This window comes from Centropristis striata, chromosome 6, assembly GCF_030273125.1.
Source record: "Centropristis striata isolate RG_2023a ecotype Rhode Island chromosome 6, C.striata_1.0, whole genome shotgun sequence".
Taxonomy (NCBI): domain Eukaryota; kingdom Metazoa; phylum Chordata; class Actinopteri; order Perciformes; family Serranidae; genus Centropristis; species Centropristis striata.
In genome coordinates this window covers 39563275-39635363 of record NC_081522.1, presented here as the reverse complement: position 1 = coordinate 39635363, position 72089 = coordinate 39563275, and the positions used below count along the sequence as shown (strand labels likewise).

The 72089-nt window shown below is 38.1% G+C and overlaps 4 protein-coding genes across 4 annotated transcripts in view; 3 read left to right on the top strand and 1 right to left on the bottom strand.

Annotated features, from left to right (window-relative positions):
- Window positions 1–1328, top strand: part of cspg4 (chondroitin sulfate proteoglycan 4) — a 107162-nt gene extending 105834 nt beyond the window's left edge. Inside the window, exon 11 of the mRNA XM_059335798.1 lies at window positions 1–1328. This exon is cut by the window's left edge and continues 1923 nt beyond it. The gene's annotated coding sequence lies outside the window, so the exon portion shown is untranslated.
- A 34392-nt stretch (window positions 1329–35720) lies between these two features.
- On the bottom strand, window positions 35721–55875 carry snx33 (sorting nexin 33). Its single transcript, XM_059335595.1, has 2 exons — window positions 53798–55875; window positions 35721–37056 (listed from the first exon to the last, which is right to left on the bottom strand). Exons 1-2 carry the CDS (start codon window positions 55230–55232, stop codon window positions 36803–36805), a joined length of 1689 nt encoding a protein of 562 aa, XP_059191578.1. The 5' UTR covers window positions 55233–55875; the 3' UTR covers window positions 35721–36802.
- Window positions 55876–56148: 273 nt separating this feature from the next.
- Window positions 56149–66232, top strand: snupn (snurportin 1). The gene is made up of 10 exons (XM_059335596.1): window positions 56149–56232; window positions 56935–57023; window positions 58218–58382; window positions 59228–59420; window positions 60463–60567; window positions 62005–62101; window positions 63094–63191; window positions 63346–63423; window positions 64048–64128; window positions 65561–66232. Exons 3-10 carry the CDS (start codon window positions 58225–58227, stop codon window positions 65879–65881), a joined length of 1131 nt encoding a protein of 376 aa, XP_059191579.1. The 5' UTR covers window positions 56149–56232; window positions 56935–57023; window positions 58218–58224; the 3' UTR covers window positions 65882–66232.
- Window positions 66233–71993: 5761 nt separating this feature from the next.
- Window positions 71994–72089, top strand: part of ptpn9a (protein tyrosine phosphatase non-receptor type 9a) — a 22970-nt gene continuing 22874 nt past the window's right edge. Inside the window, exon 1 of the mRNA XM_059335593.1 lies at window positions 71994–72089. This exon is cut by the window's right edge and continues 432 nt beyond it. The gene's annotated coding sequence lies outside the window, so the exon portion shown is untranslated.

Genomic DNA, 72089 nt, shown 5'->3' with positions numbered 1-72089 from the left:
CCTCTTGCCACACCAGTTCAAACGAAAATTATCTCTTTGACACCATTGGTTATTTACTTCTCTCTCAACATAACTGTGGACAAATTCTCAGGCAACGAAACACTGAAATACTTATTGGCAAAGAAAGAGGTAGTTTCTGATGTCAGGAGGCTCCGGCCGTCTATTTATTGTAGTTTGATCATTCCTCGCTGTCAAAGGGGCACAAACGAAGACATAAACATGCTAAACACATGTTTGCAAAAAAGAAGTATCCTGTCCGTGCTCTGCCATTTATTCCACATGATATCGTAGGCCAATATTATTATTATTCAGCTGAGTGGGTTAACAAAGTGACGGTTTGATTACAGTTTGTACGCCTTGTACATAGACGATGAGGTAAATATATGCTGTATTATCTAGAAGATGGAAAAAAATCGCCTCTTTGTGTTTTTTTCTCTGTTATTTTTTAATGTTTTTAAGGTACTTTTTGTGTTTCTCAGGGCTAAATTCAGTTTAAATGAGTGGTACGAGATTTTGGGAAATATACTGATTCACTTTTTATTGGTTAGAAGATTGATATCGCGTTGTTAAAGATAAACTATGCAGGAATTAAATACTCCTCAAAGTGAAGATTGATGATCGTTTTGTCTCCGTTTAAAACCTGAAGTTTGTTTTAAAGCTAACTGGCTAAAAGAAACTGTTTGAAATGGATTCAGAGATTTTGTGGAGCTTTGTTTTGGTCCTATTGACTGTTATAAACCAACCATCGTTGGTCTCAGGTCTGTTTTTATTTCCAGCTTTTATTTTGGAAATACTTGTTTTTTGCAGCGTTTCTGGGAAAGTTTCTTAGAAAAAGAGCGGACAACAAGACAAATATACCGAGGTAGGCAAAATTTTGAGTGAAAACAAACTTTTACTTTTGTTGAGTTTGTTTACGAACAAAGAAAAGCAACAATTCCTGCATAGTGTGTCTTTAAATCCAACATTCAGTGTCAGATTGGATCTTTTTATCTAACTCGGTGAGAGAGTGAAGACGCTTCGTTTCCCAAACTATCAAACTACGACTTTTAATGCCATCACACGGTTTCACTTTGTGTGTGAAGAAAAAGGTTCAATGCTAAAAAAAAAAAAAAAAACCCTTTTCGTTTGATTGAATTTAGCTCCGAGTTGTTATGTTATTCTTTCTGCATGTTTCCAAAGTGCTTGTAAATATTCACTGGACTGGCTCGGCACTGAGCAGAGCCATGCGGGCGGTTCGTTTCCGGTTTGGAGCCCTCCGCGCTGGCTGACAGGCAGCATTGGATCAGCTGTAACTGGGCCCTGACGCCCTCCGTGCTGACTGACAGGCAGCATTGGATCAGCTGTAACTGGGCCCTACTCCCTTTGTGCAGGCTGACAGGCAGCAGTGAGGTCATATCTAACTGTGTCCTAAAGCCCACCGTGCTGGCTCACAGGCAGTCGTGCGGTCAGCTCTAACTGGGTCCTGAAGCCCTCCGTGCTTGCTGACAGGCAGCCTGCTCCAACTGGGTCCTGAAGCCCTCTGTACTGCCTGACAGGCAGTAGTGAGGTCAGTTCTACCTGGGTCCTGAAGCCCTCTGTGCTGGCTGACAGGCAGAATTGTCCTGAAGCCCTCCGTGCTAGCTGACAGGCAGTTTGCTCTAATTGGGTCCTGAGGCCCTCTGTGCTGGCTGACAGGCAGTAGTGGGGTCAGCTCTAACTGGGACCTGAAGCCCTCTGTGCTGGCTGACAGGCAACCTGCTCTAACTGGGCCCCAAAGCCCTCTGTGCTGGCTGACAGGCTGCCTGCCCTAACTGGGTCCTGAAGCCCTCCGTCCTGGCTGACAGGCAGCCATGAGGTCATATCTAACTGGGTCCTGATGCCCTCCGTGCTGGCTGACAGGCAGCATGAGATCATCTCTAACTGGGTCCAAGTCTGCAATAAAAGAATTCATAAAGTCGAACTGGTTGGTGCTGGGAATGATGACCAAAATGCTCCACTGGTTCGGTTACATTGATTTAAAATGACTTCACAGCTTTTTTATTATTATTTTAAGCATTCCATAGCTAAGCTCCATATATCCTGAAACCCTGAGACTGTTTGTGTTACTGTAGATCAGACTCCTTCTTCCTTTTTATTTCTTTGTTTTCTCTCTGACAGTTTTCTGCTTGTTGAATCAAGAAGAAAGTTTAAATCAGATTACCTATTTTATCTACTAGAAAAAGAACGATTCAGCTATTTTTCTTTTCCTAAATGAAGTGACTTTATATTTGCTGTACATTTCTTTCTCAGACTCCTTGTTCTCCGTTAGTCATATACTGAATATACGATCGTTTCTTTGCAGTATTTGTTATATTTTTGTCGTGTTTTGAGAGCAGCAGGTGCACCGAGCTCAGGAAGTGACATCACAGACACATCTTACCACTGTTACGTGTAAATATTTGGTTTTCAGCCGTGATTCGAGAATAGAAATACATTTATATATAAATATATATATATGTGTATGTATAATGTTTTACATCAAAGGAAAATGTAACAACATTAATTACATTGACCAACTGTGTGTCTGTGTGTGTGTGTCTGTCTGTCTGTCTGTGTCTTAGTGTGTGTGTGTGTGTGTCTGTGTGTGTGTGTCTTTCTATGTGTGTGTGTGTGTGTGTGTGTGTGTGTGTCTGTCTGTCTGTCTGTTTGTGTCTTAGTGTGTGTGTGTGTGTGTCTGTGTGTGTGTGTCTTTCTATGTGTGTGTGTGTGTGTGTGTGTGTGTGCTGTGCGTACGTGTGTGTGTGTTTGTTTACGTGTATGTGTGTCTATCTGTGTCTATCTGTCTTAGTGTGTGTCTGTGTTTGTGTGTGTGTGTGTGTGTGTGTGTGTGTCTGTGTGTGTGTGTGTGTGTGTGTGTATCTGTGTGTCTGTGTGTGTGCTGTGCGTGCGTGTGTGTCTGTGTCTTTCTGTATGTGTATGTGTGTGTGTGTGTGTGTGTGTCTGTCTGTCTGTCTGTCTGTCTGTCTGTCGGTCTGTGTCTTAATGTGTGTGTGTGTGTGTGTGTATGTGTGTGTGTGTGTGTTCCCGTCTCTCCTCTCTTTCTGAAGGTTCAGAGTTCATCCTCCTCTCATCTCATCATGTCTCATTATTTATTATTTCTGTCTCTCATCATCATCTTTGTTCCTGTCAGAGAATCTGTAATTAATCAGTAACCGCCAGGTGTCTTTAGAGAGAAACACCTGAGATACTGTTGAAGATGTGTCAGGTTGTGTTGCTGCAGATCCTCTGAGCTTGTTCTCGGCACTAATGGAAATAAAAATGTTCCTGCAACAAACTCTGTCTTTACTTCATTTTAAAGCTCGTTTTTATTCTTTAAACGTATAAAAGCTAACAGGAGTTTTAATGCATGTTGTTGTGTCTTCATGTCTGTTAAACTCTAAAGGACTTTGAAAAGATTTGGAAAAGACTCCTGGAAAACTATCAGCTCACATCTAAAAAAGTGTTTAGAGTTTTTAGTCTCACTCTGAGATTTTACACAGCTGCTCTAGTGTGTGACTCAGTGGTTTGTGTTGAAATAAACAACAATAAACAACAACAAAAAGAAGAGAAGACGCCACAAAATGCTCCTCACAAAGCTGAAAAAGGGTTTTTTCTGTTTTTATCACATGAAAAGTTGACCATTTTACAGTAAAATAGATTTAAGGAAGAATAAAGGAAAGGAACATTTAGAACATTTATGTCTATTTAATTATAATTTATTTAATTGAATAATTATATGTATCAGCTATATCCACTTTAATTAAGTTAATCATACATTAATCATAGATTATTATTTATTTATGTAAACATTTATTGATACATTTTAACTGGGTCTCCTTACTGTTCTCTTTACTAAGAAACATCTAAATATATGACATCACTATATTTTTATTGAGGCATTATTGTGATGTTCCTTTTTCCTGTGGAAGTGGTTTTACTGGTTTTACTGGCCAGAGTTTAATTTAAGAGCTGATATCTAGATATTTAACATGGTTTTCTTGATAATAACCAACATTTTTATCAATAAAATCATGCTATAAATCAGCTCTGAAATTAAACTCTCATCAGATATTTTTGTTGTTATCATTATATTTGTTCCTTTAGTTGAACCAGACATTAAAATGAACAAGAAATTAGAGAAAACAAGGGTCTAATAGTTATTTTTTCCATGACTGTAGATTATATAAAGCTCTCAGTAGGTGTGACATCATCACTAAAAGTCATATTTGCAGCAGCAGTTCATAAATGTCAAACATTTATTGACTGTATTAGATTATCAATAAAAACATTAACTGGAACAGATGTTTTAGCTCTTTAGTTTGATACATTTTCTGTTTAACTTTATTTTGAAGGAACATGATAATCTCTGTCTAGAAAAGTTCTGGATCAAGAAATCTTTATTTTAGGTGGAAAACTGTATCAATATAAAGTGTTTTTCCTTGTTTTGTGTCTTTAACACTCCAACAGGTTCATGTTTTAATATCTGCAGGTTGTTTAACTTGTTATTTATCTTTCAGTTCAACTCAAAGACTTTAATCCTGCAGAATGAATTCATACAGTCAGTTATTAACTGTTATTAATAAATCTGCTCCTGCAGTGACTCCTTCTGACCACCAGGAGGCGTTCAGGAGCACAAACAGCCGTCAGCATTTAACAAGCTGCTCCTCCGTCATTCTTTCCAGTCAGCGGCCTTTACAGCGTCTCCTCTTTATGTCACCTCCTCTCCTCCTCCTCCTTTACAGCTTCTCCTCTTTATGTCACCTCCTCCTCTCCTCCTCCTCCTCCTCCTCTCCTCCTTTAGAGCTTCTCCTCTTTATGTCACCTCCTCTCCTCCTCCTCCTCTCCTCCTTTAGAGCGTCTCCTCTTTATGTCACCTCCTCCTCCTCCTCCTCCTCCTCCTCCTCTCCTCCTTGAGAGCTTCTCCTCTTTATGTCACCTGCTCTCCTCCTCCTTTACAGCTTCTCCTCTTTATGTCACCTCCTCCTCCTTTAGAGCTGTTCCTCTTTCTTCTCCTGGTGTCACCTCCTCCTCCTCCTCCTTTAGAGCTTCTCCTCTTTATGTCACCTCCTCCTCCTCTCCTCCTTTAGAGCTTCTCTTTATGTCACCTCCTCTCCTCCTGCTCCTCCTTTAGAGCTGTTCCTCTTTATGTCATCTCCTCCTCTCCTCCTCCTGCTGCTCCTTTAAAGCACTGTGTTCCTCTTTATGTCACCTCCTCTCCTCCTGCTCCTCCTTTAGAGCTTTTCCTCTTTATGTCACCTCCTCCTCCTCCTCCTTTAGAGCACTGTTTTCCTCTTTATTCTCCCAGTGTCACCTCGTCGTCCTCCTCCTCCTCCTCCTCCTCCTCTCCTCCTCCTCCTCCTCATCCTCCTTGCCACTCCACCTCCTCCTCCTCTATCAATAATAATAATAATATATTTAGAATATAAAACATTCTGCCCTACGAGTACTTTTACTTCTGATACTTTAAGTACATGTTGATGCTTTTGTACTTTTACTTCAGTAAGTTTGAGTGCAGGACTTTTACTGTAGTGGAGTAATCTGATTACTGCCTCCTCCTCCTCAGTAAAGTAATCTGATTACTGCCTCCTCCTCCTCCTCAGTAAAGTAATCAGATTACTGCCTCCTCCTCCTCATTAAAGTAATCAGATTACTGCCTCCTCCTCAGTAAAGTAATCAGATTACTGCCTCCTCCTCCTCAGTAAAGTAATCTGATTACTCCTCCTCCTCATTAAAGTAATCAGATTACTGTGTGTTGTTTGTGGTTCCTCCTTCTGCTTCACATTTCTCTGTTTGTTCTCTTCCAGCTGCTGATTGGACGATGTTGTGCAGCGTCCAGACTCCTCCTTGCTCCTCCTCCTCCTCCTCGCTCCTCCTCCTCCTCCTCCTCCTCCTCGCTCCTCCTCGCTCCTCCTCCTCGCTCCTCCTCACTCCTCCTCGCTCCTCCTCACGCCTCCTCGCTCCCTGAGGAGCAGCAGGAATGAAAACACACAACCATTCTTCACATGCCGGTCAGATAAATGCTTCAGCTCTGAGCTGCTTCTCTTCATGTTCGCTGCAGTGAAAACTTCTTTTATTTTCAGCTTTTACAGCAAAACTTTAGTTGTTTTATCTATAATGCATACAATTAAACCTTTTTTTATATTAGTGTTTTTCTCTTGCACACTGTAGATTATTTGTTTCTTACCAAGATAAAAAAAACAACAACTATAGATTTAGGAGTGTTAGATAATTTATCTTGTTTTAAGAGTTAATTTCTTATTTAAAGTGTTCAACATAGCTTATTTATAGATTTAATAATCTTAACCCTTTGATGCACAACATGGTCTAAAATGACCCTCATTCATTCCCTTCATGTTATTTAATGCTGCTGTGTGTTTCTGTGCTCTATCTTTTGATATCAACTTATTTTATGGTTGAATATTCCAAGTATTCTTTAAATATCTTGTTTTTGACAACAACAGATTTTTGTACACGTTTTTGTATTATTACATAGCTAACTACTTGGCTAATTAGCTTGCTAAGCTAACTATTTAGCCAAGAAGTTAGCTAAGTATTTAGCTTAGCAAGCTACTTAGCTAAATACTTAGCCAAGAAGTTAGCTATGTTGTGCATTAGAAGAGCAGTGACACAAAACGGATTTTATTAAAAAATGAATAAAGGAAAACATAAAATTAGGATGTATGATGATCAAAAACAAACTAATTGAGGAAAACCTGGAATACTGAATGATGAAAATAATGTATTGCAAAGATATAGAACATAAAAACTCTGTCGGGTCACTTCAGACCATGTTGTGCATCAAAGGGTTAATTCAATAAATCTTGTCTAGGTAAATGATCTGTCCATGCAGCAGATCATTTCCCTCAGACTTTTCTGCAGTGCATCTATTTTCTGATTGCACAATAAAGACGTTCTGCCAGATGTTTGACCTCACGCTGCACAAAGAGCTTCAGATAACTTCAGTGACTTTATGAGCAAAGCTTCAGGCAATCAAGAGAGCATTATCTCATCCTGGGAGACTTTCAGGACATCACCGAGCTCGTTAATCCTCAGAAATCTAACCATTCACATTACTTAACCCTTTGGAGTTTGGGGCATTTTGTTGGTTTTTGACTCCTTTTCATTCTGCCTGTATATAAACCACTTAAAAATATTTACCATGACGTGTTGGTGTCATTGTTTTCAGCACAACCTCACCTATATGACCTGATTATTGTTTTTTCATTTTGGCTTACTGGATCAACATTTTGAACACAATAAAACACAAACAAACACAAAAAATGACAAAAAACACATAAAACATGAAAAACAAACCAAACACACAAAATTACAAAAAAAACACATACAAACACACTCAAAACACACCAAAAACACAATAAAAATACAAAAAACACACATAAAAAACACAAAGAAATTACAAAAAACACAGATAAAAACACAAAGAAATTACAAAAGCACAGATAAAAACACAAAAAAATTACAAAAAACACCTGTTTTTGGTGTGTTTTGAGTGTGTTTACACTCAAAACACACCAAAAACATAATAAAAATATAAAAAAAACACAAAATTGACAAAAAAGACACAAACAGATTACAAAAAACAGACATAAACACAAAGAAATTACAAAAACACAGATAAAAACACAAAGAAATTACAAAAAAAAAAAACAGTGAAACTTGTGTAAAAGCCAAAACTGTAGAGTTCAGCTGCCAGCAGGGAAACATGCTGCTGAATGGAGGTTTTTTTCTGTCTTTTGTTATGTCTTTTTTTGGTCATTTTGTGTCTTTTGTTGTGTCTTTTTTAGTTATTTTGTGTCTTTTTTTGGTCATTTTCTGTCTTTTTTGGTCATTTTCTGTCTTTTGTTGTATCTTTTTGGTCATTTTCTGTCTTTTTTTGGTCATTTTCTGTCTTTTTGTGTCCGTTTTTGGTCATTTTGCGTCGTGACATCATGAAGAAGTCGTGTTCTGGTGCTGTCATGGACTCCAGAGAGTTAAATATCTCCAGTTTGAGTCTTAATCCGAGCCGTGTTGACGTTGGCTCTGCTCTGAGTCACCTCGGGGGTAGAGTTTGCTTTGGACCGTTGTGCTGTTATCTGCAGGCTCCATCAGCTCCTGACAAGCAGAAAGAACACAAAATCTCCCAAAGCGAGTCCAACATGTCTCCCGTCAGAGCAGAAGCAGAGAGACAGTCAGTTAATCCTCCACCAGTCCACTTCCTCTCTAATTGATGCGGCTCTCCACAACTTCCAGTTTGTTCTCTTTTGGCAGCACAGTGGCTGTTAAACTGTCGCTGCAGCGGATCACTTCTCCGTCGACCCGTGTGGGCGGCGATGCGTCGCCTTATTATCTCCGTTCTCACTCCGTGAAGTTCTGTGGGAGGTTTTTATCTATTTATCCCAGTGAAACAGCTGTTTCTGCTGTAAACAGAGTCACGTTGGTGTTTGCCAGAAGATTTTATTCTGAAAGGAAAAATGTAAAAGTGTTCAGACTCGCTGGTGAAGTCAACTCAACCTGAAATTCATTCTTTTATTCATTCTCCTTCACTGATTATCTGAAGAACTCGAGTCCACCTGGACACGTCTCCAGACTCTCACAGGGCTGACACATAGAAACAGATGCTCTCATTCACTCCTACGGGACATTTAGAGTCACCAGTTAAACCTGAGCTGCAAGTGTTTGGACTGTTTAATTTGCAGACTGGTGCAGACTGGATGCTGAGGGGTTAGCATCTCCTGCTATGACTGAAGCTGGGAGAGACTGCTGCGGGAGGACTGGGCCGCTTGTGAGTGCTTTGGGACGGCGCCTGCTACTCGTTAAAAAGAGGAACGAGTCTCCAAAAGTCTCCAATAACACCAGAAAAAGTTGATAGATTTGTCGCTAGTTACTTTTTTGAGGAAAAAATAGTCTACATATAGAGACAAATAGTCTCTATATTTAGACTATTCAGACCCTCTAGAGACTCTTTGTCTCTATATTGTGGTATATTATGGTCATTTTGTGTCTTTTTTTGGTCATTTTGTGTCTTTTTATGGTAATTTTCTGTCTCTTTAGGTCATTTTCTGTCTTTTGTTGTGTCTTTTTAGGTCATTTTGTGTCTTTTTTTGGTCATTTTGTCTCTTTTGTTGTGTCTTTTTAGGTCATTTTGTGTCTTTTTTTGGTCATTTTCTGTCTTTTTAGGTCATTTTGTGTCTTTTTGGTCATTTTCTGTCTTTTTGGTCATTTTCTGTCTTTTTAGGTCATTTTCTGTCTTTTGTTGTGTCTTTTTGGTCATTTTCTGTCTTTTTTTGGTCATTTTCTGTCTTTTTCTGTCCGTTTTTGGTCATTTTCTGTCTTTTTTTGGTCATTTTCTATCTTTTTCTGTCCGTTTTTGGTCATTTTGTGTCTTTTGTTATGTCTTTTTTGGTCATTTTGTGTCTTTTGTTGTGTCTTTTTGGTCATTTTGTGTCTTTTGTTATGTCTCTTTGGTCATTTTGTGTCTTTTGTTATGTCTCTTTGTAGCCATGTTGTGTCTTTTTGTGTCCTAGCCACAGGTAGGTGAAGCAGCTCACTGGAGGGAAAAGTACCTGATGGAAACAAGCCTATTGAGTCTGCAGCTGTCAGAGGAGGCTGGAGGCTGGATGGAGGCGGGGCCCCGGGGCCATATGTCGGGGTCAGGAGAGCAGAGTTCCCTGTTCCTCTCAGTCAGACAGACAGACAGCTGCAGCAGGGAGAGAACAGCCCTCAGCACGCTAACACAGAACACAGAGAACATATAGAACATAGAGAACACATGCTGCAGACGACAGGATCACATTTGTTCCTGTTTATCTCCTGATGGACTAACACCAACCAGGGCGGGAAACACCAGCCGGCTCTCAAATAACACGATTTCACACTTATTATGTTCTCATATGATCCACAGGCTGCAGGACGCTGGCCGGTTCACACTTTACACTTTAAACAGGAAATAAATGGAAGTCATGGGGAAGTGGGGAAGTGGGGAAGTCGTTTTAGTTTTAATTTCGTTGTGAATTTTTGTTTTCAAAGGGACTTTTTAGTCTAAATTACAGTTTTTGCTGATATTTACATTTAAATTTACAGTAGAAAACCCACTCACTGTCATTTTTACAGTGAAGTTCTGGCAACTACAGCTGCTGGTATTTTACCATACATTTCTTTTTTTTGCACTGTACAGTAAAAGTCCTGCAAAACTTACTGAAGTAAAAGTCCAAAAGTATCAAAATGTAATTAAAGTATCAAAAGTAAAAGTACTCGTTATGCAGAATGTTATATATATTCCAGATATATTATTGAATTATTATTTTATGTAAGCAGCTTTTTGCTGATTTCGAGGTTCATTACTTCATTAAATGTATTCATTTTTACATTTTCGACACTTTGATTTGTTTTAAGAAAATATGTTAGTTTATTAACTGAGACCTAATGAACACGTCGTCAGTCTGGATCAGACCTGATGGTTCTGATCCAGCTCCTCTCTGAACCCTGTGGTTTTTATGGGCCTCCTCCTCCTCCTCCTCTTCCTCCTCCTCCTTCTCCTTCTTCTTCTCCTCCTCCTTCTCCTCCTCCTCCTCTTCCTCCTCCTCCTTCTCCTTCTTCTTCGCCTCCTCCTTCTCCTCCTCCTCCTCTTCCTCTTCCTCTTCCTCCTTCTCCTTCTTCTTCTCTTTCTCCTTCTCCTCCTCCTCCTCTTCCTCCTCCTCCTCCTCATCTCCTTCTCCTTCTCCTCCTCCTCTTTCTCTTCCTCCTCCTCCTCCTCCTCCTCCTTCTCCTTCTCCTTCTCCTCCTCCTTCTCCTCTTCCTTCTCCTCCTCCTCCTCCTCCTCTTCCTCGTCCTCCTCCTCCTCCTCCTCCTCCTCCTCCTTTGTTGGAGCACTATTGTCATGGAAATCTCTGTTGTGTTTTTCCTCTGTGTGTGTGTGTGTGTGAGTGAGTGTGTGTGTGTGTGTGTGTGTGTGTGTGTGTGTGTGTGTGTGTGTGTGTGTGTGTGTGTGTGTGTGTGTGTGTTTGTGTGTGTGTGTGTGTGTGTACCCAGCAGTGGGGTGGGACAGACTAAAAGGAGAGCCAAGAACAACACAGAGCTGCTCTAACATCACCTCCTCCCTCCTTTCATCCCTCTCTCCTCCTCCTCCCTCCTCTAACAGGAAGTGATGCGTCTCCTGGAGCCTGTGGGGGAGTTCTGCCCTCAGTCCGTCCTGCAGGTCATTGTGTCACTATGTGAAGCAGCTGGACTCACTGAACACACACACACACACATGAAAACAGCTTTTGGTTTCTCTTCCAAAGAAAAAAATAAAAAAAAGAAGGAAAAATGTTCTGAGAGGGGTGTGAGCAGGACGAGGTGGTGGTCTCACACACACACACACACACACCACACAGGTTCGTGGTATGCAGACCTGACTGCCTGGGAAGTTATTTTAGTTATTTTAGGAGAGAGATCTGGAAATTCACTCAGTGCTGTCGACCCCTATGTCTCTCTGTCTCTCTGCATTTCTGCATCTTTGCCTCTCTGTCTCTTCACCTTTCCATATTTTTGTTTCTCTGCCTCCCTGCATCTCTGCCTCTCTGTCTCTCCATCTCTCTGCTCTTTCTAAAATTACTGTTCCATCACAGGAATATTTATTAAGAGTCTCTCGGTGTCTTCTCATTCTCTCGGTTTACTGTTTACTGGAAGTTTTCTCTGCTGGTGTGACAGATTCACTAGGATCCGTCTAACTGCTGGTGTGACATATTCACTGGGATCTGTCTAACTGCTGGTGTGACATATTCACTGGGATCTGTCTAACTGCTGGTGTGACAGATTCACTGGGATCTGTCTAACTGCTGGTGTGACAGATTCACTGGGATCTGTCTAACTGCTGGTGTGACAGATTCACTGGGATCTGTCTAATTGCTGGTGTGACAGATTCGGTGGGATCTGTCTAACTGCTGGTGTGACAGATTCGGTGGGATCTGTCTAACTGCTGGTGTGACAGATTCACTGGGATCTGTCTAACTGCTGGTGTGACAGATTCCCTTGGATCTGTCTAACTGCTGGTGTGACAGATTCACTTGGATCTGTCTAACTGCTGGTGTGACAGATTCACTGGGATCTGTCTAACTGATGGTGTGACAGATTCACTTGGATCTGTCTAACTGCTGCTGTGACAGATTCACTTGGATCTGTCTAACTGCTGGTGTGACATATTCACTTGGATCTGTCTAACTGCTGGTGTGACAGATTCGGTGGGACCTGTCTAACTGCTGGTATGACAGATTCACTGGGATCTGTCTAACTGCTGGTGGAATCTGTCCAGCGTTTAGCCTGCAGCGTGAGGACTGTTTGAAGCCCAGTGAGAGATGTTGGCGTGCCTCCACATCGGGCCTGTTTGTTTCTTATCTGCGTGTCCTTTCTGTGTTCCAGCGTGACATTTACTCAGGGCGAGGCGAGACGCGAGAATATTCACCACGTCAGACTTTATTTGTTCATTGTTTGATCAGATCTGAGGCTCATTTTCCTGTTTGAAGTTTCACCTTTAAAGCGATAACGAGGTAACTTTATGAGCTGTTCTTGTTTTTTTTTCTCGGAGTTTAAATTCTATCCAGTAAATTTATTACATTAAATAGATCAAGTAATCAGATTACTGCAGTTAAAGTCCTGCACTCAAAACGTACTGAAGTCAAAGTACAAAAGTATCAAAATGTACTTAGAGTATCAAAAGTAAAAGCACTCGTTTTGCAGAATGTTATAGATATATTCCAGTTATATTATTGAATTATTTTATGTAAGCAGCTTTTTGCTGATCTCATTACTTTAACTCTATGGAGTTTTGGGCTATTTTTTAATGCTTTTCATCCTTTCATGTGTCTTTTTGTGTGTTTTTTGTCTTTTATTTGGTTATTTTGTGTCCCTTTTGTGTCTTTTTGTGTCTTTTTTGTTAATTTTGTGTCTTTTGTTGTGTCTTTTTTAGTTATTTTGTGTCTTTTTTTTCTTTTTATTCATTTTGTGTCTTTTGTTGTGTCTTTTTTAGTCATTTTTGTATCTTTTTTTAGTCATTTGTGTCTTTTGTTGTGTCTTTTTTAGTCATTTTGTGTCTTTTTTAGTCATTATGCATCTTCTTTTGGTCATTTAGTGTCTTTTTGTGTCTTTTTGGTCATTTTGTGTCTTTTGCTGTGTATTTTTTCATTATTTTGTGTCTTTTTTGGTCATTTTGTGTCTTTTTTTCGTCATTTTGTGTCTTTTTTTAGTCATTTTGTGTCTTTTTTGGTCATTTTATCTCCTTTTTAGTCCTTTACTTCAACATAAAATGTGATTTTGATACTTTCAAGTCATGATTTGGAACTTTTGGAGACTCCAGAGGGTTAAAACAGTGATGTTTTGATGACATTTTTACATTTTTCTTGTGAAATCTTGACCTGAAAAGTAACTAAATGGAGTAAAAAGTACAAAATTTCCCTGCAAATAGAAACATAAAGCTACATAAATAAAAAGTAGCGCCACTCTTTCTTGAGTCGATCCTCAGTTACCTTCCAGCTGCTGAAGATGATCAGAGTGAATTATTATCTGTCACATGTTAACAATCAGAGCTCTGCATCATCAGGAATAAAAACAAGCTTTATGAGCATCAGACTGACTCACAGCCAGGAAACCTACTCCTCTTCTTCTTCTGTGGAAACGAGGCAGCTCCTGTCTGACTGCTGGAATTAAACCTGTTAGTCACGCTCGGCCGTCCGTCCTGCAGCCTGGTGTTAGTTTATCAGGTTCAGTCTGTTCACAACGGATTAAAGGTGATGAGAGAGAAGAGACGCTTCACAGAGTCTCATTCAGGAAGTTATTGATGCTTGTTATTACACTGTAATAAAGGTGTTTAAACCAGATCAAACAGTAAATCTGAGGGAAATGATCTTGCTGCATGGACAGATAATTTACCTTGACAAGATTTATTAAATTAAGATTATTAAATCTAGAAATAAGCATGTTGAACACTTAAGATAAGGAATTAACTCTTAAAACCAGATAAATTAAAGCTGCCAGCAGTGATGAACTGGCCCGAGCAGAGTGACCTGATGATTATTTGGTTCTTACCAAGATTAAAAAAAAAAGGTGTTTGGTGTTTTTTTTCTTCTTTTTATGTCATTTTTGGTCAAAATACATCTTTTTGTATCTTTTTTGTGTCTTTTTTTGGTCTTTTTGTGTCTCTTTGCATCTTTTTTGGTCATTTTGTGTCTTTCTTGTGTCTTTTTTGTCTTTTCTGTCTTTTGTTGGTCTTTTTGTGTCTTTTTTTGTCTTTTTGTGTCTTTTTTTGGTCTTTTTGTGTCTTTTTTTGTCTTTTTGTGTCTTTTTGGGTAATTTTGCGTCTTTTTGTGTCTTTTTTTGTCTTTTTGTGTCTTTTTGGGTAATTTTGTGTCATTTTTTGCATCTTTTTACATCTTATTTTGGTCACAAAATAACCAAAAAAGACAAAAAAATGTACAAACCAGATAAATTAAAGCTGCCAGCAGTGATGAACTGGCCCGAGCAGAGTGACCTGATGATTATTTGGTTCTTACCGAGATAAAAAAAAACAACTTTAGATCACTTTAATTTATCTGGTTTTAAGAGTCAATTTCTTATTTTAAGTGTTCAACATGCTTATTTCTAGATTTAATAATCTTAATTTAATAAATCTTGTCAAGGTAAATTATCTGTCCATGCAGCAAGATCATTTCCCTCAGATTTACTGTTTTATCTGGTTTTAGACTAAACACCTTATTAGCAGAGCAGTCAGAACTTCTCTGTAGTAACATCAGATCTCAGAGCTGCTGATTTCTTTGGCTTGTTGTTCAGATTTTCAGATTTCAAAACTTGTTTTTTTTGGCTTTTACTTTGTTATAAAACAAAACGTTCTTCCAACTTAAAGCACTTGAAGCACAGAACACAACAAAACACAGCAAATCATCCGAAGCAACACACTCACACACACACACACACACACACACACACACACACACACACACACTCTGCATGACATAAGAACAGCTTCAGGACTAAACTGCTGCATGTCAGTTTCCTGACGCCGGTCCAGCTGGTCCTGGACCGGTTCCAACATGTAGACCTACAGGGCCGGGCCTGGACCCCCTGACCTGGACCTGGACCCCCTGAGCTGGATCTGGACCCCCTGAGCTGGATCTGGACCCCCTGACCTGGATCTGGACCCCCTGAGCTGGATCTGGACCCCCTGACCTGGACCTGGACCCCCTGAGCTGGACCTGGACCCCCTGACCTGGACCTGGACCCCCTGACCTGGATCTGGACACCCTGAGCTGGTGTCCTCATCAGTGTGAAGTCTAACAGAGACGTATGGGACAGACTCAGCAGACGTTTTGTTGTTGTTGTTGTTTTGTTGTTATTGTGGTTAATGTTTAGTGTTTGTGGCAGCGCTAGTGATGTCTCGTTCTTGAACGATTCATTCTAAATAAATGAATTTCTTGGCAGAACGAAACATACTGAATCTCTCCCTGAAAAGTTTCGTTCTTTCCTCAGCTCCCGTCCCGTCTCCTGTGTCTCTCTCTCCAGACTTCTTCTTTATTTTATTTTTCTTATTTTGTGTTTTACCTGTGGTTTGCAACCAGCGCCACCTTCTGCCCCGGAGCTCCCTCTCAAAGGAACCGTCACTCCCTGTCAGTGTTTCAGTTCATGTACTGAAGTTCTGGTTCAGGGCACTGGAGCCCTGTGAGAGTCGCCTGTTTTGGTAATGGACGCTTTTATTTTGAAAGGACAAAAAGAGACTTCCTGTCCATCCGAAAACTAACTCAAGTGAGATTAAACTGTTACGTTAACGTCGAGGAGCTCAATGTTTTATGTTTTAGCCCCCGAAGAGGAATGAGGCTAATTCTTAAAGTAATCTTGCATATATGAGTATTTTTTATGTTAAATAAGTTTTGGTAGAAATTAAAGTTAGTAATTCATGCTAGCAAGGTTTGATACAGTAAGCTAGTTTTGCTCCAATTAATACTCTTGTATTTCTGTGTTTTATAATTATTATTGCAACCCTGAGTTTGCAAGCTGAAGCTTTATACAACTTTATTCTCAGCAAATTGTCTTTTTCATGTACGGCCGTTAGCGAGCAGAACGGAGCGCCCAACCATGTTTCAGTTCAGTGATACTGATACACAATCAGAGCTCCGGATCCCTGGAGGCCACGAACGCACCGCAGCAGACGCCTCATGACCTTCAGCAGCATGTTTCTGCTGTCAGCTCAACTCTAAAGTTTTGGCTTTTACACAAGTTTCCATGTCACATTTAACGCGTCAAGTCTTTCTCAGCAAAGGTAAAAACCACCTCGACCAAGTGTCACATGATATTACTGAAGTTTTTGCAGACATTTTATTGAATTTTGCGGTGTGGATTCAGCATTTTAATGCAATCTATTGTGTTAGGTTTTCGTGTGTGTTTTTATGTGTTTTGTATGTGATTTTTATGTGTTTTTTTATGTGATTTTTGTAAAAAATAAAAAAGATGTTTGTTTTTGTGTGTTTTTTGTGTGTTTTTGTAAAAAAAAATGTTTTTTTTGCTTTTACATTTGTTTTTTGTGTGTGATTTTGTGTTTGTTTGTTTTTTCAGTTTTCTGGCATTTTTTCTGTTTTTTGTGTTTATATGTGTTTTTGTGTATGTTTTTTGTAATTTTTTTGTGTTTTATGTTTTTTTTGTGGTTGTTGGTTGTTTTTTTGGGGGGTTTTTTTGGGGGGGGGGCATTTTTTCTGTTTTTTGTGTTTATATGTGTTTTTGTGTATGCTTTTTGTAATTTTTTTGTGTTTTATGTTTTTTTTGTGGTTGTTGGTTGTTTGTTTTTTGTGTGTGTGTGTGTGGGGGGGTGTGTTCAAAATGTTGATCCAGTAAGTCAAAATGACAAAATAATAATCAGGTGAGGTTGTGCTGAAAAAAATGATCCCATCATGGAATGACAAACATTTTTTAAGTCATTTATACAGTCAGGATGAAAAATAGTCAAAAGCATCAAAATAACCCCAAACTCCAAAGGGATAAGGACTGAATGATTCGTGGTACGAATCTTTTGTACTTATCTTTTTAAAGAAGGGATTCTAAAGATTCAGTACTCTGACAAGAACTGCTGTTTCCATCAGGCTGAACTCTTCACACAGGGACATCTAGTCCCAGCCCATCCATTCTGCCCACTAGACACACAAACTTTACACCAGAATAATGAAAGTCTCACTCTGTAAGCACATTCTCTATTAAATGTGCCAAATAAAAAGATAACTAGCCAACCCATAATACACTCCTGCACACACAACCATTCCAAAAACATTTCAACAGAATAAAAAACAAACTCCACTTGGTTTGGCCAAGTTAGTTGGTGATGTCACTGGTGACATCACCAACACCATAAACAGGAAATGCCCAAACACCAGTCCAACATGGTGACATGAACAAAGGAACAAACAGCTGTAAACACAAAGAAACTACACACAGACACACTACACATACATTAAAATTAAACTTAACCTATAACACAGTAGATATACATTCAGTTTAACCTCAGATACATGAAACAATGTTGAAATGGTTCATGACAGATTTCAGTCTAACTTTCTCTTTCCTCTGTGTGAGAATCAGCTCAGAGTCCTCAGGGACAGAAAGACTGATCTCTGGTCTCATTTTTCTCGTCTGAGCTTCAGGATTTACAGAACTGCACTTTTAACTTGATGTTTTAACTTGATGTTTCTGTGAGCTTCTCTGTCTCTGTCACATCTAAACTTCCCTCTCAGTTCAGACGCTATACAACTTCAAGCAGTGGTGGAAGAAGTATTTACATCCTTTACTGCAGTAAAAGTATTAAAACCACACTGTGAAATTACTCCACGACAAGTAAAAGACCTGCATTCAAAAATTACAGGTCGAGATTTAACATTTAGTCATTTTGTGTCTATTTTGGTCATTTTTTGTCTTTTTTTTTGTCTTTTTGTGTCTTTTTTTGTAATTTTTGTGTATTTTTTAGTTTTTTTGTGTCTTCTTTTATGTTTGTTTTGGTCATTTTGTGTCTTTTTTGTAATTTTGTCTTTTTTTAGTCATTTTGTGTCATTTTGTGTCTTTTTTAAGTTATTTTGTGTCATTTTGTGTCTTTTTCTAGTAATTTTGTATCTTTTTTTTGTCATTTTGTATCTTTTTTTAGTCATTTTGTGTCTTTTTTAGTCATTTTGTATCTTTTTTTAGTCATTTTGTGTCTTTTTTTAGTCCTTTAGTCCAACATAAAATGTAATTTTGAATTTTTTTTTTAACTTTCAAAACACTATTAAGCTCAATGTTTCAAATGTGACCAAAGGTGTCAAATCTACCATATAAGAGGGTTCCATCCAGTTCTATCATTTGATACTAAATCTATTTGAGCTTGTCTCCAGTTTTACTTGGTATATCATCATCAAACTGAAACTGGCCTCAGCACCAACAGATTTACTGGATCAGATCTGCTGTAATAATGTGATTCTACATGTTGAATGGTTGGAGATTCATCCGAGGGACGTTCTGCTCTGCTCCTCTCCGGGATGGGACGGGGAGATAATGGTTTTCTGTGGCTTTCTGTGGTGTTCCCGGAGCAGGAATGTTGTTTACAGGGAGCGGACACGTCTCAGGAATGCAGACTGTTCTGGAGGAAGTGTTGTTGTCTCCAGAGGGACCTTATGTGTCCCCTTCTGTAGGATAATATAAGTGTTTATTTATGTTGGAGGAAACATCTTCTGAGAAGCATTTACAGTCTGATAGCAGCTCAGATAATGACCACGGAGAGGATCAGGAGTTCTTCACCACGGGGAGAAACGTCTGCTCACTTTTATTCTCTGATAGCTGAAATCCAGATGACTAAAATCTTTAATTTAGAGTTAAAACCTCCAGGATATAAAGCTTATGGTTAAATGTGCTGCGACTTTAGTGCAGAAGAGACACGACAGACAGGAATCAGACTTGATTTCAAGGCAAGTTTATTTGTAAAGCACCTTTCAATAACAGGGCAAATCAAAGTGCTTTATACAAAACATTAAAAGCATTTAAAAGAGACATATACACTACTGGTCAAAAGTTTTAGAACACACCAACTTTTCCAGAATTGAATTGAAAATTATGCAGTTTAATGTCTCAGTGTACTCTGAAATTAATGCACATTTGCAACATTTAACATTCTTTATTGAGCATGATAGTGTTTTGAAAGTAAAAAAAAGATTCAAAATCGCATTTTATGTTGGACTAAAGGACTAAAAAAAGACACAAAATGACAAAAAAAGACACCAAAAGACACAAAATGACTAAAAAAAGACACAAAATGACCAAAAAAAGACACAAAATGACAAAAAAAGACACAAAATGACCAAAAAAAGACACAAAATGACTAACAAAGACATGAAAAGAATTTAAAAATGGACAAAATAGCCCAAGACTCCATAGAGTTAAGTTGTTAACCCATTTCTTGTTCCCTGAAAAAGGCCTACTTGTATAATTCTGAAATGTACATTATTTTCCAGTTTTGGTTAAGCTTACCTTTTTTTATTTACCTCTGGCAGTTCACCACTTACCTTTGGACCCTTTCAAGCTGTTCATTTGACTTGAACTGCTTGAATTTCAATAAAAAACTGGAAAAATTGGGGTGTTCTAAAACTTTTGACCGGTAGTGTATATAAAATGACATTCAAATATAAAAATTTAAGACTAAAAACCAGCAGATAAAAGACTAAAATAGTCTCTACTCATATCATTAAACAAGAGGAGTCCTTAAATCTATTCTCTACTCATATCACTAAACTAAACGAGAGGAGTCCCTTATTTTATTCTCTACTCATACCATTAAACAAGAGGAGTCCTTAATCTATTCTCTACTGATATCACTAAACGAGAGGAGTTTATAATCTATTCTCTACTCATACAAAAGTATATTCAAATGTAAAATTTTAAAATTGACAGCGAGCTGATAACAGAAAAGTCTCTAGTCTTGATTTAAAGGAGTTTAAAGTTGCAGATCTGCAGTTTTCTGGGAAAAACTTGAACAAACTTTCAGGACTTTGGTTGTTTCGAGTTGTTTTTAGACATTTGAAAGCAGAAAAGTTACCTCTGATCCTTTCAGAGGAACGTATAAAAGGAGCTGAACGAGGCAGCAGCTTTATTATGAAACAGATTTTTGTTGTAGCCACATGTTTTTACAGCTTGGGGAGGGGAAGCGGTGGCGGGCGCTCGCTGAGGGAACAGTCGTGTTTATTTGTAAGTGAAGAAGAAAAGTGTGGGTCAGGTGACGCGGCGTGGCTCCGCCTCCTGCTGAGGATCCTCAGATAATGAGAGGAAGTGGTTATAAAGTGTGTTAATGAGCAGTTAATGACCCTGTGAGGAATGAATCCTCTGCAGCTCTGAGGAGAACTACAACAATCACTTTATGGCTTGCTGCCTTTTATTGAGCTCTATTTTAAACAGGATGCTTTAATTTCTTCCAGATTTTTAATGTTTGGGAGGTTTTGTTGTGCTTTTTGTATCTCAGTTGCCACTGAAACAAACTGACTCTGTTTGGTAAACTGCTGCTAAAGTGTATTAATTAGATACATATTGCTGCAACATAACAAGGTTCAGGATCATCATAGGTAGTTTACATCCTTCATAATTCATTCAGAGTTAAATAATATGCACTTATTAATACTGTCTTAATATCTTCTTCTTCTTTATTCACAACATATCTTTGATCAGCCCAGGTATGGAGCTAAAACAGCAAATAAAAGACTAAAAACCAGCACATAAAAGACTAAAAACCAGCAAATAAAAGACTAAAAACCGGCAGATACAAGATTAAAAACAAGCAGATAAAAGACTAAAAACAAGCAGATAAAATATTTAGGAAAAATTATTTAAGTACATTCAAATATCAGATTTTAAAATTGAAAGCAAGCTGATGAAAATATCTTATATACCACTAAACAAGAGGAGTCATAATCATAATGAATTCATGAAAATATATAAAAATAACAAAATATAACATGATTTTGAGATTGTAATTTTTCAATGTTTGTGTTTTATTTTTCAGCGGCAAAACTTTTTGTTTCAATGCCAATTTTTATTTTCAATATTTCAGTTAACAGTTACTGTTTTAGCTCCATATCCAGGTGGCAGGACTTCTGACAGCCATCTTCATGACCTGATCCACATGTAAAACCAGATTTATTCTGGAACATCACTCTGAAGAGTCTCTGTGGTCCTGAAGCTTCATTAGAGGAGAGATCTCTGGCAGAAACAGGCTCTCAGGCCTTCAGCTTCTCAGGATGTGATCTGAAATTTCCACAAGTTCAAATCTGTTCTGATGCCAACAACTGTTGAAGTGCTTCTGGTGTTCCTATTGGCTGAAAACCTTTAATACATGAACCATGTCAACTCTACAGGAATGTCCTTATAGCAGAAGCACCAACAGGAGAAGAATGTGGGTCAATGGAAAACAACCGAATATTCATCCTGAAAGTCTGAGAACATACATAGAAACCTGAGAATATATACAGAAACCTGAGAACATATATAGAAACCTGAGAATATATAGAAACCTGAGAATATATACAGAAACCTGAGAATATATAGAAACCTGAGAATATATAGAAACCTGAGAATATATAGTGAAACCTGAGAATATATAGAAACCTGAGAATATATAGAAACCTGAGAATATATAGAAACCTGAGAATATATATAGAAACCTGAAAATATATTTTGAAACCTGATAATGTTTTGAAACCTGGGAATATATATAGAAACCTGAGAATATATATAGAAACCTGAGAATATATATTGAAACCTGAAAATATATATAGAAACCTGAGAATATATATAGAAACCTGAGAATATATATAGAAACCTGAGAATATATACAGAAACCTGAGAATATATAGAAACCTGAGAATATATAGAAACCTGAGAATATATAGTGAAACCTGAGAATATATAGAAACCTGAGAATATATAGAAACCTGAGAATATATAGAAACCTGAGAATATATATAGAAACCTGAAAATATATTTTGAAACCTGATAATGTTTTGAAACCTGGGAATATATATAGAAACCTGAGAATATATATTGAAACCTGAAAATATATATAGAAACCTGAGAATATATATAGAAACCTGAGAATATATATAGAAAACTGAGAATATATATTGAAAACTGAGAATATATATAGAAACCTGAGAATATATATATAGAAACCTGAGAATATATGTAGAAACCTGAGAATATATGTAGAAATCTGAGAATATATATTGAAACCTGATAATATATAGAAACCTGATACTATATAGAAACCTGAGAATTATATATATATATATATATATATATATATATATATATATATATATATGTATTTTTATCTGTGTTTTTGTAATTTTTTCATTTTTTGTGGGGTTTTTTTGTAATGTTTTGTGTGGTTTTTCTGTGGTTTTTATGTATGTTTTTTTAATGTCTTTTTTATTTGTTTTTTGCAATTTTTTGTGTGTTTTTGTATGTATTGTGTGGTTTTTGTGTTTTTTTTTATTTTTTGGTGTGTATTTGTGTTGTTTTTTTGAATGTATCTTTTTTATGTTTTTTTTATTTGTTTTTTGTAATTTTGTGTCTGTTTTTGTTTTTTGTGTGGTTTTGTTTTTTTGTGTGTTTTTTTTTGTGTTTCAGAATGTTAATACAGTAAGTCAAAATGACAAAATAATAAGCAGGTGAGGTTTTGCTGAAAAAGATGATACCAGCATGGTGATCATTATTTAAGTTGCATATACAGGCAGAATGGGAAAAAAGTGAAAAACCAGCAAAACAGCCCCAGACTCCATAGAGTTAAACCCAGTTAGTCTGTGGGAGGAAACGTGTGAGTCAACTCTGAGACTCTAACTAACCGGCTGTGAATGTAAACGTGTTTAAAACGAGGAGATGTTTCCTCGCCACAGGCCCGGGCAGGTCGCTGACGTGCCGTTTCTCCACAGTGAACAGATTGTGAAATCCAAAAGATCTTCAGATAGTCAGATCGCTGTGGAAAGTAAAGAAAGCAGCTGGAGGCCAACCGACTGCTGCATCATCACAGTAACTGCTGATTCTAATCAGAGACTTTATTCAGTCTTTATAGAGCTTCATCCACTTCACTTCACTTCACTTATCTTTAGATACATTCCTATGGCATGGGTCTCAAATTGTCAATCTCAATTGCGGCCCTCATAATGATATTTTGTGGCCCCCACCTTGATATGAAAGTTTAATGTGAGTTTTATATGAATGGCACTTTACCGTGGTGTGTGTGGAAGGTCCCTTTAATTACTTTTTGTAATAATTTTGTGTCGTTTTTTGAAATGTTGTGTCTTTTTAAATGTTGTGTCTTTTTTAATTTTGTGTCTTTTTTGGTAATTTTGTGTCTTTTCTAAATCATTTAATGTCTTTTTTAAATAATTCTGTGTCTTAAAAAATAATTTTGTGTCTTTTTTGGTAATTTTGTGTCTTTTTTGGTAATTTTATGTCTTTTTTAAATAATTTTGTCTTTTTTTAAATAATTTTGTGTCTTTTTAGGTAATTCTGTCTATTTTTGGTCATTTTGTTTTTTAAGTAATTTTGTTTCTTTCTGTCATTTTGTGTCTTTTTTGGTAATTTTGTTTCTTATCTAGACATTCAACATGGTTCTGGTTCTGATAATATCGTTATCAATAAAACCATGTTAAATGTCAAGATATCAGCTCTTAAATTAAACTCTTATCAGCTATTTTTGTTGTTATCATTATATTTGTCCAAATAAATGTACCTTTAGTTGTACCAGACATTAAAATGAACAAGAAACTGAAGAAAACAATGGCGGTCTTATCATTTTTTCCATGACTGTAGTCCTCTGTCTTCTCATGGAAAATACTCAAGTCTTTCTCTTTAATACTCAAGTCTTTCTCTCCAGTACTCTAGTACCTGACCCGTCTGTCTCTGACTTGTGGTCCAGCAGGTTCTGGTTCTGCTTCAGTCTTCTTCTCTCTCTGACTTGTTGATGCAGATTAATGCTGAGTGGACGTCCTCGGAGCAGATCGATGAGTCAGCATGTTTTTATGGAGCAGCTGAGTCGGAGACAGACAGACAGACAGAGAGACGTCCCGTCCTCGCTGGACGCTGATGATGTCACCGCTCTCTTCTGATTAACTCTCAGGAAAAAAAACAAACTCCAGCTAAACATTTTATTGGGACTTTCCGGAAGAATGTGGAAGCGCTGTGGGTCCAACCCACTGGAATGTCCTCAGCCATCCAGCTCTGCATGTTTGTGTACAGAGAAAGAAGAAGAAAAGTTTTCATGTGATCCAGGAGCATCAGTGGAGCCAGAGGAGGAGTGACCTTTGACCTCAGAGTGTTAGCTCTTTGATCCACAGAACAGATGGCTGCTGGGTAATCGAGTCAGTTTTAATTGTATGAAGCCAAACATTTAAATATATTGATGCAGATCTGACGTCTAAACAAGAACTCTGATGCTGAAACACCTTTCTGCTGCGTCCAGACAACAAGATGCATCTGGAACCAGTCAGACTGAAGTCTGGCTCCTCCTCCCCAAAGGAGGAGCAGAGGGACAAGGAGGGAGATAGCACCTCCTCCGAGAGACCTCCTCCTCTCAGATATGGAAAAATGATTAGACCACCCTTGTTTTCTTCAGTTTCTTGTTCATTTTAATGTCTGGTACAACTAAAGTTACATTTGTTCGGACAAATATAATGAAAAATAAATCATAACAGTTTAATTTAAGAGCCATTTAACATGGTTTTCTTGATAATAACCAAAATCATTCTCCAGAAAACCATGTTAAATGTCTAGATATCAGCTCTTAAATTAAACTCTTATGATTTATTTTTGTTGTTATCATTATATTTGTCAGAACAAATGTACCTTTAGTAGTACCAGGCATTAAAATGAACAAGAAGTTGAAGAAAACAATGGTGGGCAAATAATTTTTTTTCCATGACTGTATTTTTGTTCATTTTGTGTTTTTAAAAAAAATCATTTTTACATCCATTTCTGGTCATTTTGTGGCTTTTTTTTTTAAATCATAGTTCATCGTAGTTGCACCAGATATTAAAATGAACAAAAAATGGAAGAAAACAAGGTGGTCTAATATTTTTTTCCATGCTCTAAATGAACATAATTTTTTCATTCACACATTTTTTCATTTTCACAGATCATTTTCTCATAAACTTCTATGCCACGGCCAAACAGAACTATAACTGATCAGCTCCCAGCACAGACTCTCCGTCCTGTTTCATCCTGTAATTTTGTGTCTTTTTTGGAAATGTTGTGCCTTTTTTAAATAATTTTGTGTCTTTTTTGGTAATTTTGTGTCTTATTAAAATAATTGTGTGTCTTTTTTTAAGTAATTTAGTGTTTTTTCAGTGATTTTGTGTCTTTTTTGTAATTTTGTGTCTTTTTTGTAAGTTTGTGTCTTTTTTGTAATTTTGTCTTTTTTGGTAATAATTTTGTGTCTTTTCTAAATAATTTTATGTCTTTTTTAAATAATTTTGTGTCTTTTCTAAATAATTTTGTGTCTTTTTTAAAATTTCGTGTCTTTTGTAAATTTTGTGTCTTTTTTGTAATTTTGTGTCTTTTTTTAGTAATTTTGTGTCTTTTTAAAAAAAATCTCGTTCCTCTGCAGTTATTTAACTGACGTTGAGTTATTTAACTCTCGTCAGCGTCTTGTTGTTGTTGTGATCTTGTATTAATTAAACGATCAGCTAACATCAGCGACTGCACGTGTTTAGTGAAGAATTAATGTTCGAGCTCAGAAGAAACATGAGTCATCATGTTTTTGAGTTGCTGAATCGATATTCCCTTTAAAGTTGTGCTTCATAAAGTGTTTCTGTTTATGTTCTGAAAACAGTCGACATAAGAGGAAACATTAAGGAAAGAGGAGATATTAAAGGAAGAGGAAACATCAATGAAATGAAGAGGAAATGAAGCTTTTTCTGTTGTTGTTTTTAACTTTGTAACTTCTGTTAGTTTGAGAACATTCCTCCCTCACTGACTCATCCACATGTGCTGTAGATATCACAGAGAGAAATACTCACCATGACCTCTGGAGAAGTCTCAATCAGACTTATTATATCTATTTATTTATTCATTTATTTCTACTTCTGTCACTTTTGCTCCTGCATGCTACAGTCCGCATACATGACACATGTCACATGTTGAAGCTGTTATAAAGCGTCCTGTGTGATTCATGTCTGTTTCTGCAGACAGCTGCTGTGGAGCTCACACTGAAACTTCATTAAGGGAAACAAATGAGGAGTGTGGGTACGCCGTGTCCTCGGAGGATCCTGCAGGAGCACTTCTCCTCCCAGACCTGAAACTGCTCCTTTCCTTTCTCTCAGCTTCTTGGTTTTTCTTCTTCTTTTATAGACATCTGCTGGCACTTTGGGTCCTAACGCTTTTACCATGTGGCCCTGCAGCAGCAGCAGAAACAGCAGCAGTATGCAGCTGCAGCAGCATTAGCAGCATTATCATTAGCAGCAGCAGTAGTTTGCAGCTGCTGCAGCAGCATTAGCAGCATTATCATTAGCAGCAGCAGCAGAAACAGCAGCAGTATGCAACAGAAACAGCAGCTGTATGCAGCTGCAGCAGCATTAGCAGCATTATCATTAGCAGCAGCAGTTTGGAGCAGCATCAGCAGCAGTATTATTAGCAGCAGCAGCATTAGCAGCATTATCATTAGCAGCAGCAGCAGTATTACTAGCAGCAGCAGTATTATTATTATTATTAGCAGCAGTAGCAGCATTATCATTAGCAGCAGCAGTATTACTAGCATCAGCAGTTTGCAAAAGCAGCAGCATTAGCAGCATTATCATTAGCAGCAGCAGTTTGGAGCAGCAGAATGCAGTAGTATACAGGAGCAGCAGCATGCAGCAACATTATGCAGCAGCAGTATTATTATTATTATTAGTAGTAGTAGTAGTAGTAGTATTAGCAGCAGTATGCAGTATTATTAGCAGCAGCAGTAGCAGCAGCAGTAGTATGCAACAGCAGCAGCATTAGCAGCATTATCATTAGCAGCAGCAGCAGTATTATTAACAGCATTTTGGAGCAGCAGAAGCAGTAGTATACAGCAGCATGCAGCAACATTATGCAGCAGCAGTATTATCAGCAGCAGCAGATGCAGTATTATTATTATTATTATTAGTAGTAGTAGTAGTAGTAGTAGTAGTAGTAGTATTAGCAGCAGCAGCAGTAGTAGTATTATTAGCAGCAGCAGCTACAGCAGTATGCAGCATAAGCAGCATTAGCATTAGAAGTATGCAGCAACAGCAGCAGCAACATTATTCAGCAGAAGCAGCAGCATGCAGCAGAAGCAGCATTAGCATTGGAAGCAGTAGTATGAAGCAGCAGCAGCAGTATGCAGCATTAGCATTAGCAGTAGCCGTGTGCAGCAGCAGCAGTTCTGCATCTCTGAGAAGTTTCCCCTACAGAAGAACCAGGTGAGCTGAAGTAGAGTGCATGAGAAGAACATTCTCAGAAATGTAAATGTGAGCAGAGCGGTAGCAACAGGATACTTTGAGGTTTTCACACCAGGCTGGAGTCTCTCCTGGAGAGGAGCTGCTTCAGCTGTGTCTGATGGAAAAAGCCTCAAAGGAGGCAGAGTTGACCCGCTTCACCCCCCTTCCACTTCCTCGCTCGCACAAATTGGGTTGCTGTGGAGAAGTGCACTGTTAGCATTACTTTGGCAATACCTCAAGGTTTTGGAACTTTTTCCAAGGTGTCGTTTTACTGCCATTGAGGCCTTTTTTTGCCTGACTAATACTCTGTGGTGAGCATCATAGAAGTGTGGCAGACTGACTTTTATCGTTGAATATGAAGTCTAAATCAGCTCCTGATTGATGCAGATCTTCACTCCTCTGTCAGTCTCTGGTTCTGTCTCTTCCTGGCACATTTCCTCACGGTGACATCACCAGCTGCATACCAGAACCTGGAGCCTGAAACATTAGCAGCAGACCCCGGCACCGGGTTCAAACAGAAACATCTGGACTTTTATTTGTCTTTTTTAGGTTGAAAAGTTTGGGGGTCATCAAGTGCTTCTGTAACGTTTGACAGCGGAGCAGCTGGGATCCTTTAGCATCTCTTATATTTGATACGGTTTTCACCATACAGTAGAAGAATGTCACATTATCAGATGAATAATTGATGTACAAATAATCATTTTAACCCTTTGATGCAGAACATATAAACACCTTCTAATGCACAACATGGGTCAAAAATGACCCTCATTCATTGCCTTCATTTTATTTAATGCTGCTGTGTGTTTCTGTGCTCTATCTTTTGATATCAACTTATTTTATGATTGAATACTCCAAGTATTCTTTAAATATCTTGTTTTTTGATAACAACTGATCATTATTTCCATTTTGCTTCTCATACATAGAAAAAAAGTTTTGGTGTTATTTCATAGCTAACTACTTGTCTAAATAGCTTGCTAAGCTAATTACTTAGCCAATAAGTTAGCTAAGTAGTTAGCTTAGCAAGCTACGTAGCTAAATATTTAGCCAAGAAGTTAGCTAAGTAGTTAGCTTAGCAAGCTACTTAGCTAAATACTTAGCCAAGAAGTTAGCTAAGTAGTTAGCTTAGCAAGCTACTTAGCTAAATACTAATTATATATCAAAACGTGTGATTTGATCGGGATCGGTGTTCTATTACTTTTCTCTACGGAATACAAATTTTTTGCAACGTAAATTGTGCGTTGAAGTGAATGGGGCGGCCTGAAAAAAATGAGCAGAAAAGAACAATAATTGGAGATTTTCAAACGTCTACTTCTCCGGCATAATTTCACCTAGAGACTCCATTTAAACTTTAAACAGTAGACACAAGTCTTGTGTATCGGTGTATTAATCCACGTTTCGATAGGTCATATAGTTTTTTATCAATCCCTGTTCAATGACCATGATCATTTTTGGAGAAATTCTGAGATTATAATGGGTGTGTATTGCACGGAATGTTCGTGTCAGAGTGTGTGACATCATCGCCAGAGTGTAGAGGGAGAGAAAAAACTGTCAAAAAATAAATTTGAAAACTGCGCTCCAGGCCGCAAATTCCACTCTACAGAAATAATTTATACATAGAAACGTAGGAAAATTTGTCTTCTCACTCACAATCCTCTGGTAAAGCTGTCAGAGTTATAGTTTGGGTGTACGACGCACAGATGCACCACCAACACCACCAACAGCCTCATTGGCTCCCATATTAAAAACGCAGGAAGATTTCTGGAGAAAAGCATATTTAACAGTTTTTCAGATCGCTCTTACGAAGCTATTTCTTCATTTTTTTTCACAAAAAACATATGTAGCTGTTCAGGAAAAACTCAGGATGCTCAAAGTGTGTATTTTGAGGTTAAAGGTCATAGGTTGCTGTTTCACTAAATACTTGAAAAGGAATGCTTGTTGTAGGTGTGCTCTTTGTATATTATATAGTATCATAACATTACTAGTATTAATTGTTTGAAATCTTTGAAGAATCTCATCATAGTGTATAGACCCCGTGGTCCTTTCACAATTTTCTAGTTTTTGTTGTTGTTGGGGCTTTTTTTGTTTTTTTTGCGTGTCCCCTTTCTTCTCAAATCTGGTCCTAAGTCGCCTGACACAGGATCAGAACAGAGTCCTTATGTCAGCTGACGTCAGGTGAAAACAGAAGGAGCTGTGATTTATCCAGATGGATGCCGACACCTCAGAGCGTCCAAATGAACATCTGGAGCAGATTAAATGTTTCCTCAGCTTCACTCTCGTCAGGAAACTCTCCGTGAAACGTTCCTAGAAGCTGATATCAGAGTGTTTAATGTTTCCTCTGATCACACAGCTGGAGAACAGGTATTAATGCATAAATAACCACACTGCAAAAAAGGTGTTTAGTCTAAAAAACAGATAAAAACAGTAAATCTGAGGGAAATTATCTTGCTGCATGGACAGATAATTTACCTTGACAAGATTTCTGAAATTAAGAATCTGATCTAGAAATACGCATGTTGAACACTTAAAATAAGAAATTAACTCTAAAAATAAGATAAATTATCAAACACTTCTAAAGGTTTTTTTTTTTATCTTGGTTAGAAACAAATAATTGTCAGTGGTCTTTTTTTGTAATTTTGTGTCTGTTTTTTGGTCAATTTGTGTCTTTTTTGGTCATTATACATCTTTTTTGGTAGTTTTATGTCTATTTTTGGTCATTTTTTGTCTTTTTTGGTAGTTTTGTATCCATTTTTTGGTCAGTACATCTTTTTTGTTCATTTTGTGTCTTTTTATTGGTAATTTTACGTCATTTTTGGTCAGTTTGTTGTTTGTTGTTCTAAATCTAAAGGTTTTTTTTTATCTTGGTAAGAACCAAATAATCATCAGGTCACTCTGCTCGGGCCAGTTCATCACTGCTGGCAGCTTTACTTTATCTGGTTTTAAGAGTTAATTTCTTATTTAAAGTGTACAAAATGTATATTTCTACATTTAATAATCTTAATTTAAAGAAATCTTGTCAAGTGAAATTATCTGTCCATGCAGCAAGATCATTTCCCTCAGATTTACTGTTTTTATCTTGTTTTTAGACACACCTTTTTGCAGTTTTTTGAGTCCTTATGTCAGCTGACGTCAGGTGAAAACAGAAGGAGCTCCAAATGAACATCTGGAGCAGATTAAATGTTTCCTCAGCTTCACTCTCGTCAGGAAACTCTCCGTGAAACGTTCCTAGAAGCTGATATCAGAGTGTTTAATGTTTCCTCTGATCACACAGCTGGAGAACAGGTAATTATGCATAAATCACTAAATATTCACAGCAATCCCTGCAGTAGTTGCTGGAATATGTGGGTGTGTTTCCATGGCGAACAGCTCAGATAATAGTTCTACCAGAGTCCTGCTCCACCAGACACAGGCACATATTTCTGTCTCATTTCTGCTGGTGGAGCGTCACCGTGTCGGTGTGTTTAGGGAAAACAGAGAAGGACAAATATAAAAAACAATATATAATTTAATATAATAAGACAGAGACAGCAGCTGATCACCATCATTACTTTTATTAACATCTTTTAGGTCCCCTTCCCTTCAATCAAGTGACAAAAACTGAAAATCACGTCAGTTTCTGAACGTTACAGCAACTCATACGTCCGTGTTACACAGTCAATGCTGCGTTCAAGTTCTCCTGCAGCTGTGGGACAGCAGAGCACTCACTCTCTCTCTCTTTCACTCTCTCTTTCACTCTCTCACTCTGTCCCGTCTGTCTTTTTCCTGACATCTTGATATGTGTCTCAGCCTTTTTCTGTCCTTTACAGTTGTGGAATGTGTTTCTTTTTTAGGTTTTTTTTTCTTCCGAATGCTCTCTTCACATTTTCCTCTGAGTAAAACAGATTCAGTTAGAAAAAAAACAAAACAGAGAGAGCACTTCAACAACCAGACACAGTAAAAAGAGTAAAAAAAAAAAGAGGAAGCTGTGACTTCTTTGGTCTTTTTGGGAGAAACGGAATAAATGCTGAAGTATGAAAAAGCAAAAAAAATCAACATAAACAAAACCACATTTAGACTGCAAAGAGTTAAAGGCTGCAGATGTGGACTGAACAGTACCAGTAACTGACTGAGTCACACACACACACACACACACACACACACACATTCTTGTACTTCTATCTTTGTGAGGACCCTCATTGGAACAGTGAATTCCCTTGCAAGGTTATAATAGTTTTGGATTTTTCATTAGTTTTAGTTTTAATTTTGTTGTGAATTTTTGTTTTCAAATTCAGTTTGTTTAAATTAGTTTTTAGAGTGAGTTTGCTAGTTTTAGTATAGTTATAGTATGTATTTATTTTTTGAAATGCTTTAGTTTTTGTTGGGTGGGAGATTAAAAGAGGTCACAGTAAATTTTGCCTTTATTTCCTTTGTCTGATCCATCTTCATTATGTATGAAAAAAGTTGACAAAGATGAAAACGAAGGACATTTTCACTATAATTTTAGTTAGTTTTGTAACCACACAATACAGTTTCAGTTAATTATCATTATCATGTAACCTTTAACCCTTAAAACAAAGTCTGAAATCTCACAAAAGCCTTTAAAGAAGTGAGGACCGGCCGAAATGTGAAATGTCCTCACTTTGCAAAAATGTCCTCACTTTGTTGGTTAAAAACGTGTTCTGGTCCTCACTATGTAGGAAGAACAAGAACACACACACACACACACACACACACACACACTGGACCAAGTGTTTACTGAGAAAGCTGACTCAGCACTTGTTCTTTGTTATGAGAGAAGCAGGAGTCAGCTGAAACTTCTCGTTATTTGCTGAGGAATAAACAGGAGAAAAGGTTCTGGAGGTGAATAAATCATAAACAGGATGAGTAAAGTTACTGGAACAAACTCTTATTTACTAATAAACTCATCAGACAGGAAACAGGAGCTCTGGAAAGTAACTAAGTACATTTACTCAACTACTGTACTTATGTACAATTTTGAGATACTTCTACTCTACTTGAGTATTTCCATTTAATGTAACTTTATACTTCTACTCCACTACATAAAGAGGCAAATATTGTACTTTTTACTGCACTACATTTATCTGAAAGCTTTAGTTTTAGCTTTTCAGGTCGATATTTAACATAAAAACATGATCAGTTTAAAATGATTTTGCATGTTTATGAATCAAACTTCATAACAATATATTAAGTAGTTAAATTAACCCTACCGTGATGACAGTAAAATGCTGCTTACTTAAATGCATCAATAGAAATAATCTAATATTATATTTAGAGTACATAAACCAATCTGAGTGGATTCATTCTGCATAAGGAGTAGTTCTATTTTTGTTACTTTAAGTACATTTTGATGCTGATACTGTTGTACTTTTACTTCAGTAAGTTTTGAACGCAGGACTTTAACTTGTGATGGAGTAATTTTGTAAAATATTAATACTTTTACTGCAGTAAGGGATCTGAATACTTCATTCAATCTGGATACTTTTTACTCCACTACATTTACTGACAGCTTTAGTTACTTTTCAGGTCAAAATTTATCATGAAAAACATGATCGATATAAAGTGACTAGACATTTTATTAAACTAAACCACATATTTAGTGGTAAAAAAGAACCCTGGCTTGAGAAAATAAACCACTGCTTCCATAATTGCATGAGAATATTAAAATGCTGCTTACATAAATGCATCAAAAATAATAATATTTCAATACTATATTTTGTATTCAGATCATTTACTTCAGTAAAAGTACTAATACCACACTGTGAAATTACTCCACTACAGTAAAAGTCCTGCATTCAAAACTTACTGAAGTAAAAGTACAAAAATATCAGCATCAAATTGTCTTTAAAGTATCAAAAGTAAAAGTACTCGTTATGCAGAATGGACCCACTCAGATTGGTTTATACATTCCTAGTAGGATTATTATTATTGATGCATTTATTTACATTTAGTCATTTAGCATTTAGCAGATTGTAAACAGTGTTTAAATCTCTCAACATAGGGCTCATTTTAACTACTTAATATACTGATATGAGATTTATAAAAAAATAAAAAAAAGTCTAATCACTCTAAATACCTCCAACTCCTCCCTCAAAATATCAGACACTCTAAATCAGGTCCAACAGCTTCCGATCTTGTTTGTGCAATAAAATATGATAATTCCCTCTCATGCATACTGAACTTTAAACAATCAGTGTCTCTGCTGTTCAGTCTCACATAAACACAAACTATCATAAGGTTTTAGATTTATATGCTCGCACTGATTTTATTTTCTTTCGTTTCTCGTTTTTTAGTTTAAGGTTACTTGGTCTTTATTTTACTGTCACTGGTTTTACTTAACTGTTATTTATACACCATGTATATAGTGTTACATTTTAGTGTATAATGTTAAAAAAAAATTTCTTCTCTTGCCATTTCTGTCTGACTTGTCGTTTGGGAGCTGCTGTGACGAACACAATTTCCCTGCAGGGATTAATAAAGTATTTCTATTCTACTCCATTCTAAGTTAATCATGTTTTTTATGTTAAATCTCAACCTTAACAGTAACTAAAGCTGTCAGCTAAATATAGTGGAGTAAAAAGTACAATATTTACCTCAAAATGTAGTGGATTAGAAATATAAAGTTACATAAAATGAAAGTACCTGAGTAGAGTACTTGAGTAAATGTACTTAGTAGCATTCCACCACTGCCTGTTCTTAAACTAGATCAACTTGTTTTTATAATTGCATGGAGCAGCTGGAGTGAATGAAAGTTCCTGCAGAGTGAAACAGTCTGCAGCCTGCACAAAGGTCACAACACATTCCTCTCTATGCAGTTTCACTGTATTGGAACTTAATTTTGAGGAAACATAAGTTCACATGGTTTTATTTCATTTAAAAATATGTGCACTGCAAAAAAAGGGTGTCTAAAAACAAGATAAAAACACTAAATCTGAGGGAAATTATCTTATTTTAAGTGTTCAACATGCTTATTTCTAGATTTAATAATCTTAAATTAAGAAATCTTGTCAAGGTAAATTATCTGTCCATGCAGCAAGATGATTTCCCTCAGATTTACTGTTTGATCTTGTTTTTAGACACACTTTTTTTGCAGTGTAGCGTTCCACCACTGCCTATTCTTAAACATACATCTTAGCCAAATAGCACGACTCATATTTGGAGGATGTTAAACTAGATAAACTGGTTTTTATAATTGCATGGAGCAGCTGCAGTGAATGAAACTTCCTGCAGAGTGAAACAGTCTGCAGCCTGCACAAAGGTCAGTCTCTGAAGCAGAACACATTCCCCTCGATGCAGTTTCATTGTATTGGAACTTAATTACATAAGTTCATGTGGTTTTATTTCATTTAAAAATCTGTGTGAGCATTAAATCGTGCTGAGACGACATTAAACACAAAACGCTGCAAACACGAGGAATTTGTTCGTGTGTTAATGAAATGATTTAATATAAACTGACAGCAGAGTTAATCCTCTTCAGCTATCAGGCGACACTGTAAGATCCTCTCTCTCTCTCACACACACACACACACACACACACACACACTCACTGTGACCCACTCGTGTATAAAAACATGTGCAAACTTGTTTCTAACTGCAGCTCGTTGAGTCTGGAGCCGCTACAGACAGAAAGTCCTGCAGAACGCCTCACACACTCTGAAAGGCACTTACTGCATGAAAACGCTTCATATGCATGTTAACCCTCTATGGTACAGTGTACAATGCATGTTTTTGAAAGATGCAATACTTTAAAAAAGAGGGAAGAGTTTAGGGAACCAATAGCAATGCTTTAATTTGTCACATGACCTCCTTAGTCAGCCAGCTTAGCTTAATAAAGGGGACACGTCGGACAAAAGCACCACATTTTTTCCACATGCTTTCCATCTCCTTAAGTTTCAATTTTTGATAGGAGACACTTTTGGATTGGAGATGGCAGGCATATAAAATCTATGAGAACCAATATGCCTTCCAAGCCACTTAGAAGGTCAATCTTGGTGTCAAAATCTACATTTTCTGGGTCAAAGAATCATTTAAAGCTTTTGAGAATATCACTAGATGATTCTTTGATCAAATAGATATGTTCATTTTTCAGAATACATGTACTGTATATGACCTATATTAATATATGTCCAACCGCTTAGGAACTGAGTTGGAAATTACGTTAATACATGGCCAAAATGAACATTACTATTTGATCAAATTATCATCTAGTGGTATTCTCAACAGCTTTAAATGATTCCTTCGAGCCAGCGATGGTTGAAGTGGCGAGGTATTCAGGGACTTTCTGCTGAGTTCACTGACACCTTATACAAGTCTCTACGATAAAGGGTCATGAGTTATGAAAGGGGGCGTGGCTAATCAAAGGGCGGGACTTTATGAAATATTGTTATGTAGAACTGTTCAGTGATGGACCATCATCATGCATGACAAGTTTGGGGCAGATTGGACAATGGATGGTCAAGTTATACAGTCTCGTGTTTTATGCAAAAACGCCATATTTTGTCGCCATGTCACGCCTCCATAGTGTGACGGTCTGCAAAGCTTTTCATAACTTTTGATGTCAAAGGCCTTTTGATGGTACTGAACAAGTCCGAAGTCGATCGGATTAGATCTGTAGGAGGAGTTAGTTAAAATATGCGGTGTGGAAATGGCGAAAAACGTCTAAAACGCCATTTTCAATCCAAGATGGCCGACTTCCTGTTGGCTTTTGGATATGGCTTCTTGACACTTTTTGGTGCGTCTTCCCATGATACATGGATGTACCCAATTTCGTGTCTCTACGACAAAACCTGTTTTAGGGGCTCAATTCTAGGGGGCGCTAGTAGGTCATTTTACCACATTTGCCCATTTCTGAAACCAATGAAATACGTACATTTTCGAGCACTGTTAGTTCTGAATAAAAAAAATTCAGAATATGTTTATTCAGTCTATTTTAAGACACAAAAAAACACTGTCAACTGGCATCCTAATGCGTACCATCGAGGGTTAAAGCGGCGAACACCTGAGCGACTCGGACTTGAAACTCTGCAGCGTTAAAGAAAATCTGGAATGAATAACGATGAACTTTGGAGAGAAGGGGACAAACTGAACCCGTTTCATGGTGTTCCACTAAACACAAACCTCTATTCTTCCTTTAATGTTACAAACACATTAAATTATGTCAAATAAACTAGATGCTGTGACACTGTCTATGTGATAAAAAGGTACAGTAGGTCTCGAAAAATAACTGGATCCATCCAAGTGGAAGAGCGAGCGGCTCCGTTCGTCTCTGAACTTAAAGTCCACCAAAGACTCCTTCTTCTTCTTCTCATTCTTCTTCTTCTCTTGTGTTTTTGGCGGTGGCGGTGGCGGTGTCTCTACAGACAGTCGTACATGCGCAGCGTGCGCTCCAGCTGCTGCACCACCCGCTGGTAGAAGGCGATCTGCTCCGTGAGGTAGGCCTGCATCATGTCTTTGAAGTCCACCTCTCTGCGCTGGTGGAAGTGGCTCATCTCGGCCTGGAGGGCGAAGCCCACCGTCCTGCAGCGCTTCCTGATGCCGTCCGCCTCGTCCTGGTCCATCTTCCCCTCGTCACTCATCCGCTGGCTCTCCTTCACCTTCGCAAAGGCCCCTGAAGGCAACACACAGAGTATTCTATTAGATCAGAGGATTTATAACACACAGTGTTTCATTATAGCACAGGATTCTATTAGATCAGGATTTATACAGAGTATCCTATTAGATTAGAGTATTTATACACATAGTATTTTATTAGATGAGAGTATTTATATACACAGTATTCTATTAGATCAGAGTATATATATACACAGTATTCTATTAGATCAGAGTATTTATACACACAGTATTCTATTAGATCACAGTATTTATACACATAGTTTTCTATTAGATCAGAGTATTTATACACACAGTATTCTATTAGATCAGAGTATTTATATATATATATATGTATGTATATATGTATATATATATACACACAGTAGGGTTGTCAAAAGTATCGATACTCAAAAAAGTATAGATACTAAAACGTTGTATCCGGAAACAATACTCATTTTCAAAAGTATTGATACCTAGTCAAGGAATGAACACTTAAGTTAAGTTATTGTTATTTTTTTAATCAAGTTTGCCTAATATTGTGCACAGCATACAACCTCAAAATATTGTTCTAATTGTTATTGTTTATTGTATTTATTTATTTTTTGCACTACCTCAGACCTGAAGCTTGTTATCATAGATGCAGTTTCTTTTTGCACAACTGTTTTTTAATAGTATAATAAAAAAAGTATTTAACCTGTGGTTCTGTTAACTTTTACATGTTGCATTTTTCTTGTTTATAAAAATATTTCTGTTAAATTTTGGGGTCTTTGTTTTTATCCTGGTGGTATCGAAAATAGTATCGAGTATCGAATACTTTCCTGAGTATTGGTATAGAGTTGAAATTTTTACAGACAGACAGACAGACAGACAGACAGACAGACAGACAGACAGACAGACAGACAGACAGACAGACAGACAGACTGGTTCCTCCAGGTAAAGAGGAATGCAGCTGGTTCCAGTCTGACTCCAGATCTCATCTCTGAGTTTCTGTCTCCGCCCAAATACAACAAACAACTTTATCACTGTCTGATCTCAGCTTCTGCTTTTAGTTTCTGTCCTCAGAGAACAAAAACTCCATTTAAACCATTAAACAGCCTGAAACTTTCTACTGAGAGAGAAGAAACACTGGTTCTTTACTCTTTTCTCATACGTTTGTTTTATTAATTTTCAAAGAAGCAGAGAAACAAACCAGACTCCCTGTGCAATATAATTTCTCTGAAATAAAGCAAAATTGAAATCTATAACTTTGCCACAAGATAAAACAGACATCATTTTTATTTTTCAGTTATAACTCAATTTCGATTAAATATGTACACTGTAATAAAAAAGTCTGTAGATTTTACGGTGAAAAACTCCTAAAACATGACGGTAAAAGACGTAAAATGATAAATGGGTTAATTCAGTTTCAGTAACAATAAAACACTGTAGCCTAAATGTATAAATCAGCCAAAACAGTAATTTTTACATTTTTTTAAAATGCATTACTCCACTATAAAATACACTGGCACTGTGTTTAATATATACTGTAATATATATACAAGCCATCATTTTTGCATTTATTTTTTGTAAAAAACACTTTTTCTCACTGTTAAATGTACTGAACACCACATCTCTAACAGAAATATACTGTAATATTTAATGGTAAAAATCTTTAATTCATGCGGCATTTATGAAGTATTTTCAGTCAATTATATGGCAAGACAGTGTTTCTTTTGATGGACAAAACGTTTTTATTTTTTACGGTAAAATATGGAATAAAATGGCGTGAAATCAACAGTGCTAATACAATTTTACCGTAATATTAAAAAAAGTTGCACCGTATTTATTATGGTAAAGTTCTGGCAACCACAGCTGCTGTCTTTTTACCGTAAAAACAGTTTTGTTTTTTTACAGTGTACTCTACTTGAGTATTTCCATTTTATGTAACTTTATACTTCTACTTCACTACATTTTGAGGCAAATATTGTACTTTTTACTCCACCACATTTAACTGACAGCTTTAGTTACTGTTCAGGTTGAGATTTAACCCAAAAAACAGGTTGTTTTTTTTACAGTGTAGTTACTGCAGTTAGACTATTTAGGGCAGAGTTAATGTCTGTATTATATATGATGTAAACTCAGAGAGAATGATGCAGTGATGTAAACTGTCTGGGGAAAAAAAGCTGTAAAATGTGATTTATAAAAAGCCTAAAAATAAAAAAGCAGATATGAGAAGTTGTCATAAAAGTTATAAAGATGTTTATTGCTGTCACTTTATAGCTGCAGACACACAAACGTCTCGTTTCGGTTTTGGCCACAGGGCGTGACGTCACCGCGGCGCTCTGCACATGCTCGCTGTATCCGCTGCAGCTTTTACCCATTAACTGTATCTGTGAGTTCATGCCGCCCTGATTTTCTCTGGAATTCCTGGCAGAAGTCTGGGAAAGCATGAACACAGCACTTCGGCGAGGAGGAGGCGTGTGGACTCGCTGCGGCGCTGACCTACATTCATGTGTTCTGTTTTCCACATGAGAGGAGAATGTGCTGCAGCAGATAGGCACACACTGCAGAAACAGCCAGCGTGTATTTTTTGGCCTAAAACAGTGATTTAAGTTGGTAAAACTTGGAAATATAAATTATTGACATTTAGGGCAATAATGTAAGTTAGCACAACAAAGGAAGCCAGTTGTCTGCTCAAAAACAAGTTGGTGAGTTGTTGTTACTTATATCTTTAAGTTGGGGTTCACAACAAGGGACAATAGTTCTGATAACTCTTATTTCTTTGTTGTGAAATGCGGGAAAGCGGTGAAATTCGGTCATTAGCGAAAGCTAGCGGCTAACTGAGGCTAGCGGCTAACTGATGCTAACGGTCAACTGACGCTAGCGGCTAACTGATGCTAGCGGCCAACTGATGCATTACATTACATGTCATTTAGCTTTTGACGCTTTTGTCCAAAGCAACTTACAATAAGTGATTCAACCTGATGGTACTAGACATAGACCATAGGAATCAAGTAAGTACATAACTTTAAGAGCTAACTGTCATCGCTACAGGAGTGCTATATGTTAAAGAAGAAAAGAAAAGAAAAGAAGAAGAAGAAGAAGAAGAGCATTTTTTTTTTTTTTTAATATATGTTAGGTGACCATGACTTAACCGAGGTATTGTTGGAAGAGGAGGGGTCTTCAGCCTGCGGCGGAAGATGTACAGGCTGTCTGAGGTCCTGATGCTAGCGGCTAATTGATGCTAGCGGCCAACTGATGCTAGCGGCTAACTGATGCTAGCGGCGCTGCTTGTTACAGCTACAAGAGTAGCCATTAGCGTATCAATGCTAACTCAAAATTGTCGTCGCAACATTAGCTGACATTTCATAGCAGCATTACAATCGTGCCAATTCAGCACTTTGCAGAAGTTAGCAGAAGTAAGGATTAAAAGTTATTACAATGTTAAATTATAAGTTCAAAAATCTGAAATCAGAGTTGAGCAGACTCAAAAACAAAACTTAAAATATTTAGTTTAATTGTCCAACTTAAAATTTTATCGAAGTTTGTTGCCTTGAAATTTTGAGTTCACCCAACTTTTCTTTTTTTGCAGTGTGGAGGAAGAGACGCTGGACAACCTAAAGAACTAAAGACGAGCTGTTTCTCTCTGTGATACATGGCCACTGGGGCTGGAGAGGCTCCAGCTCTGTTTATCTAGCCCAACCAGACTGGAGACCGCATGTTTTATGGCCCTCGGAGAGAGAAAGAGAGGAACTATTTCACATGTGACAGCTTCACTGTGGCTCTGAGCTGCAGATATCTCTGCTCCCAGAGGAGAGACGGCAACTTTAACACCTTTTTCAAAAGCACTTTATGTTTAATAATCATCTCGTGATCATAACAAACAGCACACTGCAAAAAATGGGTGTCTGAAAACGAGACAAAAACACTAAATCTGAGGGAAAAGGTACTTAAAACAAGTGAAATTATTTGTCCATGCAGCAAGATAATTTCACTTGACAAGATTTCTTGAATTAAGATTGTTAAATCCAGAAATAAGATCATAGTGTAAAGTTGAACACTTAAAATAAGAAATTAATTCTTAAAACAAGATAAATTATCTAACACTTCTAAACCTTTTAGAAGATAAAAGTTTTTTTTATCTTGGTAAGAACCAAATAATTTGCAGTGAGCACACTGCAAAAAAGGTATGTCTAAAAACAAGATAAAAACACTAAATCTGAGGGAAATGATCTTGCTGCATGGACAGATAATTTACTTTGACAAGATTTCTTAAATTAAGATTATTAAATCTAGAAATAAGCATGGTCAACACTTAAAATAAGAAATTAACTCTTAAAACAAGATAAATTAAAGCTGCCAGCAGCGATGGACTGGCCCGAGCAGAATGCAAATTATTTGTTTCTTACCAAGATAAAAAATAACTTTAGATTTAGTGTTAGATAATTTAAATCAAAATTAATCGAAAATCAGCAAAAAGTTCCCCTCGAACAGAAAGCATTTTTGTCCAAACCGTAGCTCCTATCATTGATCCGACTTCACTTTGAGCATCCTCAGTTCTTCCTGAACGTCTACATATGTGTTTTTTTTAGAGCGATCAGAAGAAACTGGTAGCTCTGCTTTCCTCCAGAAATGTTCCCTCCTTTTTCCCATTGCGGTCTATGAGGCTGTTGGTGGATCATCTGTGGTCCTACGCCCAAACTATAACTCTGACAGCTTTACCACACCAATGTGAGGGAGAAGACACATTTTACTATGTTTCTATGTATAAATTATTTCTGTAGAGTGGCATTTGCGGGCCTCGAGCCCAGTTTCCCAATTTATTTTTTGACAATTTTTTCTGTCCCTCTGCACTCTAGCGATGATGTCATCCACTCTAGCCTCTCCATAAGGTAACATTGGGGGGATTTTTTGGCGTGTTTTTGCCAAATAATTTGAAAACAGTTTGCCAAAACCCTTAGAAAAGTCATAGCTCACTGGTCATGGCCCAGCCGATTGATTTGATACATTTTTAGTGTATGTGAGACCAAAACTCTGAGAGGAGTAGTCAACCAAAAAAAAAAAAATGGAAGAAACGGAAGAATAAAATCTAGAATTTATCCCAGTGGATGATATATAGTGTGCTCTTTCAAGCACACTCACTAATCATCTCATGATCATAAGAAGCAGCAAGCCTGAAGAGTGAAACCTGCATCTGTCTGAAATCTCAACATAAAAACTAAATATAGTAAACCTGAGGAAGTCTTTAAGCTCAACGCCTCAGCTTCCACTGTGTGTGTGTGTGTGTGTGTGTGTGTGTGTGTGTGTGTGGGAGGACTTGAGGAAGTGCATCATATCTTCATTTATCTGGAACATGAAGATATTTGTTTTAGAACAGAGTTATTTTCTCCTCAGACTGCAGCTCTTCCTCTCTCTCTCTCTCCTCAGGAGGCAGCTTCCAGTCAGAGCTAATTAATTAAAGTGATTCTTCCTGTTTAATGGTGAAGTGGACGAGTGATCAGAGTGAAGAGGAGCCTGTTTCTAAAGCAGCTGACCTCTGAGACGGAGCAGAGGGTTCACTGTAACACCCTAACATCCTAACATCCTAAAATCTTAACATCCTAACAACCTAACTCCCTAACAACCTAACTCCCTAACACCCTAACACCCTAACATCCTAACACCCTAACACCCTAACATCCGAACATCCTAAAATTTTAACATCCTAAAATCCTAACATCCTAACATCCTAACACCGTAACACCCTTGCCTTTTTGTATTTTATTCTGTTTCCTGACTTTCCTCTTTGTTTTCACACTCTGTAACGTAACTTTCACCTCGGCTTCGTTTATAATAAGTACGATCCCTAGAGGGCGGAGCCAGACAACACCTTAATAGATATAATGTTAATATATCGTCTGACAACAACCAGCTGCACCTACAGAAGGTGGAGCCGGCCTGACTCGCCCTGTGTGCCTGCTGATAACTGCTGATAACGTCCTGATCTGATCTAGAGACCAAACACCAGCCAGGTCCTTCTAACCACTGAGCCAGCACAAGAAAAATTATACAACTTGCCCAATGTTTTTCTACAAAGTAATTTGCCCGTCAAAGTTATTTTTGAAGAGATAATTATATTTCCAACACAGCAGATGAAATGGAACGACCTCATCTTTATATTTTTCAAAGTTTTCCCTTCAGAGGGACAAACTCAGACTGTAACAAACTCAGAATGTAACAAACTTCGACAGTAACAAACTCAAACTGTAACAAACTCAGACTGTAACAAACTCAGAATGTAACAAACTCTTAATGTAACAAACTCAGATTTTAACAAACTTCGACAGTAACAAACTCCAACTGTAACAAACTCAGACTGTAACAAACTCAAACTGTAACAAACTGACTGTAACAAACTCAGATTGTAACAAACTCAGACTGTAACAATCTTAGTTTGTAACAAACTGACTGTAATAAACTCAGAATGTAACAAACTCTAAATGTAACAAACTCAGATTGTAACAAACTCTGACTGTAACAAACTCAAACTGTAACACACTAAATGTAACAAACTCAAACTGTAACAAATTCAGACTGTAACAAACTCTGACGGGACTTTAGTGGATGTTTTTCATGCCGGACAGACGAGTAAACACAAACATTTTTCAACTGAGGACAAATGAGGCTTGTCACCACAAAACACTAACCAATAGTGTGTGTGTGTGTGTGTGTGTGTGTGTGTGTGTGTGTGTGTGTGTGTGTGTGTGTGTGTGTGTGTGTGTGACGTCTGAGTCAAGCACCGCAGTGAACTGATGAGACGTTTGTTCTCTGTCGATCGGAGCACGAAACACTAAAAACAAGCTTCTCTCTGAAAACATCCTCTGTCAGCTGAGAAAAAGAGTCAGCAATAAAAAGTGTTAAAGCTGCTGACACACTGAGAAACCATCAGGTTTGGGATTCTGCCGCGTGATTGGCTGAACTCTGAGGCCGTGGTTCAGGTTCAGACATGACCCCGAGGCTGAGACATGCTCGCTGTTTCACCATATCCTCATAAATGTGTGATTTAAAATGTATTGTTGCACCTCGATCGAGACATTTTCCACCTGTGAGATTCAGCTCAAAGACAAACCAAACTTCTGCATTTGCAATCTGATTTTGAGCTGCAAACAATAACATTTTTAATCACAAATTGGTGGTGTATTTCATGTAATTGTTTGAAGTTGGTAGGGAATTTCTAAGACTTAAGTCGTACATTTATGAGACAAAAAAATCAGACTAACGTGGTAAATTTCCAGGAAAAAAACTTTAATATTCTCTGAGATGAAAGCAGTAAATTAATGAGAAACAACTGTGTGTAACTGGAGGATTCCAGTAAGAGTCAGACTGTGTACAACTATTGATTAGCAGCAAACTAAAACCAAATATACGAGACAGAACCACCGATGCTTTAAAGATGAGTCGGAGATAGAGACTAAAGTCATACATTTATTTAAATATAAACTCAGAGATTCTCTTGGATTAAAGTGAAAAAAGACACAAATTCCTGGGAAAGAAAATTGAAAAATCTTGCATTTTTTGTCAGGAAACAACCGTGTGATATGCTTTGTTATAATTATTTATTTAAAATGGCCTCACATGCTGCCGTTTGCCGTTTTACGTCCTGTTTGATTGCATAACAAAGACAAAAAGTCACTCCGTATTAAGTGAAGCCAGACTCAGAGATGTTGAACAGATGTTCTGTTTTAATATGTACAGAGAATCTTATAAATCAAACTCGCTCCTCTCAGCTGTTTGTTCCGAACAATAATTCATCATCTGCAGCTCAGCTTTCTGACAGTTAAAGAGAAATATTCCAGCTGGAGACATAAGAATTTCATTATTAATTCTGTCGGCTTATTAAAATCTCCGATGTCATCACAGATCAAGTCCTGATCCCTCTGTGTCACTGGAACTCTCCGTTCTCTTTCTGACTCATTTCTCTGGTTACGCAGCAGATTTACTGTTTGTGTTGCAGAAATCCTCCCTGTGATGAAACACGAAACTCAGCTGTGACACCAAATTAAACAAGCGTCTCCATTGTCCCGAGTTTGTGACACGAGAAGAAAAAACAGCTGACGAATCCCGTCTGAGGGTCGGCATCTCCATGGCAACCACAGGCACCGTGACGACGGCTTAGAGACGCAGGAGGCAGCGACAACGTTCGTCACCACGCCGTCACACGAGTCACCACGCCATCACACGAGGTCAAACCGCCATTACACAAGTCACCGATCCATCACACAAGTCACCACGCCATCACACGAGTCACCACGCCATCACACGAGGTCAAACCGCCATTACACAAGTCACCGATCCATCACACAAGTCACCACGCCATCACACAAGTTCAAATCGCCATCACACGAGGTCAAACCGCCATTACACAAGTCACTGATCCATCACACGAGTCTCCACGCCATCATACATGGTCAAACCGCCATTACACAAGTCACCACGCCATCACACAAGTCACCGATTCATCACACGAGTCACCACGCCATCACATAAGTCACTGATCCATCATACGAGTCTCCACGCCATCATACGAGGTCAAACCGCCATTACACAAGTCACTGGTCCATCACACGAGTCTCCACGCCATCATACATGGTCAAACTGCCATTACACAAGTCACCGATCCATCACATGAGTCTCCACGCCATCATACGAGGTCAAACCGCCATCACACAAGTCACCACGCCATCACACGAGTCACCACGTCATAATACGATGTCAAACCGCCATTACACAAGTCACCGATCCATCACACAAGTCACCACGGCATCACACGAGTCACCACGCCATCACACGGGTCACCACGCCATTACACGGGTCACCACGCCATTACACAAGTCACCACGCCATCACACGGGTCACCACGCCATTACACAAGTCATCGATCCATCACACGAGTCACTACAGCATCACACTTAGTTAGAAGGATGATGTGACTACTGGAAGTGACATAGGTCAGTAAAAACAGGATGTATTATCATTATGGAAACTTTTTGTGTATTTCTTAAAAACAGATTTTCGGTCTAAAAAGATGCCGCTTCCCTCTGTCTGTCTATCTCTGTCTGTCTCTCTGTCAGCTTAATCTGCTGTATTTTATTTTGAAAAGTCAACAAGTGATGGATACCATTTGTCACCATGTTTTAAACTAATATTTCCAGTAAAAGCTACAGCTTTAGTTCAGTCCATGGTCTCTGATGTGTGTATGTGATCATCCAGTTTCTCACTAATTGTTTCCTGACTTTCTAAAGGCCAACGCCTCACATTTCTTCTCACTCGACACGTGACAGATCGGACCGATACGACCAGCCGGGCGGGTCGGTTTCACTCTTCTGTTTGTTTCTGTTGTTGAGTTTAGTCTCAGATTAGAGGTGACAGATCTCTGCTGGCTCAGGTGACTCTGCACTCTGTCACCATCTTCACTATACACACTTATCACAGATATATGGGGTATTATCGTTTAAGTATTTTAAAACACACATGTTAAGAGAAGAACAAACCTTTCTCTCACTTGGTGCCATTACTTTATAATTATGAGGTTTTTCTCTCACAGCTGTTTTCTGCAGAAAACTGTTAAAACGACTTGAACACAGATGGACAATAAACAGACAGATGACTGTGGGCGTAGACCAACTCACTCTAAATCATTTATAAAATATAAGTTTTGGATATTTGATCAACGTACAAGATAATATTAGAGTTCGTACAAAGTCTGTAAGTTCAGGAGATGGTTAACTGGAGTTTATTAGATTTCAGTATCAATAAAACTGGTTTGTACATCAGGACTAAAGTCTGATTGACAGTCTGCACCACAAACATCTCTATAATAAACAGTAGGACACAGAGTCTACAGATTTATAGTTCCTAATGATAAAACCTCATTAATATGGACGATCTGATGACAGTCAGATGGTGTCAGATCATTCCAGAGAATATTACAGACCACATGAAACCAGAGCAGCACGACAATAACTCATCAGAGACACAATAGGCTTTTTCCACCGCCCCAGGGTTCCCGGTCAAGCACCAACTCTCTGCTGGTTTTGAACCGCGAACGCTACGTCAGGGCCGGGGGCGGGGCTATCTGACCAACAAGACCAACTCGGTGCCATTGAGAGAGACCAACTACAACGTGTATCATTCATTTATTTGACTTGTTTAATTGCAATGAGATTGATATGGGCTAGTGCTAGCATTCTAACGTTAGCGGCCGATCCATAGCGTGCTCACGTTAGCGACCGATCAATAGCGTGCTAGCGTTAGCGGGCTAGCAAGACCAAGACCAACTCGGTGCCGTTGAGAGAGACCAACTACAATGTGTATCATTCATTTATTTGACTTGTTTAACTGCAATGAGATTGATATGGGCTAGCGCTAGCATGCTAACGTTAGCGGCCGATCAATAGTGTGCTAGTGTTAGCGGGCTAGCAAGACCAAGACCAACTTGGTGCCATTGAGAGAGACCAACTAAAAGTGTATCATTAATTCATTTAATTTGTTTAACTGCAATCAAATTGATACAGGCTAGCGCTAGCCTGCTAACGTTAGCGGTCGATCCATAGCGTGCTAACGTTAGCGGCCGATCAATATCGTACTAGCGTTAGCGGGCTCGCAAGGCCAAGACCAACTCGGTGCCATTGAGAGAGACCAACTACAATGTGTATCATTCATTTATTTGATTTGTTTAACTGCAATGAGATTGATATGGGCTAGTGCTAGCATTCTAACGTTAGCGGCCGATCCATAGCGTGCTCACGTTAGCGGCCGATCAATAGCGTGCTAGCGTTAGCGGGCTAGCAAGACCAAGACCAACTCGGTGCCGTTGAGAGAGACCAACTACAATGTGTATCATTCATTTATTTGATTTGTTTAACTGCGATAGCATTGATACAGGGGGAGCATGTCTATGTTCCCCTCTTTGTATAAGACTTGGGAACATAAGACACTTTTTCCCCGCTTTTCCCAAAAAGGGTCCTATGTTCTCCGGCAAATAGGCCTATGTAGGCCTACGGGCTGTTTGACGCGCATATGCAAATAACCTAACCTAACCCTAAAAGGAAAAAGCTAATCCTCGATGCAAGACAATATGATTAGGGGTGGGAATAAACAAACAGGATAATCCTAGATTTAAAAAGCAAAAAAGTGAACTGTAAAGTAACCAAAAAGTAGCTGCTGTGCAAATTTAAGTTTTGGGAGAGTGTACCGTCAAGATTGATAGATTGCAGGGAACATAGGATCCTTTTTCAGAAAAAGGGTCCTATGTTCCCCGGTATTGCTACAGGGGAACATAGGACCCTTTTTGGGAAAACGGGGAACATAGGGATGACCCCGATATGGGATAGCAGGCTTACGCTAGCAGGCTATCAGGCCAGGGCTAGCAGTGATGCAATAACGTGGCTCTAGAGTCTGTGGAAAAGCAAACCGGTTCGGAACTGGTTCACAAGTTGAACTAACTGCGAACCATACGAACACCAGCTCCAAACCGGCCGGGCACTGGCCCCCAGGTCGAAAAACCCAGCGGTCTTTCATTAACAACACCACGTCATCAACCCCACAGAGTTCAGAACAAGATGCTGGATCCTGGATCAGTTCATAGTCTCAGACCAGATCAAGATCCGGGATCCTGGATCAGTTCATAGTCTCAGCAGCAGCTGGACAGGCTCTCCGACACGAGTCAGACATGAAAGAAGAAGACAGACGTGAAGACGATAACAGAGACAGACGACAAGAAACAGAAACAGAAGAGACAAACACACTGCAAATTATTTGTTTCTTACCAAGATTTTAAAAAACTTTAGATTTAGAAGTGTTAGATAATTTATCTTGTTTTAAGTGTTCAACATGCTTATTTCTAGATTTAACAATCTTAATTAAATAAATCTTGTCAAGGTAAATTATCTGTCCATGCAGCAAGATCATTTCCCTCAGATTTACTGTTTGATCTGGTTTTTAGACTAAACACCTTTTTTGCAGTGCAGAGACGCAGAGTTCAGTGGACTGAAACTAAAAGTGAGAGAATGGAAGAAAGAGACGTATGGAGAACACTCTGACATTTCTCTGACATTAACCAAAACCTGCTCCTCCCTGGATCCACTTATCAAGGCCACATGCCGTCCCTCAGTCCCTGCCCAGCAACAAACATTCCTGCAGGATCAGAAAACCTCCTGCGCTCCTATAGAACAGACAGGAGGAGGAGGAGGACAAGAGGAGCAGGAGGAGGAGGAGGAGGAGGAGCAGGAGGAGCAGTAACCCTCAGCTGTTTCTGTTTCTACAGAACTAGAGAACAGAACAAGACGAGCTTCGTCCAAACGAAAAAGCTGTAAAAAAAAACGTCTGAACTTTCAAAACCATGATTTAAAATCAGGAATAATAATAATAATAATAACAATAACAATAATTAGATTCAGATCAAGTAAACAGGGCACCAGGCCTTTGTTGTTGACAGTCACCAAAACAAAACAATAACGACCAAATGAACGAGGGAACGGCAACAAACCAGAGACCACTGAGAATCTGTTTACACAGAGCAGAGAGGAGAGGACAGGAGAGGCTGGAAACATGACAATACTTCAATATGGACAATATGTGGAGAAAACTGTTTTTTTTTTTTTACAACATTCAGGACACTTTTTTTAATTTATCAGAGGAAATCAACTTTTTTTCTGATTTCTGTCATTCTAAATGTGTTATTTTGCACAAATAAATATTTGATTTGTTCCCACTTCTAGCCATGTTTGTGCTGATTCCATAGAGCTGCAGGATCTTTTTTTTCTCACTGTCTGTCATTAAATCAGATTAAATTTTTCCTGTTTTAGGTAAATTAGGATTACCAAAATTATTTCTATTTGCAAAATTAATTTTTGTTAGACAATGTTTTTATTACGTTCTTGAAAGTCAGAAGTTTAGTTTCATTATAATTTGGTACCATTGCCTTTAAACTGTATGACTTAGGGCAGAAACTTCCAAAGACATGACATCATCATCTGGGCTTTCCCAAATTATTTCAAGACAAAGTAATAAAAATTTGTCCAAAAAATCTTTCTCTCATTATTCTGGCATTTAGCAAATAGAAAAAATGTTGGTAATCCAAACGGACCTAAAACAGGAAAAGTGATTGTCTGATTCAATGTCAGACAGTCAAAAAAAAGCATATATGTCTTCTTGTTACAACTATATATATATATATATATATAGTGTACGGTTCCTCTCTGGCAGCGCTGCACTTTTCTTCCTCCGATCAGCTGATTAATGATTAGTTTCAGAGCTGACAGAGTGACACAGAGACTCTCTGAGCTGCAGCAGGAGAACGAATCAGAGACGTTTATGAAAATCTGCCGTTACACAAACACGAGGTATTCAAATCAGGACGAGACGGTTCCAGTAAATACTGTTCAGTTACTGATTAAACCAATAACGGCAGTGAACATTTATGTAGCTTTTAACTACACTACATTTAGCTTTAGTTACTTTTCAGGTTGAGATTTAACATAAAAAACATTAAAATACTGTATATAAAACAATCTGCATAACGAGTGCTTTTACTTTTGATACTTTAACCCTTTGATGCACAACATGGTCTAAAGTGACCCAACAGAGTTTTTATGTTCTATATCTTTGTAATAAATTATTTTCATCATTCAGTATTCCAGGTTTTCCTCAATTAGTTTGTTTTTGACCATAATACATCCTAATTTTTATTGAGTCACTACTCTTCTAATGCACAATATGGGTCAAAAATGACCCATATTCATTTTTTTTTAGCTAAGTAGCTTGTTAACCTAACTACTAAGCTAACTTCTTGGCTAAGTATTTGGCTAAGTAGCTTGCTAAGCTAACTACTTAGCTAACTTCTTGGCTAAGCAGCTTGCTAAGCTAACTACTTAGCTAACTTCTTGGCTAATTATTTGGCTAAGTAGTTTGCTGAGCAAACTAAGCTAAACCGTTAGCTTAGCAAGCTACTAAGCCAAGTAGTTAGCTATGTAATAATAATTTAAAGACTACTTGGAATATTCAATCATAAAATAAGTTGATATCAAAAGATAGAGCACAGAAACACACAGCAGCATTAAATAACATGGGAAATGAATGCAGGCAATTTTAGACCATGTTGTGCATTAGAAGGTGTTTATATGTTGTGCATCAAAGGGTTAAGTACATTTTGATACTTTTGTGCTTTTACTTCAGTGAGGTTTGAATGCAGGACTTTTATTTCACAGTGTATATTAGTACTTTTACTGCAGTAAAGTAATTTGTAAGTCTGATTACTTCAGCAGCAGCTGGTGCCGTGCTGATAATTTATCTGTGACTGAATCTGAGATGTTATAAAGAATATATATATATATATATATATATATATATATATATATATATATATATATATATATATATAATGTGCTCTAACTCACAGAAGCAGCACAAAGGGTTAATGTTATCAGTGTCAGTCTGCTGAAACATGACACACAACACACAGTCTCACACCATCAGCCTCATCAAACTTTCAGCAGACACAATATTAATAATACATTTCTGATATAAAGAGTTACTGCAGCCACGCTCTGTAGGATGTCAAAAGTTTATACAGTCCTGGAAAAAATGATTAGACCTCCCTTTATCTTCAGTTTCTTGTCTGGTACAAATATAATGATAACAACAAAAATAGCTGATAAGGGTTTAATTTAAGAGCTGATATCTAGACATTTAACATGGTTTTATTGATAATGATTTTGGTGATTATTAAGAATGTTTCCATGATTGTAGATGTAAAAATGACGTAAAAATGACACAAAATTATCGGAATAGAAACAAACTGAACAAAAATAGATGTAAAAATGGTCAAAAAAGACACAAAATGACCAAAAATAGATGTTAAAATGATCAAAAAAGACACAAAATGACCAAAAATAGATGCAAAAATGACCAAATATGACACAAAATTATCAGAATAGAAACTAATAAGCATTAAACTAAGAGTTTCATTTAAGAGTTGATATCTAGACATTTACCGTGGTTTTATTGATAATGATTTTAGTTTTTATCAAGAAAACCATGAGCTATTTTTGTTGTTATCATTATATTTGTCCAAACAAATGAACCTTTAGTTGTACCAGACATTACAATTAACAAGAAACTGAAGAAAACAATGGTCTAATATTTTTTTCCATGACTATATATATAATCCCTAAACAGTCTGGAAATATCAGCTGAGTGAAATTATTACTACACTGCAGCTTCTCACAGATCTGTTTGTCAAAGTCCATCATTGTTCTGAGAGGATTTGTTTTACCGACAGAGAGAGAGAGAGTGTGTGTGTGTGTGTGTGTGTGTGTGTGTGTCCATCCATCAGCTGAGTTTGTTCACATTAGCCGACACTGTGTATTGTTACAGTATAAACTATTACTGCAGCAGCTGTTTGTTATAATTGAGCGTTTGGGTTCAATAATAAAGTCTCTGAATGGATTCTGAATGCTGCTGTGAGCTGCAGAGATCAAATAATATGAGATAATATGAGATATAATATATATAAGACACAGATCGCTGCAGAGATGATGTGTTTCTGTGAAGTTCGAGCGTCCTCTGAAAGACTCGGCAGCTCGTTTCTATAGCGACTCAGTGAATGTTACCTGAGAGGTTTCAGACGTTTTGTACAGCTTGTTTCAGGGTCAGGTAAAGTGTGTCGCTGCTGATTCGCTAACATGAAGGAGGAACGTTTCCTTTTGTAACTGCAGACTAGTTTCCAGGTTTCACACTGCAAAAAAGGTGTCTAATAACAAGATAAAAATAGTAAATCTGAGGGAAATGATCTTGCTGCATGGACAGATAATTTACTTTGGCAAGATTTCTTAAATTAAGATTATTAAATCTAGAAATAAGCATGTTGAACACTTTAAATAAGAAATAACTCTTAACAAGATAAATTATCTAAATCTTCTAAATCTAAAGTTTTTTTTATCTTGATAAGAAACAAATAATTGTCAGGTCACTCTGCTCGGGCCAGTTCATCGCTGCTGGCAGCTTTCATTTTTATCTCTTTTGTACATTTTTTGTCTTTTTTGCTCATTTTGTGACCAAAAGAAGGTGTAAAAAGACACAAAAAGACCAAAAAAAGACACAAAAAGACCAAAGAAAGACACAAAAAGACATAAAATTACCAAAAAAGAAACAAAAGACATAAAATCACAAAAAGACATAAAAAGATAAAAAATCACCAAAAAACACACAAAAAGACCCAAAAAAAACACACAAAAAGACATAAAATGACCAAAAAAGAAGCAAAGGACATAAAATCACAAAAAAGACACAAAAAGACAAAAAAAAAAGACACAAAAAGGTTTTTTTTTATCTTGGTAAGAACCAAATAATCATCAGGTCACTCTGCTCGGGCCAGTTCATCACTGCTGGCAGCTTTAATTTATCTGGTTTTAAGAGTTAATTTCTTATTTTAAGTGTTCAACATGCTTATTTCTAGATTCAACAATCTTAATTTAAGAAATCTTGTCAAGTGAATTGATCTGTCCATGCAGCAAGATCATTTCCCTCAGATTTACTGTTTTTATCTTGTTTTTAGACCTTTTTTGCAGTGCAGGTCTCATTCCTGCAGCTTTCTATCATGTGACCTTACAGCTGGAAACAGTTCCCTCTTAGAGATTAAAATCAGACGGAAGCTGTGGATCCAAGCAGCTGTTGGAGTTGATTATGGACACAATCATAATTAACATTTGTGGCATTTATAACGTAAGCGGTGACGATACCTTTCTGCAGATGGATGATGTCGGGGAAGTTGGCGAGCAGGCCCTGGTACAGCGACAGTTTGTCCAGCATGTGGAAGAGGTCGTACTTAGGTTGCTCCGCAAACATTTCCCCAATGTTCTCGTAGGTGCGTCCCGTGTGGGAGATGGCGTTGTTGAGGCTCTCGGAGCTGTGGGGCGGGTCCAGCGTGAACGCCTGGCTGATGGACTGGAAGGCGTTCCCCAGCCGCTGGAACTCCTTCCTGAAGCCGCCCAGGTGTTTCCGCACCAGCTCCGAGGCCACGTGGGTCAGCTGCATCACGCTGTCGTCCATCTTCTTGGCGAAGGCCTTGAAGGTGTCGACGCGCTCCTCCACGTCCTGCAGGTCCTGGTGCTCGTTGGGGATGGTGAGGGTCAGCATGAAGTGGGCGCCCACCATCTCGTCCTTCTCCGCGCGCCTCTTGCCCAGCTTCCACTGCTTGTCGTCGGCGCACATCAGGAAGTGCTCGAAGCCTTCGTACTGCGAGAGGACCGGGTGGCTGGTCATGTGGTTCATCCACAGGATGAGCCGCCTCTTCCGCTTCTCGATGAAGTCCTCCTCGAAGCGGCCCGTCGCCTGCTTCTCGGGCAGGTGGGGCACGGAGATCACAGTGAACTTGTGCAGCAGGCGGTTGTAGAGCCAGTCGAAGTGTTTGTAGCGCCGGTAGACGGGGCGCCCGATGTGGCTCGGCGTGACCCGGTACGAGATGTACGTCTTGATTCCCTTGAACTTGGTCTGCTTGGTCGGGTCCTCGATGGAGCAGGAGAACGGCTGCGGGCTCTCCTGCCACAGCGGCCCCAAGGGGGCCATCTCGATGGTGTACGACTCGGCGATCTTCGCCATCATGGGCACGTCGCCCAGCACGAACGCCTCGACGCCGGAGCGCACGAAGCTGGAGAACCTGTTGAGGTTGCGGCCCACCATGCTGCCCTTCCTGGAGCTGGAGATGCTGTCCTGCCGCTCCATGTGCGGCTTGGCGCGGTAGTGCACGTTGGGGTTGTTGGACAGCGGGCTCTGGTGGGCGTGCCCGTTGGCGCCGGGGCTCCGGCCGTGGTGGTCGCCGTCGTCCACCACCGTCGACCTGTCGTCCCAGTCGTCCCAGTCGTCGTCGTCATCGTCGTAGTAACCGGGCGGCAGATGGATCGGCGTGTTGGGCGTGGAGGGGAAGTAGGAGGAGTCGTTGCCCAGAGATCCGGCCGGGCTGATGGAGCAATCCGTCACGTTGGAGTTGGAGCGAGTCCGAATAATCTCCACGTACGACGCGGGGAAGAGGCCGCGCTCGCCCCGGCTGTTCTCCCCCTGGAACCAGCCGTCCACAGAGTTCTCGTCGAAGATCACCAGCTCCTCGTTCTCCTGGATGCTGATCTCCTCTTTGTTCTCGCTCTGGAACGTGTAGATGGCTTTGGCTTTCACCGACATCTTCGACCCTCCCGGTGGTTCTGCTGAAGCGCACAGATCTACGCGCACATCGCGCACACCCCGTGAACTACTACGACTTATTATTATTATTAATGCATGCTGTGTTGGAAACACTGTAATATTTAAACTCCTCTCAGGTTACATGGCAGCTGCTGGATCAGGTGTGCAGCAGCAGCACGGAATATGTTAACGAGCTGACCGAGTGAACACACGAGAAGTTATGTAAAAAAGTTAAAACCGTAAAGTAAAAACATCCTCAGCCCAGCGAGGCTCTCATTGTGTAACTTCAGGTTATAAACACTCTATAACACATTCACTTCCTCCTTCTTTTTTAACAAACAGCAGGTTCAGACACAGAGCGGCTTCTACAAACTCGGTTTAATCCTCCGGATCGGGTCCCGGTTCGCATCCCGGACTCCTGGTGCGGATCTCAGCAGACAGTGAAGCTCCGCGGTGTTTGCAGCCTGTGGAGCAGAGACCCAGCGGGGTGAGTAATGGTTTCTGGGCGCATTGTGAGCCGCATTCCCTCACTCACTCTCAAACTTGCTGCGTTTTCCTTGTAAACAGGTCCCGGCGCATCTCCGATCCTTGGTCCTTAAAGCTCCAGAGGAAGAAAGAAAAGCGGGTCCTTGCAGTCCGCGGAGCTGCGGCTCGGCTCGGCTCGGCTCGGATCGGATCTGCTGCTTTGGTTTATTCCTGAACGAGCTGCAGCAACAAAGTAACTCTTTCCATGACGTGACGCCTGGACAATTGAAGGCAACTTCGCCTTTTTTTTTCATCAGATCCTTTATTCTTTGTAGGGACACAGCGGCTCCGCAGCGCCGCCAGCAGGACGGACACGGTGCTGCAGCTCAGTGAACAGAGGACCACAATAATAATAATAATAATAATAATGATTATTATTATTATTATTATTAGCACCACCACCAAGGATATTTACTCAAGTGCTGGACTTAGCTACACATTTAAGATACTTTGAAGATGTTTCACAAGTTTAACTGTAAGTTAAACTTTATATAACAATATTAATAATAATAATATTTTATACAGTGTATAATAATAATAATAATATATAAACCTGTAAATTAAATTTTGTATAATAATAATCATAATAATAATAATAATAATAATAATATTTCATACAGTCTATAATAATAATATATAAACCTGTAAGTTACATTTTATATAATAATATTAATAATAATAATCTTTTATACAGTGTATAATAATAATAATAATAATAATAATAATAATATTATTATTATAAACCTGTAGGTGAAACTTTGTATAATAATATAATAACCTGTAAGTTAAACTTCATATCATAATATAAAAACCTGTAAATTAAACTTTATATTATAATAATATATAAACTTGTAAGTTAAACTTTATATAATAATATAATAACCTGTAAGTTAAACTTTACATCATAATATAATAACCTGTAAGTTAAAATGTATATTAAATATAATAACCTGTAAGTTAAACTTTATATAATAATATAATAACTGTAGCTTAAACTGTATATCATAATATAATAACCGTAAGTGAAACTTTATATAATAAAATATAAACCCCTAATAATATATAAACCTGTAAGCTAAACTTTCCCAGAATAATAATGATAACAACAACAACAATAATAATAATAATTATTATAATAATAATAATAATAATCTTTATATATATCTCTGTGTGTCAGTCTGCAGGAAACTCCGGGTTAGTTTTGCTCGTCCAGTCTCGGCGGTGGATGATGACAGCGTGACGTTCAGCAGCTTCTGACTCTCCCAGGTTTTTATTATCATTATTACTTTTATTATTATTATTGTTATTATTATTAATGTGTCTATCAGAACACAGCTGCTGCCAGTCAGTCTCTGTGTTCCTGATCATTCTGAGCTCTTTGCAGGAAGATAAATCAGTAAACTGTAGAATCAGATGCTAACGGCTAATGGCGCTAGCAGGGTTAGCTCCATGCTAACTGGCTAACGGGCTGTTATTAACTAATCTAACAGCAGTTTGAGGAGACATGTGTCCTCTGAGTAGGAGATAGTAACACGTGTGAATGTTTACAGTGTTTTGGTTAAAACGTCCCGTAAAATAGATAAAACGTCACAGTGTGCTGTAGCATTAGCGGCTAACGTTAGCTCACGTTGTTTATGTCGGTCAGAAAATAACTAACCCGGAGAACACTTCTTCTACTACTGAATTATCTGTTTACTGTGATGTTTACATGTTTACTGCCATGTTATCTTGAGGGAATTAATTATCTTTTATTGGCTGAAAAGAATACACATTGTGCAGCCCGATGGAGAACCTGACATATAATATTTCTATATAGACATAGAAAAAAAGCTCTTATTCCAGATGTAAGCAGGTGACAATAAATGCTGATAAATGAAGGTGTGAGGTGTAAATATAAAGAGTCTGACTGAGGGAGGACTGTCCTCTGGAGAAGTACTTCATGAAGGGTTTTGCTCTCTGTTTGTATTATCAGACTTCTTATGAAGTTTTGTAGTTATGCCGTTTTTATGTCAGGTCACAAAATAAAATTCAGTCAAGAATTGTTTTGTCAAATCAGAGAAAATTCTCAGTGTATTCATCTCACTTCAGTCTTTTTATTTGCCCACAATGAGAGTCAAAGCCACAGACTGACCAACAAAGTACTTTTCTCAACTTAAAGCTTCACTGCTCTGTATGCCTTTGTGATACTATGCTGTAGCGATTTTTTTCCCCGCCTCTAATATTTATATCTTAAAGTATGAATTAAGTTTAAATCAAATCAAATAACCTTTATTATCATTATATAGGCAACTATACAACGAAATTGAAAGTGCCACTGCATGAGGTGCATAGTTATGACAATCATAACACAAAACAACATGAGTAAAAACATTTAAAATACCAAGCTAAACAAGGACAAATTCTAAGGCTCAGATGACAGTTTTCTCATCTGATGTAACCATGCCTGTGTTGGTTCCTCAGCGCTGCCATGGATGACCTGACCCGCGCCCTGTCGGCCAGCTTCGCCGTGTCCAAGGAGCCCAACAGCACGGCGGCGGCCCACCCTCGGCTGGCTCAGTACAAGAGCAAGTTCAGCGTGCTGGAGCAGAGCGAGCGCCGCCGCCGCTTCCTGGACCTGCAGAAAAGGTAAAAAATGTTCCTTTATTTCACTGAAGAGAGAACGCAGGTTCACAGCACAAATAAATCTGATAATACTGAATAAAATACTGATTCTCTGCACTTCTGGATCACTCCATGAACTCATATTTACCACCATAATAGCTTGTTTCTCTCCACTCGTAACTGTTAGTTCCAGAAGGCTGTTTTCACTCTTAGGTACTTTCAGGGCGTATTTCACTTTCATATATAAAAATCTCTATAAATCTGTAAGTGCTGCAGCTCTATGGAATCAGCACAATCATGGCTAGAAGTGAGAACAACTCCAACATGTCTTTGTGCAGAATAACACAGTTAGAATTACATCAAAACATTGAACCTGCATTTAAATTCAGTCTGAACTGAAACCAGGATCTTTAATTCTGTGGAACCTTTAACTCTCTGAACCCCAGAAAGTGAGAAAAAAACGCTTAGAATACACCATATGTCATAGATATAATGTTGTAAAAAGTGAGCAAAATTTGTGTTAAAATGTAGAAACATATTTACAAATTAGACATAATGTAAACACAAATAACATACATAGAATAATATAAAGGACAACAACAACAACAACAATGAAAACGAGGATACACCAGTACAAAGCCACACGGCGAAAACAGACAAAAAAAAAAAAAAGGAAACATGAATTTAGCCCAAACAGAAATATAGAGAGAGATTCTACTTGTTTTTTTCTGATTTCTGTCATTCTAACTGAGTTATTTTCACTCTGAATATCTCTCTACTATCAAGAAAGCTATAAAATGCCACAAAAATATCTTTAAAAAAGTAAATGATTGTGTGTCTGAATATCTTTTCTCCTCTCTTGGTCTCAGTAAAAGGTTAAACTATGTGAACCACGCGCGGCGTCTGGCTGACGGGGACTGGACGGGGACGGACAGCGACGGAGAGGAGGAGGACATGGAGAAGAAGGAGGAGGGGGAGAAGGAGAAGGAGGAGCAGGAGGAGGAGGAAGAAGAGGGGATGGAGATCGAGAGGAGGAAGCTGCCTAAACATTACGCCAACCAGGTCAGAGGATGTTTTTAGTGCTGAGTCTGAGCCAGCAGGGGGCGCTGCAGCCTCTCATATATATATATATTATATATATATATATATATATATATACAGGATCGTCTCAATTCATTAGAATATGATGGAAATGTCCATTTCCAGTAGTTGGACTTATTTTTCAGAGGCCAAAATTTCCTTATTAAACATACTTTTTTTTAAATTGGTCCTTTGTAATATTAACATTTTTTTTGAAACACTGAATTTTATCTCTTCCTTAAATGTAAGCCATAATCATTATAATTACAAGAAATTAAATAAATGAAGACATGACATGCTTAATTCTGTGTATAATTGATCTATATAATGTGTTATTTCCACTTTTTGAATTGAATTACTGACATAAATAATCTTTTCTATGATATTCTAATTTATTGAGATGCACGTGAATGTGTGTGTGTGTGTGTGTGTGTGTGTGTGTGTGTGTGTGTGTATTTGTATTTGTATGTATATATATATATTTATATACAAACTGTATGTTTTATTAAGTCTGAAATATTTTGTTATTTTTTGAATATTTTTTCGAGTAAACATGGAAATATCACAGTAAACATCACAATAAATATGTATTTATTTATTTAAGGCAGTATCAAAATTACCAAAAAAAGACACAAAATGACCAAAAAATACAAAATTACTAAAAAATAGACAAAAGACTGAGAAAAACACTAAATCACTTAAAAAAGACACAAAATGACAAAAAAGACACAATTATTTAAAAAAAGACACAAAATTGCCAAGAAAAACAGTAATTAAAGGGACCTTCCACACACAACACGGTAAAGTGCCATTCATATAAAACTCACATTAAACTTTCATATCAAGGTGGGGGCCACAAAATATCATCACGAGGGCCACAATTGGCCCACGGGCCGCGAGTTTGAGACCGATGTGATTGATTGTGCGATAAAATACTGTTTGTATCTAAAAACTCTTTAAGATAATAAACTTTGATACCAACCTGACTTCATCACCGTGACACTAACTCGCTCCTCTTCCTCAGCTCATGCTGTCAGAGTGGCTGGTGGACGTGCCCTCAGAGCTCGACACTGATTGGCTGATGGTGGTCTGTCCTGTGGGGAAACGATCCCTCATCGTCGCCTCCAAGGTGAGAAACTGCTGCTGAGAGTCACTGAGTCCTGACTGGTTTTAATTCACACACACAGAGATTATTTATTTAGTTAATTCTCCACCAGAACCGGTGGAGATCATTTCTATATTTCTCTCCCTTGTTTACTTTATATATACAGTCATGGAAAAGTTATTAGACCACCCTTTTCCTTCAGTTTCTTGTTCATTTTAATGTCTGGTTCAACTAAAGGTACATTTGTTTGGACAAATATAATGATAACAACAATAATAGCTGATAAGAGTTTAATTTAAGAGCTGATATCTGGACATTTAACATGGTTTTATTCATAATGATTTTGGTGATTATCAAGAATGTCTCCATGACTGTAGATGTAAAAAAAAAAAAAGACCAAAAAATGACCCAAAATAGATGTATAAATGACTAAAAAAAGATACAAAATGACCCGAAAAGGCACAAAATGACCCAAAAAGACACAAAATGACCAAAAATAAATTAAAAAAAAGACTAAAAAAAGACTCAAAATTAATTCATTTCAATGCCTGGTACAACTAAAGGTTAATTTGTTTGGACAAATATAATGATAACAACAAAAGTAGCTGATAAGAGTTTAATTTAAGAGCTGATATCTAGACATTTAACATGGTTTTATTCATAATGATTTTTGGTTATTATGAATAAAACCATGTTAAATGTCTAGATATCAGCTCTTAAATTAAACTCTTATCAGCTATTTTTGTTGTTATCATTATAGACAGGCCTACTCCCCTTAATTTCATCTGCTTTCACTTAAATGACCCCACTTTTCTCTTTGTTATTATCAGTATTATTATGTAGTTTTTATTAGTATTTACGTAGTTTCATTGCAGGCATGAAAATAACCAAGAAAATTGAGGGAAAAAATGGTCTAATAATTTTTCCATGACTGTATGTATTTAGTCACCCTGCTGCAGTTTCCCAACGTGGGACTGATGAAGGTTTTCTCATAATGATGATGATGAAGATGATAAGAAGGAGCTGTTTTCTCTAGAAGTGTTCATCTTTATTCCCTCTGTGGTCTGTGACTGATGGAAATATTCCTGAGTCAAGAATCAGAACAGGGAAACGTCCTTTCAGTCCCGCGGGACGTTTAAATCACTTTTTCTAAGTGAGTTAAATATGAAAAGTGATAATTAAAGGTTATAGTTTTAATATGTAAAGTGTTTTTTATCTCCTGTTGTTCGTTCATTCATCACTGTTTATTGATCAGTTTGACTCTTTAATATGTGTTTATTGTTCTGTATCAGTCTGATTTTAAATATATTCTAAAAAGATTTACCCAAATCGTCACAGTGGAGTTATGCTTCATGCTTCAATCTTTATTTTAAAGATCACACAGTTTAACAGTTAAATAACGTTTGTTTGTTTGTTTGTTTGTTTGTTTGTTTGTTTGTTTGTTGTTGTTGTTTACTGCAGGGCTCCACTGCAGCGTACACAAAGAGCGGCTACTGCGTCAACCGCTTCCCCTCACTGCTGCCGGGAGGAAACCGCCACAACTCAGCCATGGGCAAAGGTACCAGCACTAGACCAGGACCAGGATCAGGACTAGAACCAGGGCTAGAACCAGAACCAGGGCTAGAACTAGGGCCAGCACTATGACCAGAACTAGAACTAGGACTAAGACCACCACTAGGACCAGGACTAGAACCAGGAATAGGACCAGAACTAGAACTAGGACCACCACTAGGACCAGCACTGGAACCAGAACTAGAACTAGGACCAGAACCAGAACTAGGACTAAGACCAGCACTAGGGCCAGAACTAGGGCCAGAACCAGCACTGGGACCAGGACTAGGGCCAGAACTAGGCGCAGAACTAGAACCAGCACTAGGACCAGAACTACAACCAGAACTACAACTAGGACTAGAACCAGAACTAGGACCACAACTAGCACTTGGACCAACACTAGGACCAACACAAGAACTAGGACCAAAATCAGAACTACCACTAGGACCAGAACTAGATCTAGAACCAGAACCAGGGCTAGAACTAGGACCAGCACTAGGACTAAGACCACCACTAGGACCAGCACTGGAACCAGAACTAGAACTAGGACCAGAACTAAAACTAGAACTAGGACCAGAACAAGATTTAGAACCAGAACCAGAACTAGGACTAAGACCAGCACTAGGACCAGAACTAGAACCAGAACTACCACTGGGACCAGAACTAGGACTAAGACCAGCACTGGGACAAGAACTAGAACTAGGCCCAGAACTAGATTTAGAACCAGAACCAGAACTAGGACTAAGACCAGCACTGGGGCCAGAACTAGGGCCAGAACTAGGCGCAGAACTAGAACCAGCACTAGGACCAGAACTAGCACTTGGACCAGCACTAGGACCAGAACTAGATCTAGAACCAGAACCAGACTTTCATGATCCACTTTTTATCAGCTATAATCGATGAGTCGTTACAGTATTTCATTGCATTTTGTTCAGCTTCTATTATATGAATGCATTTAGACTATTTTGTGTGTGTGTGTGTGTGTGTGTGTGTGTGCAGACTATACGATCCTGGACTGTCTGTACAGCGAGGTGGACCGGACCTACTTCATCCTGGACGTGATGTGCTGGCGAGGCCACCCGGTCTACGACTGCCCCGTAATAACTATTATAAATATATAATAATAATATAATAAATATGCCTCAGTAACAGTCTGGGCTGCAGATGGGCCTCTCTCTGTTTGCCACGTTGCCATGTCGCTGCTCCGAGCTGTTTGTTTACCGTTGTTGTTTTGTTTGTTTGTGTTGACAGACGGAGTTCCGGTTCTACTGGCTGCAGTCCAAAGTCCAGGAGACAGACGGGCTGTCGGAGATCGCCAAAAGAAACCCTGTAAGAACCAGAGCCGCTCCGCTGCATGACTCATCTTCTGTTTCCTGCATGCTGGAACATGTTTATTCAGTTTGTTGTGCTGCACCTTTTCTCCACACATGGAACAAATAAAGACCAGTCCTCCTCAGGAACATTAACCCTCTGAAGCCCAGCAGTATTCTCTTCAAACCAGCAACAATAATCCACCGTTTATCGTAGAAAGAAGCTGTAAAAACAGGCATTATCGTCAGAGTTTGAACTTTCCGACGGTCCTTGAACAGATCATAGTTTGCAAAAGTTTCTGTTATAAAAAGTGACCAAAATTTGTGTTAAAATGTTGATATTTGTGTCAGAATCTCTTTATTCTATATGTGTCATTTAAAATAAAAAAATAATAAAAGAGGCAGTTTCCACAGAGCAGAGAGGAGAGGACAGGAGAGGCTGGAAACATGAAAATACTTCAATATGTGGAGAAAACTGTTTTTTACAACATTCAGGACACTTGTGGGCACTTGGAAAAGTGTTTATATGTATAAATTCAGTTGTATTTACATTTTAAAAGAATGAATGTGTCATTATAAGTGTTATTGTGCGTCAGGTTGATGTAACAGCTAATTCTCGCTCTGGTTCTGTTTCCTCCAACAGTTCCGGTTTGTGAGCCTGCAGAGCAACGCGTGCACGCCGAAGCTGATTCAGAAAGCGCTGGCAGCCGAGTACAGCTTCAATGTAAGAAAACCTCTTCTCCTTTTCTGCTTAAAACTCACTGCTGCACTCTGCTGTAAGTGTCAGAGTCAGAAAACTGCAGAACAGATGGAGCTGTAGAGTTTAACTCTGTCTCAGTGTGTTGGTGTAACCTGTTGGTGTAACCCTAGTTCTCTGAGTGTTGGTGTAACCTGTTGGTGTAACCTGTTGGTGTAACCTGTTGGTGTAACCCTAGTTCTCTGTGTGTTGGTGTAACCTGTTGGTGTAACCCTAGTTCTCTGTGTGTTGGTGTAACCTGTTGGTGTAACCCTAGTTCTCTGAGTCTTGGTGTAACCTGTTGGTGTAACCTGTTGGTGTAACCCTAGTTCTCTGTGTTGGTGTAACCTGTTGGTGTAACCTGTTGGTGTAACCCTAGTTCTCTGTGTGTTGGTGTAACCTGTTGGTGTAACCCTAGTTCTCTGAGTCTTGGTGTAACCTGTTGGTGTAACCCTAGTTCTCTGTGTTGGTGTAACCTGTTGGTGTAACCTGTTGGTGTAACCCTAGTTCTCCGAGTCTTGGTGTAACCTGTTGGTGTAACCCTAGTTCTCTGAGTCTTGGTGTAACCTGTTGGTGTAACCCTAGTTCTCCGAGTCTTGGTGTAACCTGTTGGTGTAACCCTAGTTCTCCGAGTCTTGGTGTAACCTGTTGGTGTAACCCTAGTTCTCTGAGTCTTGGTGTAACCTGTTGGTGTAACCCTAGTTCTCCGAGTCTTGGTGTAACCTGTTGGTGTAACCTGTTGGTGTAACCCTAGTTCTCTGAGTCTTGGTGTAACCTGTTGGTGTAACCCTAGTTCTCTGAGTCTTGGTGTAACCTGTTGGTGTAACTCTAGTTCTCTGAGTCTTGGTGTAACCTGTTGGTGTAACCTGTTGGTGTAACCCTAGTTCTCTGAGTGTTGGTGTAACCTGTTGGTGTAACTTGTTGGTGTAACCTGTTGGTGTAACCTGTAGGTGTAACCTGTAGGTGTTACCCTAGTTCTCTGAGTCTTGGTGTAACCTGTTGGTGTAACCTGTTGGTGTAACTTGTTGGTGTAACCTGTAGGTGTTACCCTAGTTCTCTGAGTCTTGGTGTAACCTGTTGGTGTAACCCTAGTTCTCGTTGGTGTAACCTGTTGGTGTAACCCTAGTTCTCTGAGTGTTGGTGTAACGTGTTGGTGTAACCTGTTGGTGTAACCCTCGTTCTCTGAGTGTTGGTGTAACTCTAGTTCTCTGAGTCTTGGTGTAACCTGTTGGTGTAACCTGTTGGTGTAACCCTAGTTCTCTGAGTGTTGGTGTAACCTGTTGGTGTAACCCTAGTTCTCTGAGTCTTGGTGTAACCTGTTGGTGTAACCCTAGTTCTCGTTGGTGTAACCTGTTGGTGTAACCCTAGTTCTCTGAGTGTTGGTGTAACCTGTTGGTGTAACTCTTGTTCTCTGCTGCAGGTGGACGGTCTGCTCTTCTACCACCGTCAGACCCACTACACCCCCGGCAGCACGCCTCTGGTGGGCTGGCTCCGCCCCTACATGGTGTCAGACATCCTGGGCATGGAGGTCCCGGCCGGACCCCTCACCGCCAAGCCGGAGTACGCGGGCCACCAGCTGCAGCAGATCCTGGAGCACAAGAAGACGTCGAGCGAGGTCCGGCCGGCCAACCGCAGCGGAGGCTACGAGCTGGAGCACCTGTCCACGCCGACCCCGGACGGCGAGGGAGCCATGAACTTCCTGAACCAGAAGCCGATCCGGGAGGCGAACATGGAGGTCTGAGCGGTCGACGTGCAAACCTGATGTAAAGAGAGCCGGCTGAGTGCACGTCAGGGCGCCGCTCAGCACGCCGTCGGCTGAAAACATCTCGTACCTGTCGGAGAGTCCTTTTATAGAAACGGTTCCTCCCGTTTCAGAACGCTGCATGCCATCCAGAAGATAAGACGAGATCTCTGATGATTGATGTGAAACGAGGAGTTTTTCTCTCATCGGATCGTTCGCTTGTTGCACTCAGAGCTTCGAATCACGCCGAACAGCTGCTGTGACTTTTACACTTTAATGATGAATTTAAAATCGCCTGAAGATGTTTTAAAGCTTATGTTTCCTAATAAATGTTTTTTTTATCAACCTGCACTCGTCTGTTTCTAACATTATTTTAAAAATTGACCTTCGTCAAAGGTCAAAAAAATATTCTAAAAACAGTATTAAACCATTCACACTTATATGAGGGTGTGAGTCTCAAACTGCTGCTCAAATATGCGTCAAATATCCAGAAAGAAACTGTAAAAACAGACATTTTCGTCAAAGTTGGAACTTTTCGACAGTCCTTAAACAGATCATAGTTAACAAAAGTTTCAATTATAAAAAGAGACCAAAACTTAACGTCTTATAATGTTGATATTAGTGTCAGAATCTCTTTATTCTACATGTGTCATTTAAAATAAACCAGATCCTGTTAAAAACATTAAATTCTGAGAGGCTGTTTACACAGATCAGAGAGGAGAGGACAGGAGAAGCTGGAAACATGATAATACCTCATCATGTAACAATACGTTTTTAGTAAGTAGTAGTTTAGTTTTTTTTGTGAATTTTGTAATTTCACGTCTTTTTGGTAATTTAGTGTATTTTTTTTGGTAATTTTTGGTAATTTAGTGTCTTTATTGGTAGTTTTGTCGATCACATGACAAATATTCACTGAGAATCTGTTTACACAGATCAGAGAGGAGAGGACAGGAGAAGCTGGAAACATTACAATACCTCATCATGTACATTATGTTTTTAGTAACTTTGTGTTTTTCTTTTGTTGTACATTTTGTCGTTTCACGTCTTTTCTGTAATTTTGTGTCTTTTTTTGGTAATTTTGTGTCGTTTTTTGGAAATTTTTTGTAGTTTTTGGGTAATTTTGTGTCTTTTTTTGGTAATTTTGTGTCTTTTTTTGGTAATTTTTTGTAATTTTGTGTCTTTTTTGGGGGTGTTTTTTGTAACTTAGTGTCTTTATTGGTAATTTTGTAGATCACGTGACAAATATTCACTGAGAATCTGTTTACACAGAGCTGAGAGGAGAGGACAGGAGAGGAGAGGCTGTTTACAAATCTACCAGAACTTATTCCACAAACTGTTCTAACCTGAGAACCAGCCTGGAGGTGTGGCCTATACGTGTCATAATATCTGTAACACACACACACACACACACACACACACACACACTGAGTTAGAGTGTGTGTGTTTCAGGGAATCGTAGACGAGCTGAACTCGTCTCACACTGAGACGAGGCGATAACTCCTGGAAAGCATCAGGCTGACCTCTGACTCGCCTCGTTCACCAGCTTCTCAGAACTCTTCTCACCTAGTTTCATCATCTCAGCTACCTGAAAACACACACACACACACACACACACACACACTCCTGCTGTCTGCGTTCCTCAGGTTCTAGTACGTGAGAACATGTTTCATCGAGTACGACTGTTTCACTTTGAGTCACTCTGTGGTTTCTGCAGGGATCAGCTGACTCAGCAGATACGAGTCTTTCCAGGAACTGAACTGATACCTGTCAGAGCAGACACACACACACACACACACACACACACACACCTACAGAGCATGCACACACACTACAGACACACACACACACGCACTGTACTGTCCTACAAAGCCTAACTGCAGTAACTACATTTCTGGTCAAAATTGAGTTATAACTAAAAATGAACTCCTTGATGTCTGTTTTATCTTGTTACAAAGTTTATTATTTCAGAAAAAGAACTATATAAAAGCCACAAAATCAACTCAAAACCAAGCAGTCATTGCACTTTGGATATATATACTAATTTAAACATAGAATTAATAGAAATTATGAGTTTATTTCAAAGGGAAATTATTATCTAAATAGTGATGAAGTAAAAAAGTGAGATAAAATGATATTAAGACTAAAATATAACATTTCTTTATCATATTAAGTCTAAAATACACAAATCTCTGAATAGAGTTGTTAAACACTTAAATACACTGAAGACAAAATATAAAAGCTGAAAGAAGACGGGGGGGGGGGGGGGTTCAAAGGTCAAATATTTGTCATTATTTTTGAGCATAAAAATGTACATCATCAATACATGTAGAAATAAGTGTCGTATCACTTATTTACATATAACTTTTACATATATTTGGCTGGTTAGTTAAAAAAAACGTTAAAAAACTTTAAAGCAGTTTTTCTCAGTTTTACCTTTTGTGCAGTTACTGCAGTTAGACTTTGTAGGGCAGTACAGAGCACACACACACACATTATGCTCACACATACACTACGGACACACACACACACACAAACACACACTACAGAGCTCAAACACACACACACACTACAGACACACGCACACATGCGCTCACACACCCAAACATATACACAGCACACTCACACACACAGTAAAGAGCACACACACAAACATACACACACTCTCTCACACACACACAGAGCACAAAAAGACTCTACAGACCACACGCTCACACACACACACACACACACACACACACACACACACACACACACACACACACATTATCACACACACACACACACACACTCTCTGTGTTCTGCATTAACTCCCTTTTACATTATAAACGTGACAGTCTGAACTGACGCTGAGATGTCCTGACTGCTCCTGAACGCGGCGCCCTGACAGCAGATGAATGTGTGTTTGTGGGTCGTGTTGCAGAGAGTTTATCGTGCCTCGAGTGTTTTCTGTTTCCTGTGATGTCATGAGCTTCCTGTAAAGCGAGCTGGATGATGGTGCAGCAGCGGGGGAAGCGTGACTCGAGAGTTTCACTAATTAAATCTCTCTTCTTGCAGCAGGGCCTCCTCCTATTATTAGTTATTTCCTCTCACTTTGCCTCATGCATTATTAAATGTGCAGAGGTCTGCAGAGTGCACCAGCAGGTTTCAAATATAGAATAACGATAAGCAATTTATCCAACATCTCTTCCTGACAAACGAACAAAGAAACATCTCACAGGAGGTAAAAAACACACTGAATTTAACCTTTAACCCTCTAGAACTGTTTCTGACAAATATCAGTGAAAAATAAAGTGAAGGAATAATTGTTATATAAACATTTACAGTCATGGAAAAAAATATTAGACTCTTGTTTTCTTCAGTTTCTTGTTTATTTTAATGTCTTGTACAACTAAAGAAAGAAGTTACAGCATAGAAAAACACTTTATTACATTATTATTATTGTGTATAGTGTTTTGAAAGTTAAAAAAAAAGATTCAAAATCACATTTTTTGTTGGACTAAATGACTAAAAAAGACAGAAAATGACTAAAAAAAGACACAAAAAGAATAAAAAAAGACACAAATTGACAAAAAAAAGACATAAAAAGACACAAATGACAAAAAAAAGACACAAAATTAACAAAAAAAGACACAAAATTACCAAAAAATAAACAAATGAGGAGACAAAATGACCAAAAAGCACACAGAAGACACAAAATAACTAAAAAAGACACAACAAAAGACACATAATGACCAAAAAAAAGACCAAAAAAGACACAAAATGACAACTAAAGGTACATTTGTTTGGAAAAATATAATGAAAACAACAATAGATAATAAGAGTTTAATTTAAGAGCTGATATCTAGACATTTAACATGGTTTTATTCAAAATGATTTTAGTTGTTATCAAGAATGTTTCCATGACTGTAGATGTAAAAAATGACCAAAAAAAGACACAAAATAATCAAAAATAGATGAAAAAAACACTAAAACAGACAAAATATGACCCAAAATAGATGTAAAAATGACTAAAAAAGACACAAAGTAACAAAAAAAGACACAAAATTACCAAAAGACATAAAAATAATCAAAAACAGATTTAAAAATGACTTAAAAAGACACAAAATGACCAAAAATATTTGCTAGAATGAACAAAAAATGACACAAAATGATCGAATTTGAAACAAATTGACCAAAAATAGATGTAAAAATGATCAAAGAAAACAAAAAAAGATCAAAAGACACAAAATGACAAAAATACAGTCATGGAAAAATGATTAGACCACATTGTTTTCTTCAATTTCTTGTCCATTTTAATGTCTGGTTCAACTAAAGGTACATTTGTTTGGACAAATATAATGATAACAACAAAAATAGCTGATAAGAGTTTAATTTAAGAGCTGATATCTAGACATTTAACATGGTTTTATTCATAATGATTTTATTCTTTAATCAAGAAAACCATGGAAAATATCTAGATTATCAGCTATTTGTGTTGTTATCATTATATTTGTCCTAACACATGAACCTTTAGTTGAACCAGACATTAAAATTAACAAGAAAGTGATGAAAACAAGGTCTAATCATTTTTTCCATGACTGTATCATGACAAATGTATTCTGTATTCAAGTGTATTCTGACAAATAGCAATGACGTTTATCTGGAATAAATAAAAGCCCACAAAAAGTTTCCACACGGAAAAAACCTTCAATCATTAAATTCCACTTAATAATTATGAGTATAAGTCAGTAAACTTACACTAAGTACTATAAAGTGTTGTTGTTTTTAGAAAAAGACTTAAAAATAAGTGAGAAGTCGACAATAAATTACAATAAATTTTAAACTTTCTTCAACCATTAGAGCTATTACATTACATTATTCATATTAATGTGTTTTATGTTGTTTGTTTAATAATGTGACAAAATAAGTCAAGTCAAAGTTTATTTATAGCACATTTATAAAACAACCTCAGTTGACCAAAGTGCTGTAAAGTTATTAAAATACAATAAAACGCATACAAAAATATAGTAATAAATAAGAACAATAAAATACTAAAAAATAAATAAAAATAAAATGGAAGTAAGAGTGGAATAAAGGAAGAAGTTACAGCATATAAAAACACTTTATTACATTATTATTATTACTGTGTATAGTGTTTTGAAAGTAAAAAAAAGATTCAAAATCAAATTTTTGTTGGACTAAATGACTAAAAAATACACAAAATGATTAAAAAAAAGACACAAAAAGACTAAAAAAACACACAAAAAGACACAAAATGACCAAAAAAAGACACAAAAAGACTAAGAAAACACACAAAATGACTAAAAAAAACACACAAAATGACCAAAAAAAGACACAAAAAGACTAAAAAATCACACAAAAAGACACAAAATGACCAAAAAAAAAGACACAAAAGACTAAAAAAAAGACACAAAATGACCAAAAAAATACACAAAAAGACTAAAAAAAACACAAAAAGACACAAAAAGACACAAAATGACAAAAAAAGACACAAAAAGACAAAAACACACACACAAAAAGACACAAAATGACCAAAAAAAGACACAAAAAGACTAAAAAAACACACAAAATGACTAAAAAAAGACATGAAAAGACACGAGGATGGAAAGGATTCAGACATGGACTAAATAGACCAAAACTCATTATATTATTATTATTATAAACTGATCAGCTGGACGTGTTTGTAGTTTTAAGTGATCCGTCTGACATGTTTGTAGTTCTAACAGGCTGTTTCCTGTTCTGGGAGCTTTCTGCTGCTGTTGGTTGTAGTTTTTAAAAAAAGTTTGATCAGATTCTCAGTTTATTCTCTGCAACAAACAAAGTCCAGTTTGTCCTGAAGGTTTAATTATCTGCACAGAAAGTAAAACAGAGAGGAAAAACTTTTTGTGTGCGTGTGTTTTTATAACAATCAGAGAAGTTCTGCTGGAGTTTGTGAGAGTTCCTCCTCCTCCTCCTCCTCCTCCTCCTCCTCCTCAACTCTCTCACTCAAAATGGAGATTTTCCTGTTTGGTTTCTATTTTTATGAATGAAGGCGGAGGTCTTTATTCTGGAGTCAACCAGCAGGGGGCGAAGTGTGTGTGTGTGTGTGTGTGTGTGTGTGTGTGTGTGTGTGTGTGTGTGTGTGTGTGTGTGTGTGTGTGTGTGTGTGTGTGTGTGTGTGTGTGTCAACATAAAGGCGACGTTCAGGAGGAAAACTTGCAATTCACGG

Bases quoted from the DNA above. Each gene is read 5' to 3' on its own strand.
- snx33 (XM_059335595.1), bottom strand. From the start codon at position 55,232: ATGTCGGTGAAAGCCAAAGCCATCTACACGTTCCAGAGCGAGAACAAA. The intron at 37,057-53,797 runs GTATCGTCACCG...TGTTGCCTTCAG, and splicing joins CATCATCCATCTGCAGAAAG to GGGCCTTTGCGAAGGTGAAG.
- snupn (XM_059335596.1), top strand. From the start codon at position 58,225: ATGGATGACCTGACCCGCGCCCTGTCGGCCAGCTTCGCCGTGTCCAAG. The intron at 62,102-63,093 runs GTACCAGCACTA...GTGTGTGTGCAG, and splicing joins CAACTCAGCCATGGGCAAAG to ACTATACGATCCTGGACTGT. The intron at 64,129-65,560 runs GTAAGAAAACCT...TCTCTGCTGCAG, and splicing joins CAGCCGAGTACAGCTTCAAT to GTGGACGGTCTGCTCTTCTA.